At 29.2% G+C, this 62,163-nt stretch overlaps 1 protein-coding gene across 1 annotated transcript; it reads left to right on the top strand.

Moving 5' to 3' along the window:
- Window positions 1-25,744: 25,744 nt before the first annotated feature.
- LOC142322600 (uncharacterized) lies at window positions 25,745-46,200 on the top strand. Its single transcript, XM_075361676.1, has 5 exons — window positions 25,745-25,757; window positions 30,729-30,939; window positions 36,637-37,009; window positions 39,921-40,103; window positions 45,213-46,200. Exons 1-5 carry the CDS (start codon window positions 25,745-25,747, stop codon window positions 45,315-45,317), a joined length of 885 nt encoding a protein of 294 aa, XP_075217791.1. The 3' UTR covers window positions 45,318-46,200.
- The last annotated feature ends 15,963 nt before the right edge of the window (window positions 46,201-62,163 follow it).

The raw sequence follows: 62,163 nt of genomic DNA, 5'->3' as shown, positions 1-62,163 counted from the left end.
AGAATTAAAATATATAGGCGTTCCGCTTACGAACAAGTAAAAAAACCTGTTTTTTTTTTTTTTTAAATTAAAGATATAATTAGTATAAATTTGTTGCTACTATTTATTTTCAGTAACTTTGCTAAACCAAATGTTGAAATAATTCAGTAAACTTTTGTCATAGTTTTTATGGCGTTTTTTTCTTGAAAATTTATCTTATTTATTTTAATTTATTTAATGAGCAATCCAATAAAATGTAAACTTTATTGCCCCCTCAAAAAAAAGTTGCTGTTATAATTTCTATTATCTTTACTATTATTAATATTATTATTATGATACAAATAAGTAGAACACTGTCAGTACACTGAAGTGTCATAGCAGAGAACTTGTGAAGGATTTGGTGACATGATCGTTATCCCTATAGTGGGAGAATACTTTGAGATTTTAATTATAGTAATGTATGTGCTATTATAACACAAATTAAGTTTACATAATTTGATTTGCGTGTAAAGTTATTTGGTACAAAAAATAATTGAAACACTATTGAATTATTGCTTTGTAATCATATTTGAACATGTAAAAGCGACTATAATTAATTTTTATAATATTCTGTTTTAGTATAATGTCAGTTGATCACTTTTTTAATTAACTAAAATTTATGAAAAAAAATTTGTCAGAAAGAATGAAGAGTATATTTTCATGATCTTAATCAAATTTTTACATTAATTTCTCTATAAACAGTCAAATATTAAAAATATAATGAAAATCATGTAGAAATGGATTACTTTCATAAGAATACTGTACTTTGAAATACTCAGTATTGTTGAAAGTGTAGATATATTACGCCATGGCGAAGGAAAGTTTTAATATCTGTTCTCAGATTTCTATACCCTTCTCTACTTACGTTAAACACTCAGGGAATTGTTTACCATAACAGTAGAACGTCAGTATATAGCGGCAAACTGCATACCAATTACAGCATATTCAATAACTACTCGTACTTATAGTGCGTACAATGAAAATAAAAGCTTGTGATGGAGAAGGTCGAAATTGCATTACCACCAAAACTGAAAACATTTATACCCCTCTAATAGGACAACAATAATAAACGTTGTACTTTTATTATAAGCTTTTATTTAACTTGCTTTAGTTATAATCAAATCTTGCAACTGCTATATCTTTTGATCTATCGTATGAAAATCAATGAAATTTGGTACACATATGTAAATTCGATGACAGTACAATACTACGGTGTTAGAATTTGGATATGACCCACCCCCACCCCTCCCACACACACTACCCCTACGCTAAATTCATGCATTTGCTTAAAATTTTTATTTCTCATCAACTATTGTATGAAAATCAATGAAATTTGATACACATATGTAACTTCGATGTGTAAAAATAAATATTTTTACTTTTTTTTAGTCTTAATAAACAAACAAACTTGAACAAACAATAGTATTCAGATATAAATATTATTAAGAATATTTTTTTTTTTGGATATAGAAAGTTTATTATTCATTAAGACTAAAAAGTAAAAAATACAACAAAAAAATTACAAAAATATATTTGATTACATATAAAAAATTATTTTTTAAAAAAGCTTTTTTTTAACTAATATTAATATTAACATTAATAAAAAAAAAGGAAACAAATTAGAAAAACCCTCTAAAAAGTAAAAAAAAAGAATTAAATCAAATTGAGAATTTTAAACAAAAAATATAATTTTTTTAGTTTATTTAAAACAACACAACATTTATTTTTACAACAATTAATCTTCATTTTCATTTTCAATAACAACAAATCGTTACTGATCGTTGTCACGATTTTGTCGTTGAATGGGTCGTTAAAATATACAGTTCATCCAAATAAACAATCGAAGAATTTTCTTTTCTGAAATCGGTCATTTTTCTTAAATATTCTATTCTCTTTCACTGAATGTCTTTTTCCTCAATCAAAAATTTGCTAATATCATTAGTTTTACACCGTTTAAACCCTAACTCTTTCAGAATAGCTGCTAGTGTACTTCTAGAACCTTTAAATTGAATACTCTTTTGAAGTTCTTCACGAAATTTATTTAATGTCTCAGTCCATTATGTTTTGTGTGAACTAGTTAATTGTTCTTCTTACGACGCCTTGTTCAAAACTGTCTAATCCACTATCTGGTTTTGAACGTTGTTTATAATTTTTTGGCACACCAAAAAATTATAAACAACGTAAAAACAATTATAAACAACGTACTGATTTATTTTTCCGCCTATTATTTGTACCTACAAATAATAGGCAATTATTAAAAACTTATTAGTAATTTGTAGGCAATAATTTAACGAATTTTGTAGGCGATAATTTATTGACGATGTTTGTTACCACAAACATCGTCAATACTAATATCCATTACAACTGTATATAAATCTAACTTAAATAAAATATTCTGATAACCTTTATTCGTGTAAAGTGTTCATTCATTTTATGATTCAACTGATGGAGGAAGTGTAATACTAATCTATTAATACAAGTATAAACTATTCGTTTTTGTACTGTGTAGAGTAAGAAATATTTGTAAGTAAGGTAAATATTTTTTAAAGAGATTATTGTCTGAAATTAAACAAAACAGTAATAAATTTTAATTGTGGAAAGAATTTTTGCTATTTATGAAAATAGTTAAACACACTGTATTGCAGAATTCCCGGTTTCTGAATGAGCCTAATGTTACGAGAAGAGTAATATAATGTCCTGCACAGCGACTGTCTGCTCGTGCAAGCAAGCTTTTATTTTCATCGTACGCACATTATGTAGTTTACCTTCTACACCGTAGAAATAACAGTTAACAGGGTTTGCTCATTTCTTTGAGATCACCGTCAAATTTGATTCAGATTTGGGAATTTTTATGAAAATTATCTATCTCTACATATTAAAAAGGTAATAAATATCGGTAATGTATGTGCAAAAGGAAAAAAAATATATAAAATATTTGTATTTATTATTATCTTTTTAAACAGTCTTTTTTTACGATTTTCATTACAAGTTTAAGAATGAATGATTAAGATATAATAAATATCGATTTTATATGTAACAGATTCTACAGTGAAGAGGTGTTTTTTCTAAGTCAAAAGTAAAAAATAGTTTATACCATTTACCTTCCTGACTTAGAAATTCCTAATGTACATTGCTGCTGTTTGTAGGAGAGGTCAAAGGGATTTAAATTTTTTGGGGATAGTCATAAATAAATATATAAAGCGGGGATATAGTTTTGACTACCGGAAACTGGAAATTTCAGATAACCGTAACTAACGCAGGAATATTCGACTTAAGAATGAAGAAAACCGAGTAAAGAATTTTTATTCGAACTTGCTGCTTTTCTGATTTGAGGCAGAATAATCGGCAAAAAAATAATATAAAATCTGGTGTATTCCTAATGTATTAACATCTGCAATTTCATATCACGATCAACATTAAAAAAAAGATAAACCTTTTACCCGAAGATTACATGTAAAGAAAAAATAATTATCTTATTATCTTTTAATTTCCCGGCGATTGTAACTAGAATAGCAACATTAAAGGGGAAAGTATAGTGATCATGCCAAAAATTACATAAATTAGTGATTAGACCAAAAAACATAAGGTACACATGAGTGTACTATCTATTTATGTTATCACACTGCTTTTGGCCTTATATTTTAGGATTGATCAAACCGATTTTCTTCAAATTTGGTCCAAATATTTCTATTATATAAAGCATTGATCGTATTAATTTTTTTTCAAAATTCCTTAGGGAGTGGGGGATATGGCAAAAATACCAATTTCGATTTTCTTCAGAGGTATTTTAGAGAAAACTTTATTAAAGTAAATTTGAATTCAAAAAACCACCCCCACCACTTAAAACTGAATATAAGTTTTTTGTTCTTTTGTTTTGTCTTCTTTCGGCTTCAATATTTTTCAAAGATTTTCTGAAAGTTTATTCTTTGTATAAATTGAAAAAAAAAGTAAATAAGAAAGTAAAAGTTATTTTTATTCTGTAGCTATCACGAAATGTCTACAATCTTTTTAAATTATATACCCCGGACACAGCCTTCATTACGTTTGTTAATTTTATTTTACTTATTGTAATCTTTAAAATAGGTAATATACATTTTTAAAAAGTATAATGTAATAATCATTATCAAAATGTGCACAACTTTTTATTAATATATAACTTTTCATTATTTAAGCAACGCACATGTGTGCTGCTTACCTTTACCATTAAAAGTCTACAATTCTTTGTCAATGGAATGTAATACTTATACTTTTTTTAATTTTTATTTTTAAATTCACGCAAAATTAAAGGTATATAACTTTATTATTACGGTATTCGGACAAGTAATAAATCAATTTTTAACTGTGGACGATTACTAACAAACCTAAGAATGTGAAATATGTAATTTAAGTTATATTTGAATGAAGTATTTATTCCTTTATTTACTTTAATAAATGAGTATTATTTACAAACATATTTTTATTGAGTAAAACAAAAGATGGATAAGATATAAAATCAGGTTCATATTACTATTCAAATTCATTATCCACATTTGTCAGTTTCATTACCGACTGACGGATTATGGCGACCTTGAAGGCCTTCTTGGTCATTTAAAAAAAAAAGTAGGTCAGATAAAAATTTATAATATTCACTTCGAACAATATTCTTAAAGTATTTTTTTTTAGTAGAGCCATTTTTTTTTTAGTTTTTAAATTCATCAGAATTAAATTACTTACGTATATACATGTATACAGAACGCCTATACAAACATCAGCCAATAACAGAATAAAAATAAAATGCTAATTTTATGTACATATCAAATGAAGTTAAGAGAAGTACAAGTGATTTCAATAAGTTCGTCTTAATACACTTAAATTACACAATAGATTTAACCATACCAGATAATGGAGTATATTGCACCATACAATCGGTAATTTTAAGACAGTATGTTGCAGTTTTGTCGGGCATATTTGATGAAAGTTCGAATTCGATTCGAACTTCTACAGAACCCGTTATTAATGTATCATTCTACTTCGAGAAGTCGATTACGAATAAAGGTGCGAATTTTATAAAGTTGCTTATGCCGAAAAAACTTCCCCAACTGTTTGTTTTAGATTTATAAAACTGAACGAACTAATTGTACAATAAATTGTAATCGGTCTGCATGTTCTCGTACGGATAGTATGTAGAATTTAAATACAACCTCATATTTATGATGTTGCAATTCGTTAAAATTCGAACTGATATTGTTCGCTTGGTTCTTTCATTCCGTTTGGAATTCTAATGACATAACGCGGATTTTCCGCTTGAGAAGCACATTTTACTATACACAGATTATTTTTTTTTCTAGGAACAGACGGAAGTAATACAGAATTTCACTCCTGATGCAACCTTGTCCTTTGACCCCCATTACGTCACACCCTCCCTTCATGAATCGATAGGATTGCGGTAATTTGGTCACGTGACGCTAGCCCCACATCTCCGCGATCTTAGAGTTCCCGCCTTCTTGTATATCAACCGCTACCGGTTGGGCGTAGTGCGACGGTGCAAAGTTGGTTGTGATCAGGATGACGTAATCTATCCTTTTTTAGGAAGAGGGGTACGAGGTTTTCGGGTCGGGGTTTTCGGGTCTTGCGCTTGTGCGTGCATGCGTGAGTCTAAAATTATGTCTAATGCGTTTATCTATGATTAATTGGCAGTGATGATTAATTAGTAGTGATTTAGTTGGTCATAAGTGATTAAACTCTGAAACTAAACAACTACTTATCATCATCTGTTTTAAAATGTTTCATCTTATTCGTTTTCAAAATTAGTTCAAGAGCTTTGATGACGTCTGCCGTTTTAATTTTTAGCGGTTTTGCGCATGCGAACTTGGTAAAACAATTTATTACTGACATTATATACTTATATCCCTTATTAGTATTTGCTTACGGTATCGTTTCCACTATATTGGCCTGAAACAAACCATCGATATCCTAAAGCTTTACATTTCGCATCGCATAATTGCGTCTAGCTTGCTTGTGAAGCTCACGGGCGATACCCTTCCTTTCACTCTACTTAACATCATATGAATGAAGATTTAATTTTTTCCTCTTATAAAAGAGAGGCATAAGAAAAAACTAAACGCATGTCTTCCTTTAAATGTTATCAACCGTCATCCTTCTTCAGGTTCATCTTTTACACAAAATTATGATGAATTTAGGATTAAAAAGCATTGCGTAACCGGATGAAAGATCCTAAGGCCTGTGCTAGAATCGGCTGGAGAATCCATCCTCCGACACAGTGTAGTGCGAATTTTGTGAGGGAAGTGTTTGCACACACCCACATACAAACTTATTAAAAATATAATTAAGACTTACGCTTGAAAATGCGTGATGCGTTATGGTTGTTTTTGCAGTCCAGTCGAACTGCAGCAAAAAACAACCGTAACTTCCTTCATATAATCCATCCATGGTTTGTTCTACGATTCTTCCTTTCTACATCTCTGTCTATATTTGCTATTAAAATTCTTTTGCATCGTATCATGTACCCTATTTACTTATTTTTTCTTTGTGGTGTCTTCTTCCACAGGGGTTAATCTTCTTTTTTGAAGGATTTCGATATTCATCACCTTTTTTCCCAACCAATTTTTAGCATTCTTCGAATGAATGTAAGCTCCAGCTCTTCCAGCCCTAACTTGTCTGTTATTCTTAAGAGTTCATGTCTCGTATTCGTTCGACAACATACTCAACGTAAAGATCTTCAGCAGGTCTTTCTTTAGATTAAGGCTTGTTTTTTCACGTAATATATTAAAGGACGCTTTCAACAAATTATCCTATTAACAGATTCTCTTCTGCTTCTTCTGTTATTAATCCCATATATGTAATTTCTTGATAGGGTTTATATTTCTCTCAACTTTAATGCAAGATTTTTTTTTATCTTAGGAAGTATTAGGCAACAAATAGACACTTCTCTTGTCACTTTTTACGTTCTACAGACACTTTTATTGTGTAACGCCGAAATAGTTTACGAGGAGCTGTTCCCCAATCGACTATGTCAAGGATGAACCAAAGTTCCAGAAGTTAAGCAGGCAGCTGATAACAGGTACAGGTTTCCTTAAGGAAAAATCTAATCCCTTCATGGGATTGTACAGTACGAATGGAAGGGATATGCATGCGTAACGAAGTCTGGTAAATGGGGAAAATATCTAAGAAGTTCTTTGTACCTCTAAACTACCTGTTGTTTAAAAAAAAAGAAAACAGAATAAAATAACAATTAAATATTTAAAGCGCTATTATTTTAATGCTAATAATAGTAGAAATAACAACAATAATAATAAAGTATTTATTTAGATTAAAAATGTTCTGCGTGGGATTAAGGGTCAGTTATATTCAATGTTATGTTGAGGGTGAGTAGGCGAATACAAAGTGAATCGAACGAGGTCATGGTGACTGAGGGCAGTCCTCCATCAAACCAACACAAGTGGAAGTGCATAACGTAATTTCCAGCACCAGCGGCAAAACCAATTCTCTCCCTGCTCTCCGATAAAAACCTCCACCTCCCACTATCGTCCGACCGTTTCATTAACTATATCTCATTTTCACTTATCTTTTACTAGTTGTATACTTATACACTAAGAAGGAATCAGTACTTTTTAAAAACAATCCTCATGTTTATTTATAATCGATCTTTTTATTTTATTTAATTTCTTTACAAAAAAAAAAAAAAAATCTAATTTACATCTAAAATGATTCTTCAGTTTTCTTTACGAAAATGTGTCAGTAAGTAATATAATTAATAATATGTTATTATTATTTTTCTATAATAGTAAATTTCTATATTCATAATTTTTGTATTTACGAAACGTTTTTTTTAACCGACACAAAATTTAATTAAAAAATGACAGACCGTACTTAAAAATTAAAGAAATATTCATTTTAGTTTGATTCGTAATTGTGTATGTACATAAGTAAATTTAAAAAAAAATATAGATATATATTATATCTTAACGTTTACAAAGTAAGATATTTGATTATTTTCTATTATTTTTACTTTTATAAATCTTATTGTAAAGTAAAATTTTATTAATTTTTATTAAAAGTTAAGTACAACCGAAAGAAATTAAATATAAAACATAAATAAAGTAAAAAAAAATTCTTAGTAATAATTTTATCGTTTCTAGAGTTGGGGTGTTATCTTTTACTTTGATTAAATTTTACAAAAAATATTACAATAATAGGTGCTACTAAAACTTATAAGTAGAATTGTTGATTCAGTTTAGTGGTAAGTTTTTTCATCAATTTTGTTAAAAAATTTTTATTCCTAATTTTATAAAAGAAATATTTATTTTTAAAGTGAATCTTGGATGTGAAATTTATGTATACTTTCGTCCTATATTAACTTTTAATAGCTTTAATGTAGTAAGCACTAATTAAACTAAAACTAGAAATTACTTATGAAATATGTTAAGGTAAATTAAATAAAAGTAGACGATAAAATTGTATATGGCTATGGTAATAAAATAATAAATAAATAAATATTACAGTTATAATAGTTAAATAAAAAAAATATAATTTAGAATTCAAATCTTTTAAATCACCCTTTACACTGATAATTTTCAGTGTAATATTTATAATAAATAAATATCCATAACATATTTATGTTATAGATTAATATTGTGAAAAGAACAAATTAAAAATCGTTGAAAAAAATCCAAAATTACATTTACGTTTCGATTGTTAAACAATCATTTTCAGTGAATATATGTTGGCAAAAAGTAAGTAAAATTCCAAAATAAAACTAAAAAAAAAATAAATAATATAAAAAAATTTAAATAATTCTTACGAAACATTACAAAAAGTGTATTTCTATCAGTTTAAACAAAATAATAACAAGAAATAAAAACATATATAATACAAAAATATATAATAAATTCCCTTTTATTTGTTTTTAGAAATCCTATATTTGTAACGGTTCTAAAATACATGTTTCTTTTTTTAATTTATTAATTATATATATATAATTTTTATTTATTATTTAATTTTGCGTTTTTATTTACTTATTCTAATTAATATTATTACTTAGCAATAAAAACCATATATTTACTTAATTTTTTACACATTATTTTTGAGCTTTTTCTATTTATAATTTTAAATCAATAACCATTTAATAATTCAAATTCGAATGAAAATACGTTTTTCCTTACATTAAAACAATCTATTAAAAAATTCTTTGTTGAGTTTCTTATCTTATTTTATTTCATTTATTTGTCAGTTAAACTTGATTACTTCTGAGCGATTATTCAAATTTTTTACTCTATTTTGAATTTTATTTAGTTATTCATTTCGTTTATCAAAATGTATTATACTCTGTACCAATTTTTATTTGTTATTAACACCCGATCGCTACTTATAACAATATTTATTGTCTATTTCAGTTAAATTTTGTTGCGTTGATTTGACGAAATCTAGAGTAAATGTGATCAAAATAAACAATTTTGCAGAAATAATTTACTAAAAATAAAATTTATTATTTGTATTTGTTAATATTATACATATATTTATATACACAAAGTTATTCTATATTTGAAAGTAGCCTTCCTTACTTAAGTAAACGTAAAAAAAAATCTACCAAACCGCGACTCAAAATCAGTTTTTGAACCCTTTCGTATCTTTAATGTAATGGAAAAAGTTTACTTATCGTAATTTGCTGACATAAAACTTAAAAAAATAATTATTCATATGCAGCTTATTGCAGTAGCTACAGTTCTATGCAATCGACGCCAGAATTTGAGATTGGGTTGAAATACACAGTCTCATTAAGTATTCCTTTCTTGAGCTATAATATAATATAATGTAAATTGAAAACGACTTAATTTTGTTTTTAAACGTGCTCAAGTTTAAAATTATTTTTTTAAATAATCTCTATCAAAATTACTATGTAGCACTTGTTTATAGAAAGTTTTCCATGCATTTATTAATTTACTCATTTAATTAATATGACAATATGGAAGTAAACAGAGAAATTTATTTGTATAACTCTAATAACAAATCTAATTAAAATATTATCGATGAAATAAAATAAAGGGGAAAAACAAAACTAATGAATAAAATAAAAATAAAAACGACTGAAGATAGAAAAAACAATACAAATAAAACTGCTAAGTTCAATAGTAATTTATCTAAATTAAAATTAAAATTAGCCATTATCTCTTACGATAAACAACAGAAGGGTTCAAATACAATTAATCAGAGTTAAAAAATTATTGGTTCAAAATTGAACTAATCTGCTTTATTTATTGTTACGTTGTTTAGGGAAATCATAAAATAAAACTAAATCGTTTGAAAAACTATTATAGAGTCGAAGAATTTGTTGATATGATGACAGGTAAAAAATGCATTGGTATTATGTAATAACTATTTCAATTAAGATTAATTGTTTTTAAATATTAAGAGAAACTAGTATGTTGATATCGTGTTTTTTTTAAGGAGGTAATAATAATAAAGATAATATTGTGTTGATAAATAATAATTCCATTCCATTCATGTTTGCATCCGATGTATACAAATGTTGTTTCAAGTTTTCGTCTGTGCTCTTGTGTTCACTAAGGGTGGTCTGGTTATATCGGGAGGCAGTCGATACATACAGACGTCTGTTGGCCCGCCACTTGACTAACAGCGACTGGGGAGTTTTTTTATGTCAGTTTAAAAGATAAATTAAATAGATTTATAATATATTAAGCGGTGCAGTATGAAGAACTTAATTCCTTAACGGCGACTTAATTATACTGAAAAAAAAATTTATTTCGACGAATGCATTCTAAGAGAAAAAGGTAAGGTAAGGGTAGTTATCTTTTGAGAGTCATCCCCATATTCTTTTAAATAAATAAATAATAATATATTTCCTTGATTAAATCAAGATTTAAAAAAAAATTTCTATTATCTTAATAAATCCCTCTGGCTGAGATCTGACTATAAACTTTTGTAAATCATCTTGAACTAATCTTCTTGATCTTAAACCAAAAAAAAAAACTAAAGATTAATTTTTACTAAACATTATTGTAAACAGTTAAAATAGGAAAGGATCGAATCTGTTTCAGCTTATTTTCATTTCAAATCTGGATTTCTTTTACGATACATCGAAATTAGATCTTAGTGAAGTACTTTCTGAAAAAGATTTCCACTGATCGGTTTGAAAATCAGTTCAAAAGTTTCATATTAATTAAACTGCTTAAATATTAATATTAATATCATTTTATTTAATGTAAGATCTTCGTTGGCAACTTATCCTGGAAAATTTGCAGGAAGCTACTTAAAAGTTAGTAAAAAAAGCTCTTTAAATTTACAGAATAAATATGAGTTATTATGCAAACAGAACTTTTTTTTTAATAAATTTGATAATTTTCGGGTTGTTCAGGTTTTAATAATTTCGAAAAAAAAAAAATTTTCATCCCTTCTATAAAAAGCTATGTGCTAAAATGAATGAAAAATTATTTACAAAAAAATTATATATTTATATATCATAACTAACATAATTATTTTACATAGTTTAAACTTAGTATTTGAAGACGATCTCTACTAAAATAATTATTTTTCTATTAGTTAAAGAAAACAGATTTTTAGCTAAGAAAAAATATGGGTCATATGAAAATTTACTTGCCCTGACAGTGGTTTAAAAATGTTAACTCCATTACAGTCTAGATGGCAAAGGTGATGGGGATGAAAATTGTTTATTTTTTTGTAAATATCTCGAAAAATGTCACTTTGAAAAATGTAATATATACTTTCTTAAATAATATAAAATCGTATTTAAATCGGTTTGATTTTGATACTGTACGCCAAAAATTTATCTACGTGTGGCTTTTTTAATTACAGTTCTTTTTTTTTATTTTATCAGAATATTATATTCGATTCGAGAATATTTATTCTCTAAAATTCTATTCCGTAAATAATATATTCAAAAAAGGATTTTTTTCAGCTTATTTTAAAAGCTAATGAATCAGCCTTAATTTTTTTACTCTGTAATGAAAACCGACACCTAAATTACCTTATTCGATTAAATATTTTCAATAATATAGAAAAAACATGCTTGTAAGTATTTCAAATTAATTTTAATTTAAATACATTTTAATTGAAAAAAATTATGTATTTTAAATTTTAATTATATATTTGAAGAAAAGAATGTTTTTTTTTTTGTAAAAAAATAACAAATAAAATTTTTCTTAGTCAAATTTTTCAAAAATTAAGATTAATACAAATGCAGTAATAAATAAATTATGTATTTTAATAAAGGAGTGCATCGGTGCCGGAACGGCGTCCCGGTTTTACTTTTTGGGAGAAAAAATATTCTCCTTTCACATAAGACTTAAAGCCGATAAAAATATAACCTAAATTATAAAAATCTGACCGCACGAAAATGGCCCTTGCTTTTGGATATCGTAAGCAAACGGCGACAAAACAAGCGGTTAAGAATTTAATTTATAAAAAAAGTTAAACATTTGACATGAAAAAGATAGGTTTTGCTTTTTATCAATTTAAACATCGAAATGAATGTACATTTCTGTCATGTAGCCATTCGCCTGTGACTGCGGGCTATATCTGCTATAATACAGAAGAACCAAACTTTTCGGTACTGGAAAATTTAGAGTGCACCCCTGTTTTAAAGGGTAATAAATAAATAAGCTTTTTGTAACAACTGATTTTTATTCAAATATCTCAATAATTACAACCTTCAAAACATTTATTTTAAATAAATTGGCATAAATTGAAAAAAAAAAAATCCATTTATAGAAAATTGGCCTAGAGGACTTTGAAACAAAAAAAAAATGTTGCATCCTAGATTTAAAATTTTTTTTACGATTTTTTGACCGAGAACCTTACGTATATTATTAACATAATCATTTAATTTTTTTTTTTTTTTAATTAACAGATAACCACTTGGTTTTTTGCTAACTTTATAAAAATCTAAGATTTTACTAAAAAAAAAAAAACAATAGCTAAGAAAATTTAATAAATTTCTAAATTTATCATTTTCTTTAACAAAATATTAAAAGAAGGGAGTAAAGTGATTAAATTAGTAAAATTCTTATAAAATTTTATTAAAAAGTTAATATTTTTAAGTATGAACGATTGTAATTTTTAATAGAATACCGGTAAAAGAATTTAAAGAGAAAAGATGTTGCTTTAAATTAATTTTTCGTTATTTTTAATCCAAAAATTCCTGAAAAAAAATCGTTAAATTGATCTCATGAGGGAAAAATTGTACCCTTCTTAGAGTCTAACTGTTAAATATCAACTCTCATAATAAATTTGCCATAAGAAAAAATTATCATAAAGAATGAAAATTCTGAAATTTTATTATGTTTGATAATTTAGCCGACAGCTTTTTTAAACTTTTTTTTGAGTTTAAGTAATATTCTTCAACATGTTTATATAAACTTTCATCTAACCCGTATTTTTTTATTTCTAAATAATTTTTAACACTTTTTCCTTATTATAATTCACTGTTTTATTTTAACTTCGGTATTACAGAATATTGTATGTTATCAATATTCAAGAAAAACCATCTAACTTCTTTCACGTAATTTAATAAAACTGTACTTATAAATAGTTCTGATCAAAAAAATAAAATAAACGGTGCTTACACTGAACCTGAAAATTATTAACAAAGATTTGAAAAAAAACATTTTTTTCTGAAATGTCAGAAGACGATGTTGATACTGAAGAAAATAAAACGAAAATTGTTATATGGCTAAAGTCAACTTATCCCAAAATTTGGATTTTAGTATTTACAACACAGCCAAATACGGGGAGATTATAATGTAAAATTAAGTGTAATTTAAATAGTATAGTACTTGTATTTTAGGATTTAATGAAATATATAAAAACATTATTTTTTATCCAGCAAAAAATATCGGCATTCATACCTCGGTTTTTGACAAGATTTACTACGATTCTAAAACTGTTTTTTTTTTTCAAATTAGTTGATTATTTGAATAGATATGAGAAAAATATATATATTAAATTCAAAATGATTTTTTTATTATTTTAATTTTAAGTCACCGATTTTTTATATCCCTTGAATTATTTTGAATAAGTTAGCTTTTCATAAAAAAAATAAATAAAAATGAACTAGCAATCAAAGTGTATGTATTTTTAACCTATTTAAACACGAATTTATTTGTTTACCTTTCTATGATAATCAACTTGTTTTTCTTCTTGAATTTTCGTCAGTAAAATCTAAGCTTTGAAATAAGTTGAGAAGTGTTCTTTCTAGTGTATGTAGAGATTAGAAGTGATAATATTTCTTAAGCATGATAATACTTTAAATGGTTTTTTTTTTTTAATAAGGTATTTGTTTTTTCGGAGAATAATTATTTATAATTTTTAGCAGTTAACTATGATAGGTAATATAGGCGTACGGAACTTGTTTTGAAATTTTAATTCCAGGAAGTCCGCTTTAATCATTACAATAAAGTTTATTTTTTAGTTACAATTACGAAACATCAGAACGGACAGTCTGTCATAGATACTAATAACTGAACAAGAATATTAAACAAAAGCTGAGAAACAATTGTTTGATTCGGTCTATTGACCTACTGAAGAGTGATCGGTACATGAAAAGTTTAATACATCAGTAAATTTATCCAACTATTTATTACATTTTTATAACAAATAAACTCTATTAAAAACTAATATCACGAAATAATTAAACCCTTATAATTATATTTCAATTATTATTATTTTTTTTTTAATTGATGAAGCGCAGGCCTGATCTTTTTCTTCAGGAAATTAATTTCTATTCGGCATAATACGTAGTTAAACGTATTATTTGAAGTTCTGACGTTTGTTAGCAGATTCAGCATTTTAACTTTCCAGAACCTTATAAATACAAAACAAAGCTATGATAAATAGTTATTTAAATAAATTTTAAATGACTCAGAAAAGGTATGCATATTTAAGACCTTTAACTTCGAACTTTAATGTCAGTGTCATGTATATGATACTGATATTAAACCAATTAGTGGGTCCTATACTGACCGAACTGTTGCTCTGAAGAAATTACAATATACTGATAGTTTTTATAAATTGAATAGGCTTTAATTTCTATTTCTCATTATTATTCTCAGAAACATGATTTTAATGAACTCAGAGGGGTTATGGCTAGACGGGAAAGGCTCGCTTCACCCACCCTGACTGGCTAACCATCCCTTAACCGCGACGGGAAACGCTAGTAACCATATAGAGCGGGTGAAATATGGTATATATATATGTGTGTAGGGGGGGGGGGAAGGGGGTCGTGCACGCGCGTTTTGTGTATAGAATTCACAAAATTTAAAAACTTTTGGTAGAAGCAATCTCGAGTTAGAAAAAAAACCAGAATTCTCCACCTTTTTGCAACGTTTCACGACTCTCTGAGTCTAAAAAAAAGGAGAAGTTGATTATTGGCTGAATAGGAAGTAGGTAACGTTTGACCTAATTTATCTTGTAATTTGTTTATAACTCAAATTTACCACGACTTTATATAAATCGAGATTTCGGAACCAAAAACTATTAAAAAATAGCAGGGATCGGCTTATATGCTAATGAAAATATTAAAATTTTATAATTTTCCTAGGCTATTTTCCTAAGATACGAATAAATGCGTTATTATCTTAACTAAAAAGGAAAATAAACAGATATGATATTCTAGCAATATGTAATTAACATATTTATATAATTTTATCGTTATTATATTATTTTCTGTTAAAAAAGTCAACATTTAAAGAAAACAGCAAAACTTATTAATCTCTTTATAATATATATTTGAAATCGGTATAATATTTTTTAAAAATCTATTTTGTTTACTCTTCAAAATATCACTAAATTTGTTTACAATGACTTCATGTTGTAAAAACCCATTGAAGAAATGCTTTGGTTTTAAATGAATGTGTTATGTTGAGGTAAAGAAAAAGTTATTAAGGATCAAGGAAAACAAAATTAATTATAGTTAAGTAGGGTTGAAAAAAATAGATTTTTGTACCAAGAAATAGCATCGGAAAATTAATCAGTTAAAAAATAAGAATGTCTTAGAAGTAGGTAGGTCCTAATTTAGGTTTTCTTTGTCGTCTGTTTTTATGTGTCACAAGAACAATAAAGTAATTCGTTCGAGTCCCGCTTTTTATAAATTAAAGTTTAAATTTAACTGTAAAAAATAAAATTAATGGATGAACAAACAAGTAAAAAACCAAACACGCAATGATGAAATAAATGGTACTTAATCAGTCCTTGATAGAGGATCGCAGGAAGTCGGATGGATGGAAGGACTCCAGCCAAGCTAATAGTAATGATTTGCTTCATTTCCAGCGCTGACATTGGATGTAATACATTACAAAATTTCCATAACCTTATCATAAAAATAAATAAATCGCCGATTACAATTTAATTACATATCGAGGAAATTATCCTAACAGGAAATGGGGTAAAATTTCAGGACTCATTAATACCAGAAAACGGGAATTAATTCTTTTATATTAAAATTAACTCTAAACTCATGTAATCCAATTTAATTACAGCTTTACAAATTGCATTACCCCGGTTATTCCTTCTAATACTTCCTCTTTTTTTTAATTATAAGCAAGAGATTATACAGGCGTAGTTCTGAAAAAAGCGAAAGATTTTGAACATCATATTTTCTTAAATTATTATCCTTGAAATTTTTGTATGAAACATCCCAATTTAGTAAATCGCAAAAGCTATTTTCAAAAGAGATGATGAAATCCCCGGTTTGAAATCTGAGATTTAATTCACAATGAGAGTTGTTTGATTTAATTTTTATCCGTTGAATTTTTTTTTAAAATGCATACGTAATGAGTAAACATAGAAAACTATCAAGGGGGCGTGTAAATCCTTTGCTTCACTTTGCAAATAAAAAAATTTCACCATTAGTATTTTAATTAATTTTTTTTTTACGTCGGAGAAGAGGAAATCTCTATCAGACACCATCCGCCTGCACAAAAATGGTGGTGTCGGACTCTCACTGACTGAAGCTCGTCTACGATACGCGAAGACTGGATCCGCCATAAGAACAACACAGTCTCCGGTGGGAATCGCAGGATCTCCTGTCAGAAAGGGGCTTAGAGGATCTCAGCAGAGTCCCACGGATATGGAACACATATGTCCGCGTCCAGGCCTAACTCAGCCCTAGCCTTACTTAACATAATCTCTTCTTCTTTTTCTTTTTAGTCTCCGGAACCACCATAAGGTATTACTTCAGAGGATGAATGAGGATGATATGTTTGAATATAAATGAAATGTAGTCTTGTACACACTCAGGTCAACCGTTCCCGAGATGTGTGGTTAATTGAAACCCAACCACCAAAGAACACCGGTATCCAAGATCTAGTATTCAAATCCATGTAAAAATAACTGGCTTTACTAGGACTTGAACGCTGGAACTATCGACTTCCAAATCAGCTAATTTGGGAAGACGCGTTCACCACTAGACCAATCCGGTAGGTTTACTTAACATAATCTTTCTTTTCTTGTTTAGCCTCCGGTAACTACCGTTTAGATAATACTTCAGAAAATCAATGAGGATGATATATATATATGAGTGTGAATGAAGTGTAGTCTTGTAATGTCTCAGGTCAACCATTTCTAAGATGAGTGATTAATTGAAACCCAACCGCCAAAGAACACCGGTATCCACGATCTAGTATTCAAATCCGTGTAAAAATAACTGGGTTTACTAGGACTTGAACGCTGGAACTCTCGACTTCCAAATCAGCTGATTTGGGAAGACGCGTTAACCACTAGACCAACCCGGTGGGTTAACATAATCTTTTTTTTTTAAAAAAAAGGGTTAACATAATCTGGCCTAATCTAATCTAACTGACGCAGTGGACGCCCCCCACCACTGCTGGTTGGCTCCCAGCTCGTTTTGAATTAAAAAAAAGTATTTCTATAAAGCGGTTAGAAATTACCTTTTAATCTCAATCCAATTTTTATTCTCTTTGTATCTTTAAATATTTTTCTAGTTATATTACCTGCGAGTAAATTACAAAGAATTGTCTACTTCGGAATTCGTTTAGAGCTTCTGTTTGAAATAGAAAAATAAATCTTAAAACGCTTTAACATTAATGAACTCTGTCCTATTATTTGTATTTTTGTAAAGCTCATACTGAGCAAGTAAATGGCAAAAATTTGTAGTCGTTAAGAAAAGGGGCGGCTTCTTATTAATAATAATTTAAGATATAGCTATGATTTCAATCAGAATTAAAAGAAGTTCATATTGCAAGTTACGTTAAAACGATTAGGTTCCGTGCATCCCTGACAATCCGCGTTTCGATAAAAAAAAAAAACAGGTTATTTTTTATAATCTTAATATTCAAAGATTTTCCAGCGAAATATCAAGAAAATTTTTTGGAAGACAAGATAAAAAATAATATATATTTCCGTATTCCATCCTTAGTTAATATTCTTAATAATCTTTTATATAATTTTTCTCCGGTCCTTTTCTTGTATTTATCAATGTTTCTCAGCTTTTAAATTTTCTACTAACTGTTTTTTCATAAGGGTAGCGGAATTTTGTAGGCCAACTTAAATTCTCAGTAAAAATAAAACTAAACAGTTTAAAATAAACTTTAAAAAACAACTTCAAAAACATTTAGAATTAAAAAAAATAATAATCCTATTCAATTCTTACTTTTTGAAGCGGTCAGAAAACAAAAAACAATAATTACTAACAACTTTTAATTCTTAAATCGATACTGACTTTAAAAAGTTGTCATTTAAAAAATAATTAAAATACTTTATTTTTTTACTTTTTAATGCGTTTTTTGAAGTCTGTTTCATTATTATAATTTTTAAAAGTCATTAATGATTATTTATGAGGTGTAAATAAACAGAATTGAATTGTCGTTTGCAATTAAAAGTCATATTTTTTTCTATCGACAAATTTGTGAATAACAATAAGCAATCACCCATCAATATGTCGAAAATTATTTAATTTCATAGTTTTATTAAATAATAATTTATTCTTCTTTCACATACCTTAATATCTAACATGGTTGTCTTTGAGGATTATACGACATTTGAGTTCGCATCTAATTTAACAAACAAGTCGATTGCGGGTGGTAATTTGTAAACGTCGACCTAGAGGTGATTTCTTTTTGAGCTTTTTGAATTTATATTACTTTCTGTTATTATTAAATAAAAATATTCCCGATATAAAAAACTGAAAATTAAAATAGCACACTCATGGTATACTGTCTTCCTCATTTAGTGATACGATCGGGAGTTACGTAACCTGTAATACTCCTAATACTCGAGTAGGTGAAACTTCTTTGGTACACTATTATTTTATTTAGCTTATGACTTTGCGTAATAATTTACTGAAGTAACGATTTTATGTATTATTGTTATTCTGATAGACTGGATACGCTGTCACAAAATGTCAGTTCGAAAAAGTAAAGCAATTTTGTTCAAGTAATCATTAAATCGTCTATCTAGCAGCATTAATACGTATGTGAAAATTTCAGTCATTTTCATATAGAGTACAATAAATAAATGCATAAAACAGTCACGTTTTATTACGTTTTAGTAAGTATATAATTTATACATAATAGCCTATTAACTACTCTTGAGAGGGTAGGTAGGTTTAAACGCAAAACAAAAATAACCCTACTTTCAGCTGGATGTAGATTAAGACCTGCTAATAAGTACAGGTACGAGTGAATTTTCTGTTCCTAAAAACGGTAAAAAAATATTTGACCCGATTACGCAACATGTGCGTAATCCTCCTCACTTAAAACACCACAATCGCGCATATTGTGCGCGTTTTGCAACGTGTTAAGTGACACAGATATGAAACAAGAGATAAATAATTATTAAGAACTAAAAACACACGACTGCTGAAAAAAAAACATTGCTAACAAAATTGCTCTTTTCGTTCTGGTTTGGTTCCATTGTGATTTTGTATTATACTAGTAAATACCCCGATTGAATTCTGAGAATACGTTAGATCGATTGCGAAGATGTAACAACATATCTGAATAACCGTGATCTGTTAGATCGAAAGTGTACCTAATGAATATCAAAGTTAGCCTTCAACCTACTAACAAATGCCCCGTTTGTTTGCAGAGATAAAAGAGCACCCCATTGCACTTTCCAAAACAGCACCCCAGAGACACCCCGTTTGTTACCGGTTGATGGTGATGATTGGTCTAACCCCGCACGAGGTGCTCGCATCGCCTCATCATTTTAATCTCACACGCAGTCCCCATGGGAAGTCCATTATTATTAAACAAATTTTTTAAGTTTATTTAATATTATTTTATTTTACTTAACGTAAATTTAATTCTATTATTTCTGTAATATTATTCATTCTATTGATTTCAAACCCAGCTCACACAGTGACAGAGGCTCACAGTTCACAGTATATTAACTCAATTTATTAAAGTTTGTGCTTCAACCGGTAAATATCCATTACTGCATTTACATATGTATTTATGTATACATATTAATATAGCCTTTGACAATCCCGATAATGTAAAGATTCCAACGCAGAGTCAATCACCTAAATCGGTTCAGTTGCTGAGCTGTTACTGTGGAACAAACATACATACATACACCCTAAATACATTACACTCCTTTTTGTGAAGTCGTGTAAAAAGTTTAACCTTATATTATAATTAAAATAAAAGCTATAGGTAAGAATAATATTATTATGTAGATATAAATTAGGCTAAATTATAGTAAATACAAATTAAAATATAAACCCTGTAAATACTCTTTAACCTGCCGAGGAACGCTTCTAGATTATTACGGTGTGTAAAATTGAGTTATTGTAACATCAAGTTGCAAGGGATACATGTTATTTTCTCCTTCAGGAATCAGAAGACTCCTTATCCGTGCAACTTAATTTATTACCTTTATTATATTTTTAATAAAAAATTATTTTACAACTTTTTATTTTTTTATTTTAACCTAGTTATCTACGGTTAGTTCCATCATTATTATACATACTTATCGACTTTATATTGAAATAATTGCAAATAAATGTATTACGGGTATATATAGCCTTGACGTTTACAAATTAAGAATAAACATGACGAAAGGTAAAAAAAATTATTTCTCTACAAATAACATTACATTACATTAAAAAAACTAATTTATTCCTTAAAACTTAATTAAAAAATTCGTAATCGACCTTATACGGTAATAAAATTTTACTTCACTAGTGATGTCGGTAATAGATTGTTAAAGAAATGGAACGCCTTTCCGCCGATTACGTTATGCAGAAGCTCCCTCCCTATTAACCCGCTTTCACTTTTAAGGGAATTTATCATTAATTATTTTTCTTATTCTAGGATTTAGATATTTTATACAAAATTCTTATAATCTTGACAATTATATATTACGATTGATTATTTAAATATTTATTTATTTATTCGATGTTGGACATATAAAAACGTTCATGAATGCACAGAAATGCGGGATTAAGAAACTATTGTAAATTGGTAGTTTACTACAAAATATAAAAATCTCTGTCGTAGTAAGTGAGTCAGAAAGGCGGATTTTCGGTTTTAGTTAAGAAAGAAAGGATGTTACCACTGTTGTAATGATTTTTGAAAATAATATTGCTTTCGGTGTTTTTTTTTTGTATTTCATGTTATGTATCTGTTCAAAATGATTAAAAATTCAAAATTGATTTTTTTTACATCACCCCATTTCCTTCACACCAGATCCCATTTGAATTATTGCGAAACTAAAGTACTATGGCGAAATAGCTTTCTTTTTTTTATGTAAATGTATATATTTTTTTTACTGATTTTTCAAAGAAAGTAGGAATTACTTTCGGTCGCATAGTAGCAGTGGTGGGTGAGGGTGAAAATTAATTTTCTTTACGTTTTGATGTTGAGGAGTACGAAAATCCATTCACTTAAATTGGGGTTTCCTTATATATATATATATATATATAGGCCTATGTATAAAACATGTGGCTCGAAAATCTCCAAAACTATATATCAATTTCATTGAAATTTAGATACGCTAAGTCTAGATATTTAAAAGGTATCTGAAGTGTACATGTGAAAATTTGATGAAGACTGGTTGAGTCGTTCTTGAGTTACATTCAATTTAAGGTCGAAAAAATAGGTAACAGGAAAGATAAAAATAAAATTACAAAAATTCGGTATTTTCTAGTTCAAACTTCGGATTTCTAAATTCTTTGAAAATCCGCTAAAAATGAAATTTAATTATAAAACAAAAGAAGATTACAAGAAAAATTTATTTGTAGATCGTTAATTTCTAAAATTTACAGAATTCTTGTTTTGTCAAAGAAAAACAACGTTTTGTATCAGTAATATTATTTATTGAAAGAAATAGTAGGATATAAAATTAAAAGAACAAACATTTTAAACACAACAGTACCTTAGAACTCTAGAACTGGGCTGATTGACTTCCATTATCTGGTAACATAACCCCTTTATCCGATCTTAGTTTCTTTTAGCATATATTTACGTTATGAAAAAATTGCCTTTGTTATGGCTATGATAGATATGAAGTACCTGAGATACAAGTGGAACTAGTCAAAGATGATTTTTCTGAAAGTAATGATGTCCAACATACAGTCAATCTCTGTGATTAACAGAGTGAAAATGTCACTTGTTTGGTTGAATATTATCTGCATTTCAATGGTTTCGACATGCTGATTTATACAACAGTACATTCGGCTTAGTAAAGAAAAGAATAGGAATCCGCTTCATCGCTCTTTCTCCTTAGTAAAACTCTCAAGGGTGCTTTATATTCCAGGGAATGGTTATGCCATTTTTGGGATTAAGTTTATCCTGTATCAGGTTGCCTGATACAGGCAATATATATATATATATATATATATATATATATATATATATATATATATTATTTTATTAATACTAATTTTTTTTACGATTACTTTGTTTTACTTTTTCAACTTTATATACGAGTAACTGTTCAACCTTTATCAACTTTCTATACATGCTTTACATCAACTTTTTATATTTGTTATAATAATCTTACTTCTTTATTTTTAACGTTTTATACTTTCATGATTAATTTACTTAGGGTAAAATTTTTTTTTTAATTTAAAAAAAAAATTTTTTAGGGTTGGTAAAAACGTTTTGGAAAATTAAATTTTTAATCAGTTAAAAAAAAAAAAGTCAGTTAAAAGTTAAAAAAAAGTCACAATTAAAAAAAAGTCATTTAACGGAAAAAGTATAATCTAGTAAGTGTATATTAAATGAAAATACGAATTTTCACTGAATTGAAAATATGGTCAGTGACATTTATTCACAATTTTTATTATATATACAGACATAAAAAAAAAAAACACGTAGTAATTGATTACGTTATAGAACGTGTTTTTTTTTTTAGAATCATTTATTGATTTTAATTGGAGGTCGGTTTGAATTTTCCCCAAAATACAAGGGTAATTATTATTTATAAAAAAAAGCATGTTGTGATTTATATGAGTTTCAGCATCAAACAAGAATAAAAAAGTTCTACCTGGCAAAAATACATTCTAACATCGTTTTCTTAAAATTTATAATAGGACATATAGTAATTGAAAACTGGAAAAGATTGAGTATGATATAACTGAGCTAAGTTAAAGAAAAACAATGCATGTGAGATAGCTCGGGGAGAACGCTGGTCTATTGACTTAACAGGTAGTCTTGTAGCGATGAACTATAGAACTATAGTTCTAAATAGAAGCTTTCTTCTTTCTTTTTTCCAGTTTAGCCTCTGGGAATTACAATTCAGGTATTAGTTCAGAGGATGATATGTATAAGAGTAAATGAAGTGTAGTCTTGTACAGTCTCAGTTCGACCGTTCCTGAGATGTGTGGTTAATTGAAACCCAACTGCCAAAGATCTCCGGTATCCACGATCTAGTATTCAAATCCATATAAAAGTAACTGCCTTTACTAGGACTTGAACGTTGGAACTCTCGACTTCCAAATCAGCTGATTTGGGAAGACGCGTTCACCACTAGACCAACCCGGTGGGTTTCTAAATAGAAGTTAAAAAATCTGTTTTCTTTTATAAGGATATTTTTTGTGTTCATAAACGAAAGTATGCAAAGAAATCGAATATCTATAAAAATAAAACTACGTTAATTTACACGTAATTTATTTGGTTAAAAAAGTTTTTTCCGGTTTAGAGTTAGGTTTACCCTGACCTACAAATTAATGTAATACATATAATTTAATATATACATTTATAAACATTAATTTATTATTAACTTTTATTTAGAAATATTTTTATTTTCTAATGCCAAAATTTGTTAATTTAGGTAGATAATATGTTTAATATTATTAAATTCCTTCCTATTCCTTAACGACGTGCAAATTAATATAACGCATTTATATAGAATTTTAAAATAAATGTTTCCAAGAATATGATTTTCAACCTTAAGAAGAGGAATGCCTTTATTTTAGTATTGAACGCGCCTAGCGTTTAACTAATTACTATGACCTATCGTACATCAGTACATTTTGTTTACAATCAATGCTCTTAATTGATATTATTACCATATATTGATGTTTCATCACAATTTTTTAATTCTACTTTATATGTAATTAGTTTCGGAATATATATGTTATTGTAATCGATATATAATAATATAATGCATAAATCACGTCAAGAATAGGTAAGTATGATACTCTACGAATAAAAAAAGGAATTACTGCAGTATTTTTCTGGAGGAATCGAGGGAAAACTTGATCAGGAAAGTGCCCTAAAATACACAATTTATTGTAAAATAAACAAAAGATAGAAGTGGTTAAAGTCCACATTAATACTTAGAAATAATAAGTACATGAAATATCTGGAGATATAAAAAAAAAACTATAGTTGAAAATTATTTGCGCAAATATTATTTATTAAAAAAAAATTTCAGAAAGTTTTTTAATACATTTTAATTAATATTATTTAAAAACTCCTGGAAAATTGTTTTTTCTTTAATCTTTTATTTTATCTTAAGTAAAACAGTGTGAAAGTTTTTAAATGAATGAATTATTTTTATAAAGTGGCAACGAAAGCGTAATAAAACCCTTTGTACGTCGAAGTGTTGTACTATGTCATGCAAAAATAGTTCTGTTCTCTGGAAATATCTACATCTAATAGATGTAGTTCTGTTCTATTTATGTTTTAAATAAGACTATTTAAAAAAAAATTATTAAATAGCAAAGATAGAAAATTTATAGATTTATAAACAGAGATAAGTTAAAATTATTAATGTAATAAATATCAGTTTATATGATTCATATTTATCAGAGTCAAACAATAAGTAAGTTCAAAAGTTCACTGCTTTACCGACATGTAAGGGTATCCATTTTGGGCTTTCGTCATTTCATGCATGCCTCTGTTCAATTACTTTCTTTCTTCTTTCGTAAAAAGTGGTTTGTGCTAGTAAATGTCAGGGAATTCATTCGCTTACTCGACGAGTTTTTCGATTAAGTTTTATCATGTCTTATATCACTTTCGTTACGTTTTCAGTAAATTAAAAAAAAATGTATTAACTGTTCAAGTTTCCAAACCTTGAATGCTCATTGATGCATTTGATAAGCAACATTTTAACACGGTTAACTGTTTAAATTTCACAAAGTCGAAAATTAATAATTTGGTTCTGCTTTACGTCATCGTTTGTGTAAATAACAGTTTAATGAAGCTAACGTGTACATACGCTGGGATAACTCGCAGTTACATAGGCATACAACTGAATAGTAAACTAAAAATTCAACTATTGTATAATGGTAGTTGCCGGTAAACAACTAAAGATAAATCTATATTTATAAATAACTTATAAAAACATACCGTTATAATTTTTGTATAATTACTAACAATTTAAACTATGTAACAGACATATTATAATAATAAAAGAAGAAAAAAGGAAACTATAATAGGATTAACAATTAAACACTGTAAAAGGAAGTGTTTTAGTATTAAGGAACTAACTAAAATCTAACCTATATAATTACTACTATACGGTAGGATAATTTCTGATCTTATCGATAATTTTTTTCTTGGTGAATCGGAATAAATTGCGTAACAACTAAATTAACTTTCAACGAAAAGTAATTAGTTTTTTCCTTGTAATAAGATAAATATAATATATTAGGTAGATTAACATGCAATCAAGGAAAAAATTAATGCACGTCCATTTCAAACAAAATTATATCCGGATAGATAGTACAAATTGACGCCGATGCGTTAACTAGTCATCTGTATCTACAAATTTTTACCGTTTTTCTTTGTTATTTAAATTATAAATTAAACCTTTTGAATATTGTATTGATGTTCCGGAGTACAATGATGTCAACCGAAACGTTTTTAATCGAACCACGTTTTGCCGTTTGAAAAAGCGTAATTTTGTATGTTAGGTTATATTATAATTTCGATTTATGTGCAAACCAATTAATTTGCAGCTTAAAAGATTTTTAATTTAAATGAAACACTCATTATTTTTAGGATTATTTATTTTTGTTGATTTAAATCTACTACATACCAGCTTACAGTAGAAAAGAATGATAATAAATTTATTAGAAAAATAATCTTTTAGTAACTTTAAATTGACTATTTGACATTTTTCATAGCTTTTCTATAATTCATTGTAGCATAAACTATCCCTGACCTTTTCCGCTTTGGAATTCTATTTTCGATTAGTCGTCTACTAAAATATGCAATCCACTGATAAAGGAAAAGCAGTTGACATGACTTTTTTTGTAAACAATCTTCATTTTTTTCAAGCAGGTGTTTTGTCTCATTTTCTTACTTAAGATTTTTAGACAATCTTGAAAATCCTATATTGGTAAACCCTTGATACGCGATGGTTGCATTTCATCAATATCTTTGGAAGTTAAATTTATTAAGTCTACTTGTTGAGCCATGTTTAACGTTTCGTTATTTAAGTTGGAAAGTAGTTTCGGGAAAGTTCGTGTCGGCACAAACATGTAATAACATACGAAACGTAATTTGAAGCAAAGTAATAATTTATTTACTTTATAATGAAATAACTTTTATAAATGTGTCTTTTTGATAAATGATTTATTTAAGTTGCAGTGAACTGAAACATTTATTTACAGACAAAAATATTTTTAATTTGTTTTATCTTTTCATAAAATTGAAACTTGTTTGTGAGTAACTTTAATTTATCGGTAACCAGTAAACGTTTTTCTTAGTTTGTATGTATTTTCTCTTTTAAAATCAAATTTTTTCAAATTTATATTAAACACAATATTTGGTGCGTATAGCCCGTAAGTGTCGGATTTACTGATACTTTCGAGCGTCTATCCCAAAAAATATGACATCTAGAATCTTAAAGCGACAACTTTTAAATATCGAAACTCATTTATTGCGCTGTTTTTATTTATATTTAGCGAATTTAACTAGTATATTTAATGTGAAGAAATATGGTATCGAACGAAAATAAGCTAGTAAAAAATTTTCAGATTGAGGTCAAAATATACAGAAAAATTAATTACATAATAAAAGATTTAAAGAAATTAAATGATATCTAAAAGTCTGAAAAAAGTGTAAGAAATAGGTACTAAAAAATTCCCATTTCGATTAAAATCGACTGAAAAGTAAAAATAAAAAAAATTATTAAGAAACATTATTGTGAAAAAATAAGTTAAAATTAAAAAGAAGTCTGACTTAATAGAAAATCAAACTTTTTTCTCCCCTGCGCTAATACTAATCATATATAGATTAAATTTGAAGTCAGAAATTTAAATTTGAATTTATTGTCAGATGATTCATCAAACGGTAAAATCATTATTAGTTATGCATGAGAATTCCATTAACTCACTTATATAGTGTTAATTACAGAGCTGAGACAGTTTAAAAACACTGAATTAATGACAAATATAAAAACAATGATTTTTTTTCTCGTAGAAAAAGATACATTAAATTGCTATTTTACATCTCTCACAGCCTCATGGTTGTAAGGCATGTGAGATTAAATGGCACTTGTCAAGAGTTTATTTCTTAAAAGAACTAGGATTAATTATTCAGCCAGTCCCTGTGGTTAATAGAACAAAAATCTGTTTCGCAGGACTGAATATTTCTATTACGCTCATTTTGTTTTCCTTTAGTCTTTATTTGCCTTTACTGGCATGCTGATTTAGTAAGTATGACATTCAGTATATTCGGTTCAGTGAAGAATACACTGAGAAACCAGTTAACTTCTCACTTCTCCTAGGACAAAATGATAGTTATCTTATAATTGACTGTGCTGTATTCCAGAGTAATATGTGATTCGTATCACGTTGCCAATAATGATTATTGTTATGCTAACAGCATAACATAGGCTACATAATGGATGTAAAACCAGACATTTATGTATTCGTATTTAATTTATATTAAGCCTTGATAAGTACAGATTACAGTATAAGTAATGATAATAATATCGAAAATAATTTGTATTTAAAAATAAATTGGAGAAATTTTACCGCCAGGAAGGTCATAGGAGGAGATAGTCATGTTATTAAAATAATCGAAATCGCCTTGAAATTATGCCAAAACTTACGAATTGTGCCGCTTAAGAATTACTGGAGATTCCTTTTATGTTACAGTGACCTTGTCGGGATTCCCCGACTAGATTTGTTAGGCTCCTGTCTACTATTACAACTGACCTATTAATTGTAGAAGGTAATCTTAGTATAACGCATAATGATATTGCTTGACATATGGTCATTGATAGGTACTTAATGAAAACAAAACCTTGCCTTGTGACAGCTTATATAAGTACGACGATCTGTGTTTATTATACGTTTGATATTTAGGAATGTACATTTATTTATTTTTTTATGTTTATTTATTCAAGGGCAAATAACGAAGGCGATACAATGCACAACTCCAGGGATTTTGAGAATTTAATAAAAAATAAATAAGTATGTGGGTAAAATATTATTCAATATTGTATATCATAAAATAAATTTATTTAAAAATCCTAATATATTTATTTCTCACGCGTTATTAATAATTTATAACATAATATTCTCATAAAAGAAGCATAACAAATAGTTCTAGCGTATTATGTCTTGTCGGCGAGTTTGAAACTTATAAAGCGTTTCATAATATATAAAGATACCTAACCTTAAAATTCTCTGTAACAAGTAAAAAAAAAAAAAACAGTACCTAATTTTTATTACTTGACTTTTTGCTCATAAAAAATCTTCAGGAAGTCTCTAAAAGCACCCCATAGTTACTTTGTAATTATTAATTGTATGTAAAGTTTTAGGGATATTGAATTTTCGGTTATCGGCTAATGTTTTAGCATTAACTATTTCAGTCAGGAATGGCTTATTTTACCCATAACTTTTTGAAGATATACAAAACAAAATTCTGTTTTGTAAAAAAGAGTTAACTTAAATTTTAAACTGAAAAATACAATATTAATTTAAAAATTTGTATATTTCTTAATAAATGTGCTGATATTTTGGATGTTTTAAGTATTATTTATTATAAGGTGTTGAAAATTAACACTAATTACTTTAGAACATTTTGACTCAATCGTTATGATTTTTCATTCTAATCTTTTAAACACTGGTCCATGTTTATAGGTTTGATAATAATTTTCAGAAGGTTCTTAATAATAAAAATACAAATCTGACGATAGTAAAATTACTGTCACATTGTAAAGACACAGCATTGTCTTATGCAGGAACAAAAATTGTAATTTAAATTTTCCAAAATTGTGTAAAGGACACAGTCCTTGATGGTTGGCATTAATAATATTTTAAAAATATAAACTTTTGTAACAAGGCAAACAAAACTTTATGATAAAATGTTTTTAGTAACTTCAAAATTTCCAGCTGTCTCTATGACTATCCTCAAAGTCTGGGTTTGCTGTTCTCACCTTGGCATCTGCCGTTGATTTTTTTTTTAAATAGCCAGACATGCATTTAGAATGTGGTCGAAAAGTGAGCCAACACTTTTTGTATGTTGATTTAGTGTACTGTTTTTGGGTATTTTTATATTACATAATGTTTAAGTAAGTTAATGTTAATTTGATCCTTTTTTGTATAAGTGTAGAATATCAATGAACGCTTTAAAACTCTCCATGGCAACATAGAGTAAATATATACCAACCATCTCACACAAATCTTGAATCCATCCAAATTGACAATAAATGTGTTATTCTACACATATAAAAAAAGGACCACATCTTAACACACTTGAATATTATGAATATATGAACACACAACAATGGCATGTTAAATGAACAGACATAATTGAAATCCAATAGATTTCTCAAGTACATTATAAGTATGTCGGCTTAGTAAAAAAAAGAAAGTAAGATCAGTTGACATGAAACTGAGAACAGCAACATTAGTGATTGAAGGTGGTTGCAAAGATGATTGAAAATGTTTTAAAGTAATATATTAAATATATTTAATAAGAAATTGTTTAGTATCATAAAAAAAATTATATTTTTAAATTAACCACTACATCGCTATACATTTTCTATAAAATTTCATATCCAACTTCATTTATTTAAAAATATAGAAAATAAAAATATAACTCAATAAAAATGTAAAAGCCCATTAAAAATTCAAGAAATAAGTATGGCAGTTTTATGTCATCAGAAGTGGTGAGATATGAATAACATTTTAAGAATTATCAGTGACGTATCACCCAATTATAGCTAAAAAATTAAAATGTTTTCCACTGTTTCTTTTTGTAAAATGTTGTTTCTTTTCTAATGAAAATTTAATTTCTTTTCTTTAACAGTAGTGATTTTATCATCAGTCACAATAACTGCAGCGCAGAAAAAATGGGTTTGGGGAGAAGGTCAAAGATCAACCACAGCAGCTGAAGAAGGTCCTCGAGGTGAATACTCAATTGCAAAACCAGTACTTAGTGTTGGTAATCCCGATTCGGCAAAACGTATTCCTCTTTTTCAAGTTGCAGATAATCCACGAACAGATGCTAAATTTTTTAGGCAAGTATTTTTAAGGTTGTGTTTTTAATTTCCAATAACTGTTTTAAAGTTAAGCTATTTTGTGTTAACTCATTTAACAGGTCATTTCTTTTTGGTCCAACCCAGGACATATTTTTGAAATTGCTTAAACGTCTTAACAGTTTACTGAAACATTAAACTTTTTTTTTCTTTTTTTTTCCCACTACATCCCTGGGCCGGACATCCACTCAAGTATACATGGCCCAGGGATGTGTCCTTGTGATTCTAAGGGGGCCTCCCCACCCACCGGCTGTACGTCCGGCGCGGTAGATCAGCCTCCCCGGTTCTGGATCTTTTCTTATTGCTGCCCGCCTCTAATCCTCCACACGTAAGGGAAGGTCCGGCAATGCCGTCCCCCACCCTCACGCAGAGAACCGGGTCTTGGTCTTTACTCTTTTATGCCTGCCTCAAACCGGCGACGCCAGCCCCAGCAAGCACCGAAGCGCCCCCAGGAACCGACACTGCCGGCCGGGACTCGGTCTTTTCTTTATCCCTTTCAAGCAACACCAGGAGTTCCCACCCCATCACCGGAACCCGCATACCTAAGCATACGGGCCCTCCGGGGTGGGACTGTCCTCCCTGCCCTATCTTCACGCCTATCGTCTGTGATGCCTCTCCTCTTCCTCTTTAGATTTGAGGACGGTGCTCGCAAAATTGGAAATCCAATCCCAGTTGTTATTGGATTGCATTAGCCAGCTAACCAGGTTGTCAGGTCTCAGGTTATTATGCCTTATTTCATGTCTGAGACCCTCCCATCTATAGCAGTTGAATACGGTGTGTTCTGCGGCGTCTTCTTCCTGACAGTACGGACACCTTGACGTCTGCCTTTTCCCGATTCTATTAAGGTATTTCCCGAACGACCCATGTCCTGTCATCAACTGAGTGGTGTGGAAATTTAGTCCGCCTTTCTCCCTACCCAACCGCTCTTTCAGATTGGGAATAAGTCTCCTTGTCCACTCACCTGTTTGAGTGGATGACCATGCGGTTTGCCAGTTGCTAACGACTGTGTCTTCTACCTCGGCTCTTGGCACACCTGCCGCCCTCATGCTTCGGCCTTTTATCTGTAATTCAATGGGAGGCATTTCAGCTAAGACACATAACGCATCGTAAGAAATTGTTCTATATCCTGAGACAACTCGTATTAGTGCTACTCTGTGCACGCTTCTAAGTTTGCGTTTATTTGTACATTCATTGCAGTGCCCCAAACTGGTGCCGCGTATAAGATAGATGAAATCATTGCCGTTGTGATCAACCTTCTGACCACCAGTTTCGGTGCACAGTGGTTATTAAACAGACCTCTTAGAGCCTTAATTGTAGGGCCACCATTAAACTTTATTTATTCAGTTGTATTTTTCACTAGACATGACTTTTTTCTGAAATGATTTATTTGTTTTAATTACATCATCAAATTCACAACAAGAAAGTTCTGAATTAATTTTAACATTTAGCAGATGTTTAACAGTAGATACTGAAAGTCTACTCCTTTCAGCAGACCAAATGTTCCCCATAATTGAAAAAAAAAATTTAACTGGAGCAGATGTTCCAGACAAAGACATCGCAAACCATTTTAGAAATATTGCAACATGAAATATCAGTCTTTTGAAACACCTTAAAAGCTGCTTTCCACTTCTATTCAATAATATCTGGTACTTTTTCAGAACTTGAACCACAACCTACCCTTTGGTTTTGAATTATCTGGTTCAACAATATGCATTCATCAAATAGGTCATCAATATTTAAGGAATCTTTTATGATTTCATTAACAACTTATGCACTCTCTTCTAAATCAGACCAGGCAATTTCAGTTTGTAAATTTATCCACTGAAACTTACTAACTTTATCAAAACTGATTCTCCTCAACTCTAAATTATTGAATACTAGAATTACAAAATCTGTCTATCCTTGAGAAGAATTTTTGTACCTGAACATCATTATTTTCTTTTAGAGTGCACAGCAATTCTTTGGCAGAAGATAGTATAAATATGAGGGGGTTTTTCTTTCCTGAAGTTGACAAATTAATTCAGAATATGCTTGGAATGATTCTGTTGCTGTGATAAAATTAGCTTCCAATTTCATAACTACATTATTAAATAACTGTAGATTGCCATATAAAAATTTCAAATGCAGTTCACTTTCTAGATTTAAAAAAAAAAAAAAAATAATTTTGGGCATTTGTCACAAGATAAGAAGTATGATTTCTATCATACTTAGGCCATCAAAAATGGAAAGAATTTTCCATTTCTATTGCAGGTAACAAACTAAGGAACCTTGTACTGCTATGAGATAATACTTATTTGTAATCTGTTTACTCAAATTCACAGAACTCTTTTAAGTTTTGTTACTCTTACTGTATATATGTGAAAATATTTATAAATTTTTATAACAATAACTTCTATGTCCAGGAGTAGAGAATCCATGCTATTTGTACTGAATTGTGTAAAATGTGGGTTGAACAACTAATTCCTAAAATTGGTCTATCTAAATCACTTTGAACTTTTCTGAACACATTTTCATTCCCCTTTCTCTTCACATCAACAAAATTACTTACTGTTAGCGTTATCAGCAATATAAAAAACCAACTTTTCTTCAAGTTTGTATTTTTTCACACACTGCAAAATATACTGAGTCAAAATTTGAGCAGTTTCACCTGACACTTCATCAAAATTAAAAAGTTTAATCTGAATTCCCTCCTCCAGACTGAAATATCTTACAACAATCAGAACAGGGTTTACTTCACTTCTGTTTGGGCAATCCATTGTTAATGTTACATAATTAATACATTAACAAATATAAATGGGGAAATAACGTTAACAATAATTTCCTCGCTTTTGGTTCTAGCAGATGAAAATTTTGGGTCATATAACTTTTTAACCAGTTTAGATGTGCAGTCTGATGTTTTGAAACTGAGTTCGTGTCTAGCAGTGTGATATGAAAATGTAGCTTCTTTAGCAGCACACTCCAGATCATTGTTATTGTTATTTCCTTGGCTTATTCTTTGGCTTTAAAAAAATCTCTTATGTTTGCTGAAGCAGTAGCATTAATAGCACTCCTATGTTTAGCCGTTTTCACGTGGATAAAATGATCAAAAAGTCCAGATGAGTAACTTCACATACGAAAACAACATAAACACATTGGCCCTGTTGTATTGCCAAATGACTAAGTAAAAAGTTGTAGTAAGACTGGTAGCCATGCCTCCGTCAAAATCAATGTCAGCACTTACTCCAAGGTCGGCTGAGAGATGCACAGCTGTAAGAGAATGTTTAAAAATGTGACATCTAACATATAAGTCTAAAATTTAAAAAAAATCCTCGGCAGTCATAAAATTCTCAAACCCCGAACACTTTTGCAACCCTGGACAGTAGTAAAACACCAGGACTACCCGGGCTAATCCTGGACGTATGGTAAGCCTACATTTAAGGGTGTACTTAGGTATACTCGACTGTCATCATGTTTTACCTGAATTTTGTATGTAAATGTCTTATTTTTGCTGCTTGCGTGTGTTACTCGTGTCGCCTATACCATGAGGTTATTGCATAGCGCAATGTCAACACTTGGTGTATCAGAAGAACTTCGAACCTAATGTTATTACACTGTGCTTAGATACCTGGGTTTCTTCAGGGTATAAGGGTAATCAGTTCTAGAAAGTTTTGTTTTTTGCTTTTGTCATTGTGTTGCATATGTTGATGTATTAGTTTTAGTTTTAGTTTAAGATTCGCTTTTTTGTCCTACGTATTACTCAAACTACTTGTTGGTTACGAAAGAATCGCAGGATCAATTGTACTGATTATCTGCAATGGCTATTGCCCGGGAGATTTCAGTGACTGAAGAAGTTGACATTACTTATTTAATAGGCTTTTATGTCAAGAAGAGGGTTCCCATAGGGTATAAGCTTTAACTAGTTTTAGGGATTTATTGTTTTTCACTGTCGTTTATGTAGATGTTTTTATTCTTGCTGCTTGTGTGTGTCCTGCTTGTCAATCAACCAAGATGTATTGGTAAGTGCTACTGTAAGTCAACACCTGGTATAACAGAAGAATTGGGACTTAATGTTATAACACTGTGTTTATGTAAACTCTTAATGTCTTGGTTATGACAGGGTCTCCTTAGGGTTTAAGGATAATTAGTTTTAGGGAGTTATGTTTTTTGCCACTGTTGCGCATGTTGATGTTTTGATTTAGTCTTTAGGATTTTCGGTCTTGTTTCTATGTGTTACTTACACCATATTGCACTGCGGAGCGCGACTACGCAGCAATACCTGTGTTTGATCCTGAGGATTTACAGGACCAATGGTACCCTGATATCTGCAATGCCTAGTGCTTGGGAGATCTCAGATTGATCTGATGGGGAAAAAAAAAAAAAAAAAAGGGGCGAATCGTGGTCGCCGTGTAGGGCCGGAAAGGCAGCTCGAATGCAGAGGTCACTCTGGCTCCTGCATATGCAAGAATGCGGGTTAGTCGGGGTGCTCCGATGATGCATTCGGGACCCACAGGTGTGAGAGGGGGGACGCGGCGGTTTGCGGGTTGCCGGCTGCGCTTACGCGCAGCCGGCAACCTAGTGTAGGGCCAGGAAGGGTAGCCTCTCAGTGGAGGGACGTAGTGGTCGTCCAGAAGGGAGGGCTACTGCATCTTAATGAAACTGAGATGACCCCGATGGGAAGCCAAAAGACGGCAAGACAAGGGGGCAGTCGACTGCCACGACACCCTGACATTCCTGTGCATAGCCTAACGGCAGAGGCCGGGGATGTTGGGGGTGTTTAAAAAAGGATAAAAAAAAAAAAGGGTGTACTAATATATTGATTGTTAGGGATGGAATATTCATATATAATTGTAAACAGTAGCATTAAAGGTTACTGTTTTGCTCTTAAGTTATAAGTTGTCTATAGACGATAAGTAATTAAAAATCAGTTACTATTTACTCAACTAAAGATATTGGTTCCTCAATTGTTTACTTAAATCCAAATGTTGACTTTTTTCAGTATGCAATAGTAAGAACATATTTAATCATCAAATAAAAAAAGTAATTTTAGTTTTTTTTATAAATCTTAAAATCTTTGCTTGTACTAAATGTAAGAGTATTTAAGATTTTTCTTAAATTATATTTAACAAGCAATAAATAATGAAAATTTTTTGTGCTGTTGCAAGTTAATGATAGATCATTGTTTACTAGCATTTATGACGTAAACTGCTCACTGTTTTACTAAGGTGTAGAATATCTACAGCTTTCAAAAATCTCAACTCTGGATGTTGTCTACTCTGAGAGACCTAATTCCATCAGTAACATTGCTGTAATTGTATATAAACACACAAAAAAAAAACACTAGATAACAATATTATAAAATTTATTCTTTTTTGTTTTTTGTTTAAGAAATCAACCATAAATTTACTAAATTAAATAAAATTCTACCATGTTCAACATTTTGTTTACGATTTTATATATTTTAAGTTCATCATATTAAAGAAACTCATTCACATAATAAATTAAACATTTACGCAGCACATTTATTTAGCTAAAATTTAACCCATATAAATGGATGGTGTGTAAATATTATTATTTTAAAAATGTAACATTTTTAAAATTACAGAATAAATTACAAAACATGTTGTATACTCTCTTATTGGACATTGCTGGTGTTAAAACATATTTGCAGTAATCAATTTTGCTATCTCTTTTTTTAAACAGAGATTCTTCAGTAAAAGGAAGTCGTCCACGATACCAAGTATTTGAAGGAGGTAATGAAGAACCTACTCCATCTGGAGGTGCATTTCAACCTTTACCTCCAGTAAGGCCAGGACCTTTTCCTATACAGCCGCAAACACAACCACAACCACCTGTAAGGCCTCTTCGTCCTCTACACCCCCCACCACCTCCTGTTCCTGGCCCATCACATCCAACAGTTGGCACAAGACCACCGAATGACCCAGATGCTGGAATTTTAACTGGACCTGTACCATCATGGGAGAAACCTTCACTACCAAAAAATGGAGATCCCACAAGTTTTGACAGCTGTAAATGTGTTCATTCTTTTAACTGCAAATCTCCTGGACTTCAGTTTGTAAGTAAAATATAATAATATGGTCGTTGTTATAATAAATAATTGTTTTCTGTTATTTAACATTGTCACTGGTGCCAGACCTTCTCTACCTATGCTAAATTATACATTTTATGTGGCTGGCATAATTTATCTATTGTGGAGCACTGACTTGTATAAGAGTTTTGTGAATTTTTAGTTTTTATCCTAATTCAAATTATTTTTCTTGACTGCTAAAGAATTTTCTTTCTAGATATATAAGAATTATTTTACTAAAATTAATCTTTTTAATATTTATACTATTTTTCTGTACTGTTAAATTATATTTAAATTCTATGAAATAAACCACCTAGTACAGAATATTAAAATAAGACATATCTTACCTCAATTTTTCATTAAAGTACTTTTGCAGGATCCTGCTTTCATAGTCAAGATTAAAATAATTCTGTTATAGCATAATGTACATATGCTAATGTTATCGCATGATGTTCCATTATCTCAGCATTCTGTACTAGGTGGTTTATTTAATAAAATTTACTTATGTAAAGGTTAATATTAAAAAAATTGTAAACAAGTTTTAGAGGACAAGTTATATTGACGATTTATAATTTTATAATATAATTAAAGACTATATATAAATAACTAAAATAAATATTTTATAAATAATTTATAAACAACTTTATCTTATTTTTACTGGATGATTAGAAAGTAAGTTAATGACAGCAGCCCTCTGGCTAGGTTTAATTTTAATGTTTTCAAGTTACTGGTCGATCAAATAAAGTATTTAGTCCCCCTTACTTGTAGAAATTAATATAAAAAAAACTCCTTAATAAATCATATGCTTTATTTATATAATTATCTTAAAACAGAAACTGATTTATTTTTTTTATGGGAATGATATATTAAATAAAAAATCTTTAAATGGATTAAAAGATAAGTAATCATGTCTGTTGAGCATTATCACATTTGTTTAATTCTGTTGTTGACTGGAACATTACTGATTCAATTTGTGTGAGTACGTGCATGTACATTTTTATTATTTGACTGACTGTCTTTCTCTAATAGAACTTATTACTTTTTACTCTTTATCCATCACTATATGAAAGTTTTTATTGCATTTCTACATAATTCTGGTCTTCACCTGTTAATGGAGAATGATTACAAAAATAATTAAATAACATTTTTGTTTTATTAGCACAAAAAAAGCTGTATTTATAATAAAAGAGTTTTTTTGTTGTTAAACTATCTATAAGCTGTTAGTAAGGTGTTTATTGTTCAAGGTTAATGACCTATTGTTTAGTGCATATGTAGAATTCATTATGGATAAGAAAGGTGGAAGATTTTTTTTATTGTTATCTTGTTGCATAAATGGCAAGTTTAGCTACAAACTTGATTCGATTAATATATGTATTAGGAAAAATAAAATTTTATTTTGATGCAAAATTGTCTAGTACTGAAATTCTATTGCAAACTGATTTAAAAAAAAGTAAACACTAAATATTTCATAGCGTTACATTTATATAATCATTTTCCTTAAGAACAAATTAAAATTCTCTTAAATGGTTTTGTGTTATTTTGTTTTTAAGTTTAAAATTGCATAATTAGTAGTGTAACATTTATTCCATAATATGTGTGAAAATATTAATTAAAAACAAACTTCTTATCCTGATTTTTATTAAAATAATATATATAATAATCCCAAAAATTAAGATATTGTTTAGAAACTTTGTAAGTTCAATATATTTATAAATATACATTGATTTTTTCATAATTTTTTAATAAATGTGATCGCACTGGTAGTTGGATAATACAGATATTTACGAAGTTTATTGATGATATATCAAATTTAACTTTATGTCCTAAAAGCTCATCACTAACAAGCATCCTCATGGAATTTATAAAATCATTTGCAGTCAACATTCACACTTGAAAAACTTGAAGGTCTTTCAACACATATTGATAAAAAACATTCACACATTCCAACAAACAATTAAACTATTTGACATAATCAATAACAGAGCAGATTAAAAACACATACATGTACATATATTTTTTTTAAATTTAAATACTGAAAAAATATCTTAAAATTACAATAATATTTGAAACAAGCATGATCATCTATAAACTAATTACATCTGTAATGATAATCTGCAAATGAAATTACATAAACTCTTATTCCATGAAAGAATTTAATTTATTTTAACCCAATTGTGTAACCTACATCACCTCTACACAAATATACCACTTCCATCCATAAAAATTAAAGTTGTACCCACATAAACTTGCAGCAAAATAGTCCTACTAGGCTCTCACTGGCTGCAACATGTCCCTGTATTTTTCATGGTGTAAACAAGAAAACTCTAGTTTAATCACAATCTAGTTAGTAGTCAGTTGACAAACTGACAACTATTCCAGCATTATATGCTGGAATAGTGAAAATTTGTTACATCGTATCACTATACCATATTCATACTAATGTTAAAAGAATATTAAAAACACTTAACTTAATAGCAAAATCCATCTGTATAAAAGAAAATTCATAAGTTCTACAAACAAAAGTTTATATATATGGAGTAAAATTTAATTATAACTGAATTATGTACGTAAGCACAACCAGATTGATCAAACTGCTATTAAATAATTTGCAGATTGCAGAGCTATTAAATAATATATCTTCACCAAATATTTGTGTACATATACATAAACCACTGGTTATGCATACCTCTTTATAACAAACAATTTTTAAGCTCCAGCAAAATAATTCCCTACTAAGGCGCACTATACAGCTCCAAATATCAACTAAAAACAGTTTATATTTCATACTGTTTTTATTTTATAAATATTTATTTCAAAGTATTATCTGATGATGCTTTGTAGGCATAACATATTAATATACATAATATTAGAACAATAATTAAGTTATTTATTTCATCAGGGAAGCTGTGATGTTGGAAAACAGTACTGCTGTTATAATAACCCAGGTTATGGTCTTCAATCCGAAGGAGGACCTGCAGGTGGATTCGGAAGCAAGTTTGAACCAAATGATGGTATTCCTCCTGTTTTAGCTGGACCAGGAGGACCTGTTGATTTTAATCGGCCAGATTTTCCAGGATTGCTTGTGAGTGATTTACTTTAAATGTTATTTAACTCTTAACCTGACGTATCAGTCTTACAGATTATTACAGTAGTTAACAGGAGAATAGTTTGAACACAGCATTTTTCAAGTTTTACCTATTAGTAATTTCATTATGTATTTACCATATAGAAAGCTTTTGATGATTACATGTCATTTACCAGTAATGTGAATGTTCTCTTACAGTAATCAGTGTGTTTTTTAACTCATTACTTCTTTGATATCTTTTTTAATTAGTATTACAGTGATTATGCTAGTTTTGTTTTTGTTACTATATATTATTTTCATTAACTTTTTTTTCATTTACTTGTTAGCTGCATTTAAAGGTTTTAATATAATTTGAAAGAACTGTTGTTTCAGAATAACTCTGTGATCATATTTTAGTTGTGTGTGTTTATTTTTTTTTAATATGCATTTCTTTTGAGTTTCATTTAAAAGTGGATTTGCTATCATCTAAGGATATACAATAATTATACTGCCAAGAAGACTGGTAACTAAATTTAATCTCTAATTTGTTTCTCATGAGGACTTAATGATGTTATGAAGAAGACTCAAAATGATTGTTAATATTTTCACATTTATAATGCAGTTTTCTTTTCAATCAGTTTTTTGTTCAGTATTATTATTACCATTTATGAAAATGAAAATTTTATCTAATTTGGATTCAATCCGTTATTTAAGTTGTTATATCATCATGCAAGTACACAATCATGTACGAAAAACAAATTATATTTTTATATCTCCAATTTCAATTAATTTCCTTTTCCTTTACAAAAATAAATAAATAAAGTAATAAGAATCTATTTCAGAGTAAATCCAAAAGATACAACTGATTACCATACAGTTTACCTTTAAAATGTATATCAACTTTTTAAATAAAATGATAAATTGAATCAAATTTATTAAATATGTATATGTGTTAAAGCCATAACCAGACAGTTGCAGACAATCTTCACTCAGCCAAACATATGGCTCCATATCAGCACTCCAATCCCACTGAAATGGAGATGATATTCAGTCCTATAAATGACAGTATCATTTTGTTCAACAATGGAGTATCTCTATAGGAACATAATGATATGTCTCCCACCTCAGATGCTTTATACATGTCACAATCATAAGAAAGACTGGAACAGATATTGTAAAGGAACAAATTAATGTACTATCCCTTTTTGTCGTAAAATGACGAGTTATATACACTTCTTTTACTTGGGAGTGAGAATTAAATGGAGTTTTAAAAATTCATGTTTTTTAAATTCATTCACACTCATAGATATCTTCAGTGGCTGGTGCTGTTGTTCTTACTCTAACATCAGTTTCTGTATTGCTGGCAGTTTACACAATTGATCACAAGTAACACTTTAAATGTAACACTTTTTGATCACATTCTAACCCTATGTTCTGCCCAACTAAAACAAAAAAAAAGTGTCAGCAGTAACATCAGCTGATATCAGGGTAGAACAGCACCATCAATTACTAAAGATGACCATATGAGGGATTGCAAGCAAGAGGATGTAAGTTTTAAAAACTGACTAGTAGGTTTTAAACATTTTAATAAGTCAGGTTTGGTTAGTTTTTTAAAAGTTGGAAGTTTTAAATTTTATAAAGAGAAAAAAGAAGTAATGTTGTTATATAAATTTGATATCTCTTAAAATTTTAGCATGAAGCATCATGAAAGAGGTAGAATGGAACTGTTGATTTAATCTAAAGAAAGGTATTACACAAACAGTATTGTAGCCCAAATTTTATAATTATTTTATCCCTTATTCTGTATATATCGTATTGTTAATATAAATATATCATTCTAGGAAAATAAAAATAAACAGTAGAACTTATTTTTTATCTTATTTTTTATGATGCCCTTGAATTTGCATAGTGAATTTTGCTAGTGCTTATATAGTTGCTATGATCAGGAAAACAATTTTAATAACAAGTTATTATCACTTATCATTTCTTTAAATTTAAATCACGACCATCAGTTAGGCTAGATTGGAAATGTCTGTGGGACCCTAACTGCAAGGAAGAATTCCAACTTGCACTATCCAATCATTTTGCAGCATTGGTCCAAACTGAAGATGGTGGCACTGAAGAAAGGCAAATCTCAGATACTCTCATGCACTGTGCAAAGGCTGTGTGCCCAACCACCAGATATTGAGTACCAGCATGGTAGTTGAATGGAAACAAGTTAAGCTAGTAAACTTTGAACAATATTGACAACTCAATAAGGAGATCTGCTGTCACCTGAGGCAAGAGCGGAAGGCATACTGGAACCAATTGATGACTGACTTGGAAGAAGCAGCCTTGAAACATGAATATCACACACTCTACCGAATTCTCTGAAATTTGAATGGAAAGGCCAAGTCAACAAATGACAACATCTGAAAAGATGATGGAACTTTTGTAAGATCAACAACTGAGCACCTTGAGCACTGGAGCAGAGGCAGTTCTTTGAAAGGCTTTACAACCACGACCCACTCACTACAAGGACCATCAATGGAGCTACCACGTGTTGAGCCACCTGAGTTCCAAATGTCTGATGCCAAACCAACTACTGAAGAGATGAAAACAGCCATCCATGCCTTGAAAAATGGAAAAGTGCCTGGAGGAGATGGGGCCACTGCAGAGTCCATCAAGGCTGGAGGTGTTGTTCTGCTTCAGTGACTTCATTCTGCTCCTTCAAACCATCTGATGCATGGAAAAGGTACCAGCTACCTGGAAAAAGGCTGTCATCATTCCAATCCACAAGAAGAGCAATAGTCAAGACTCCAAGATCTACTGTGGTGTAAGTCTTCCATCAGTTGTTGGCAAAGTTTTCATGAAAGTCATGCTTGCAGAAATTTTGTGAGCAAACAAGTCACAGGGAGCAAGCCAGCTTTCGACCAAACCGAGGATGCTGTGACCAGATATTCGCTATTTGCCAACTAATGGAAGAAAGAATGCAATGTGAAAAAGGAGCAGTTATTGTTTTCACCGACTTTCAATCTGCCTTTGACTGCATCCACTGGCTGGCACTTTGGAAGGCATTGGAGACAGAGCTCATCTCTTCAAAAGTTATCAAGCTTCTGCAGGAGAGCTACAATGGATTGTAGAGTCAGATATGCATTTGAAATTATATATATTATATTATATATATTATTATATATTATATTATATTATAATATGCACTTGAATCTGAGGAGTTTTCTATCTGAACAGGAGTCCACCAGGAATATATTGCCTCCCCACTCCTCCTTAACATTATAGTTGACTCCATAATGTGACAAGTTTTCCAGAGCAAAAAAGGAATTCAGTTTGGAGAGAATAGCTTTCTGACTGATTTGTTGTTTGCCGATGACAGTGGCATGTACACTGACAGTGATGCTGAGGCCACTGATATTCTGTATGATATCTTCTGCATTGTCCAAACTTATGGCCTGAAAATAAATGTGAATAAGACACATGTTCTTACAACAGATGGCTCACGCGTTATCATCCAACTGAATGGTGTGCAGATTGAACTAGTGCAAGAATTCAAATATTTGGGATCACTGATTCAGGAGAAGAAAGTAGCAACTATGGTGGAAATTCATGGTCGAATTGGTCAAGCAACCACAGCATTTGCTTCCCTGAAGTGGCTTGTGGAAACAAGCCAGCATCTTGCTGAAGATCAAAGTTCATCTTTTCCATACTTTGATCCTTCCAATTTTATTGTATGGAGCAGAAACATAAACACTACTTAAGACAGACCTGAGCAAACTTGAAGTGTTCCAAATGCGATGCCTACGCCAGATTATCAGAGTCTCACTTCACAACCACATATGAAATGAGGATATCCATCGTTGCTGCAAACAAAACTGTCAACTGGTCTTAGGAGTCGATTTAATCCAAACACTAGCTACGTATCAAAAGAAGAAGACAAATCACTCTGTATTTCAACTTTTATGATTCTTCCTCTACTAATTTAACTGCAAAAACATCCCTTACTTGGATGCAGTCCATAGCCTATAAGTTAATAAAGCTTTATAGAAGAGCACAAGGACAACAGCTCAAATACGGCAAGATGTTTAAACAAAGAAGATAAAATTTGCATCTTTTCTTTACTTATGTTATTATTTTTCTTTACAATCTATTTCTTATGGTATCTCAGTTTCTTATTTATTAATGGAAATTACAATTTTTCTACATTTCCTCTTCCAGCTCAAAGGTATGTAACAATATTTTTTACTCACTTTCATTTTTATTTTTTTACTCTTTTTTGGATCAACTATTTGATAAAATCATTGTTACAGATGTATAGATTGAAACACAGCAGTGAAAAACGTTTTTTCTTGCTAATTTTTCTGAATCGCTATTGTAGTCACAATAAATGTAGGTCTCTCTAGATTCATTCATTATTATTGTATCGTCTTCTTGCTCTTGTAAAATTCCTGTTTTAACAATTTGAAATTGCTATTGCACAGCTTAATTTCCTTCCCTCTTCTTACTTAATTTCTAAATATTAAAAATGCACTTTTCATCTGCATTGTCCATGACAAAACTTAAGAATTATACCATTATTATAATCATAAAATCTGTATGATTTTTGTATATAATTAAAAAGACAAGGATATCAAAGATAAATTAACAAACACTGGAACACAACCAATGGAATTTAGATGTCATGTATGGGAGCTAAAAAACCAGAAAGGGAAGGCAATACCCAGACATAAAAATGGTGAATAGATATGAACAAACGTTGAAAATAAGTTTGTGATGATGGATTAGAAGCAAATGAGTTTTATTCTGTTTGCAGTGTTTTTGTGAATGAACAAAGTGTTGTTTAACAATTATTAATAAAGAACAGTACTGAATATGTTCAACATCAAAGCAAACTGCATCTGTTCATAACATATTAGTTGGTTAAAAGCATAAATTGTCTTTAGACAATTTATTTCAGGTTTAAAAAATTTATTACAGGTTTTAAAAATTTTAATTTACAGCACAGCATGAATTTGAATATTACATAATTAGTCGAAAGCATTTTTACTGAAAGAATATTTTGCAACAGGGATTTCTTTTACTATTTTACTTTGTAAATTTATCTTTTGAAAACATCAATAAAATTCTTTTTCACAGCAGGGAGGTCATCCACCTGTACGTCCTGGCGTTCCTCCATTTAATAACTACAACAGAAATCCATACAATGGATTTGGAAGAAGTAATCATCCTCTGAAGAACTGATAATTATAACAGAACAAGGTTAAAAAATTAATGAACATTAATTTATTACACATTTTCATTTTGAAATATACAGCTACAAAATATTTCACTTAATATTTCAATCTATAAAGCTTCATAGGTCATTTAGATATAATGAAATTAAATTTTATTAATAATAAAACATAAGTGTTACCATAATTCTATATAATATAAGAGATGTGGTTCAAAGGTAAGGGCCGATGAGTTATAAATACCCATTGGTTCACGTATGCGCAGTAGCTTTAAGTGGTCTCTTAAGCATGTAACCACCACATTGCCATCAGTTCATTATTGTTTACCTTTGCGAGACTGTATGTTGTAATCAGTGGGGTAATAACAAATCTAACTAAAGGACTAAAAGGGTGTGCTTTTGATTTATTTCATGGAACCTATAACATCCATCACATCACATGTCTACTGTGAAAATTTCTTAACTGCATCATGCCATTGAAAACCGACGACGGGGAATGCTGGGATCAGGAATTGTTCTTCACGATAACGCACACATGGCTGCATGTACAACAGAAACAATTCAAAAATTCGGATGGGAGATTTTTTATCATCCCCTTGCACTCCTGATCTCACGCCCAGTGACTACCATCTCTTCCCACACTTCAAAAACTGGCTTGCATCTCAACAATTCAAGAAAGTGAAGCATTGAAAACAGTGCAAAAGTGGCTATAGTTCTATGCAGCGGATTTTATGCAGTGGGTTTGAAGAAGCTTGTTTCACAACATGAAAAGTTGTAACAAAATGGTGATTATGTAGAGAAATAAAATAAATATTTAAATATTTGAAACCATTAGTAAATTTTTCATTTTTTCAACTGTTCTCATTTTGCTATCGATCGGTCCTTACTTTTAAACAGCGCTTTGTAACTTAAGTTAAATTTAAGTTATAACATAATACATTGTAGTAAGTTAACTATTAATTTAAACACTGTAATTTAATATACTTAATATTAGAGTGTGAGCTATTTTCAATACTTTTTAATTTGAAAAACGTAGTCAAAAATGAATTTTTTAATCATAATTTAATGAATAGTTGTGTAGATCAGCTGGGTTTTAACACATCTGATATCTTTCACTATAGTAAACTGTAAAATTCGTTGATTTAAAAATAGATGTAAGAAAGTGTACACAAAATTAGTATACAAAAGTTTTAATCCTTGTAGGGGATGTTTGCAAATACTGATAAAAAGAACAGAAAATATTTTAATGAATTTTACTTTGTAATCAACTTTTTAAAACATATTTTTTGTTTATTTTTCAACACAATAACCATGAACCTTACTGCATTTTGTGAGCCTGGTAGAGAGTCAATCAAGATCCAGATATTATAGAAGTCTCCAGTTTGTTCTCTTAACCATGTCATCATTGCTCTTGAACTTTGTCATCATCATGAAAAACATTTTCAGCAAGGTATTTCTTTCAATTATGTAAACAAGTGGTAATGACTTGGTATAAGCTCTAGGGTATGTAAAGAAAGGACTGTAATTCCCCATTTGATGGTCTATAAAAACTTACGTGACATTAGAAACATGCAGTCTGATATCACTCTACATCATGCAGACTCATGTTAAATTTTTTTATTATTTATTTTGCATTACCTGATATAATTTTTTTAGGTTATCACAATAAAAATAAACATTTATTGTATTTCCTTAAAGCAGGGACAGTTCAACATACACTTTTCTTCCATTTTTAAAATTATTTCATAAATAGTAAAAATTGTAATTTTCTTTTGTTTTTCATTGTTAATGTCATTTATTAATTTTAAATTCAAACTGTTTTTTTTGTCATGTTCTGTACATGCATAACAGCTTCCATACATAGGAATAAATTAATGTTGCATTTTAACAGTATTTCCTTTTTTACAAACAAATTGAATAACTGAACATATGTTATGTGTGGTGCAATTTGAAATTGATACTGCTATTTAACACTCCAAGCACAATATAGTTGTGAAAGACACTTTGTAATTTCTAAAGGGGATGCAGAAACTGTCAGTTATACAACATTGTATCTTTTCTTTTCCAAATATCCCATGTAATATTGGTTTGCTGCTAAAAACCTACATATGAATTAATATATCCTAGTTATAGTATATAAAATCTGTCCATAAAGGGCTGCCTATATTTTGGTAGTTAACAGTCCTAAGCTACTACTTATAAGAAAATTACTATTTTAAGAGGAGTCCAGATGATAGTAAGAAATGCAAACTAGAAAAATCACATTGAGATTTTACACTCATCTGGTAGTTATGCAGAGACTACTTCTCAGTTGAATTTGGAATAGGAAATTAATAATGGATATTTCCCACTGATTACAGAATTTTTTTATTTTGAAAGTGTTACTTTCTTTTTTGTTTATAAGTTGTGGAAATGTATTTCCAGAAAATACTTTTTGTTACTTTGCAGCTCCTACTTCAATGCTGTTATGGGTGACACTTAACTTTGAAGTAGTTAGGAAACTTTTAAAGTAAATGATTGAATAGTATATTTCATCTCCAGCAGGACTTGCATGTTGACTTCATCTTTATTTGTATGTTCAGTTTCTATGAGGTAATTTCCAATGGTTTATTGTGATTCAGATAGTGCTTATACCTGTAAATGAGGTTAGTATCTGAGTGAATGTCCATCCAATCTGTCCACAGCAGTCACATTTTAAAGTTTAGTTAGTTTACTGTATTTTCTTGTGTATTTTGTTTATGTTCTTAAAAACACAAAATTCATCATATATTTTATGTACGATAAAATTTAGGATCCTTTGTTATAACAAAGCCCTACTCATTAGAGTAGGGTTGTTATATAAGTTTGTTAGTTATATGGAGTAGGGTATTTAAATAAAAGAACATTAGTTCTTTTAAGTTTTAAGAAACTACCAACATATTACAAGAAACATTAAAAGAAAAAATCCTCAACTCTGAGCCATAAAGGAATAATGCTACTTCACACATTACAGTATACTACTATTGTCAATAGGTATGAATGGACTACCAATAGTTCATCCATTTCTGGCCTCTTGCCCTGAAACATATTTACACATTAAATACACTTGTATTACAATAAAAAACATAATGAAAAATTGTTTTACAGATTCTTCCATGCTGACAGTACCACATTGCTGTATTTTTAGAAAGTGAGACGATTATTTTATTAAGATGTGGATATTTGTTTTAATAATATAGTAATTAGATTTACTGATTTGGTAAAGAGGTTTTGGTTTAAATATGTCTGTATTTACATTAACTAAAGTAGAGCACTGCTGATCTAGACAAGAGGTTTATATTGGTTTTTAAGGATGAAAAGTAGTGTGTAAAGGAAGAAATTAGTGAATTGTTGACAATTTGACTAATTGTTTCAATTACCCAAAGAGAGGGACCATAAAGTCTTTTTTTAACTTAGGTGTATTACTTTTAAAGAATGGATAAGACTGCTTGAACATACACACACACACACACACACACACACACACACACACACACACACACACACACACACACACACATACACACATACACACCCACACACTCAGAGAGAGATGTACATTAAAGTTCTGAGAATATGTCAGGGTCTTAATGCATTAATTAATATATATATTTTTAAATTTTATCTATACACAATACATGTAAGTGTTAAGTTATTGGTGTACATAGGTGCTGTAATTTATTGTACTAGTTTTTGAGTTACTAAAATCCAATATAATATCATTGTAAGAAAAACATTACTTATTTATATTAAAGTTTACATTTTGTACAAAAATAATTATTTTTGGACTATTAATACAATAAAATTTAACATGACAAATTACCTATTACATCACTTTCAAATTAAGAAAACCATGAATTCAAAAATGAATTTATTTAGTATCTAAGTTGGCTTCAAAAATGAGCAAGATATCTGATTACTTAAAACTAATAGATGGTTTTCTTAAATTAAAAAGAAATGATTAATGTATTAGTGTATTTATACAGCTTATTTTGATTGACCTTGATATTTTATATTTTAAATATATAAAATTTTTTTCTGTGTATTTTTATTGAAAGAAGTAATGAATTCAGTTACTCTGAAGTATTATTTATTACTGCATATTAAATTTGGGCAAGCTTGATAAGTATTCTAACAGCAAATAGTTATTTTGAACATTTTTACTAGAGAAAGTTTTTTATTAATAATAATTGCGAACTCAGAAAAACTGTGCTTAATTTTATGGTGATAAAAATAACCGACAATTTAGAATAATAGAAAGATTAATTTTAAAAATTTAATGAAAAACAAACTTTATCCCTTTTAATAAACTTTTTTTAACAATTCTGGATTATCAAAGGATTTTATTTTTCTGTTCAGGTTATTTTAAGGAATTTGTTTCAGTGTTCAGAGAGTAATTCAATTTTGTATAAATATTTTTAATGTATGTACATAAATATATATTTACATCATTTTGTTTTACTGTAAAGTACAAAAAGTAATTGATTTTCTAATAATTATTTAAGAAAGCAAAGATTTGTTTTCAAAGAGTTAGTTTTCATACTGGATTAAAAAAACAAATTAATACTGTAAATAAAAGGATGTGAAATGCAATGGGAAACCAGAAAATAAAATATCATTGGTATTAGAAAGAGTAATAATAATTAGGCTAAGATTATGCAAACTTTATGAACACCATATAAGAATAAAATTTTAACTTGTATCATTTTTAAACAATCTATTAGTCAAATTTCAAGTTGTTTTAATTTAAAAAGATTGATAAATTTTACTTTACTTTTTGTTTGAAAAAATTCTATTTATAGACATTTTATAAAACGTTTAGTTTTAGGAATCAAAATCTGTGTTTTAATTTATTGTGCTAGTTCTGAGTTACCAAAATCGAATAAGAATGTTTTTTTTATACAAAAAGAATTATTTATTGTGTAATTATGAATAATAAATTAACTTTTAATAAGCTATAATTATTATTGTCTTTAATTTAATCCTTTATTGTTTTAATGAAAATATCCTGTCATAGTGTGGTTATATATGTAACATTGTAAATTAGTTAAACAATGAAACATTTAAAATTCGCAAACAAATCTCTTTCAAATCAATGAAATTATTCTTCCAGAAGCTAATTAGCTGCAGTGCTGCACCTAGGTACTGTTTTTAATTGTATGCATTAAAAAAAAAGGTAGGAAATATCTTCAAGATGTAATTGATGTAATATGCTCAATCTATAGTTTGTTTATTAATTTAACATGCTGTTTTTGTAAAAACATATGAGTACTTCATGCAATAACAGAATAAACCTCACTGGGAATCATCACATATACATTAGACATTAACTACATCATGAAAATTTTATACATAAAAACCACGACTTCAAGATACTTCAACAATGAGAAATTAAAACACACTTTTCTGACAAAAGCAACACATTTCCAAGCACTTTAAGATGGGCGATATTAACTAATAGTGCTATGAGCTACTTCACTGAAGATACTGATATTAGCTCCAAAAGAATAATTCCATTGGTTTTAAAGTAAATCATTTATGATACTCGAAAATTTTTAATCACAAATTAATGTGATAAAAAATTATCTATTCAAATACATGCATCAATTATAAAGTCTGAATGATAAATTTATGAAATTTGATTTGGCATATCACCTAGAACATTGATACTTATATTTATGAAAATATCTGTAATCTTATTTACTGATTTTCAGAAAATCTCAGTGCACTGTTCAAACATAAGCAGCAGATTGATTATCAATGTTTTTTTTTCTTTTCCTTGTTTAACCTCCAGGAATCACCATCAGGTATTACCTCAGAGGATGAATGAGGATGATATATATGAGTGTAAGTGAAGTGTAGTCTTGTAATGTCTCAGGTCAACCATTTCTAAGATGAGTGATTAATTGAAACCTAAACATCAAAGAACACCGGTATCCACAATCTAGTATACAAATCTGTATAAAAGTAACTGCCTTTACTAGGATTTGAACATTGGAATTCTTGACTTCAAAATCAGCTGATTTGCAAAGACGTGTTCACCACTAGACCAACCTGGTGGGGAGATTATCAATGTCTAATTCTTATTATGTGATTAATCAGCAGGGAATAAATTAGTAACTGTTAATTTTGTTCCATATAAACTGAAATAAATGAGATAATAACAGAGTGTCTATAACACAGCTGGCTACACTTACCTGATAAATACTTGTGCTTTTCAAATTAGAATCAAGTACAAACCTGTAATAAGATCTAACCAGGGATTATAAACTGGTAGGCACAGTAATCCTAAGGTTAAAGGCTAATTTTTTGTTTTGTTTAAATGCCGTAGAGTTGCTTTATATTGAAGAGCACTGGCAACTGTAGTGGAGAAAAGTCAGCAAACACTGAATGATTTGAAGGGGGGCAAAAATTCAAAATCTGTTTCACTTATATGTATTATTTTATTGGTTGAAATCCTTTTGTGTTTAACCTACTTTTCCACCAGCCCATTTTATATTACTGAACATGCTCACTTTCTAATATACTTACAATGTATCATGAATATTCCTAAAAACCAAGCTGATTGGTCTGAAAAATTATTTTTATGTAAATTTTAAAAATGTAGTAAAAATTGTAGCAAAATTTTTTTCCCAGCTGACAAAGGCAGCTGGAAACTATTAGCAATAAAACACCCCATTCACCAGCTAATATATAAATAAATCAACAGAAATATTACAGCGCCGGGTTTTCATATTTTATTATCTAAAACTCCAATGACATTTTCTCAAGTGAAATGTCTACTTCCAATATTCACCATCAAAATGATCAAATTTTGTTTATATTTTGAATTCTGTAAAAGGCTAGATTACATGCAGATAACAATATTTAGAACCAAATCAAGTTACTTTCATCATTAATTGCATGTTAAAAATCGTATTACAGTTTCAAAACTACCTACATCTACATTTACATATTTAGTCACATGGGGGTTACTATTTGATATATTTTATATTTGATTGCACAGCATATACCATGGAGTTAGTGACTTTCTATTTTGATAAGTTTGTAGTTTATATAATCAAAACTCCCAAAACAATAAGATTGTTAAGGTTTCGGAGAGAGTTTGCTGTCAATTAAAAACATCTAAAATCGAATATCAAAATTCAACTATTTATTTATAGTTCTTCAAAAAGACATTGTCCTAATTAAAAAAGTATAGATATGTATGAAAGGCGATATATAGCTTTATTTCATAAAAATTATTATTTTTTTATATTTAAAAAAAATTTTGAAATGTCGATCTGCGAGTTGGTCAGAGTAAGTATTCGGTGTTTCCACCATCAGAGAAACTGTCTCTGGCATCATTACAGTGAACGACTTGATTTCAAATAGTTTGTTTTTGTGTACAAGCAGGTTATCAACACTAAATCGAAAACAAATCATAAAAATGCTAGACTATAGATAGATGATATTGCCAAAATATAAGAAAAGAAAGAAAGTCATAAACCAAAGCAAAATTCAAAAAGTAACATAAAAAGGAAAAAAAAACATAAAAAGGCATTAAAGAGTTTTGAAAAACTCTCATTACTAGGAAAGTTATGAGCAAAAACAGTTTAATATGATGTACAAACAGTTAAAAAATATGAATTAAAAAACATGTCACATTTATTTTATTAATTATTTAATGAACAATATTAAATATAAATCAAAGTGTAAAGCCACACGAACTATAAGTAACCCAGTTGGGATGTGAAATGTACTATAATTTATAACTGATGATTTTAATCAGATGGTTTTTTAACTGATGATTTATTCCTTCCTTTTATTTAATAAAAGGAAGGAATTTGAATTTATTTTCAGTGTTAAAGTTTTTTAAGTTAATTTTTGTATAATAATACAGCTGACAAAGACATAGGATATTGACAAATAAATAAAAAAAAATGATGTAATGTTAAATGTTCAAAGAAACTATAAGAAAATTTCTATAAATGTTGCTAAAGCAGATGCTACAGAAAATGAATGGGTAGCTTTTAAAGAACAAACATTTAAAATACAAGGAGGGATGTTAAGTAGAAAAGTAAAAGTTAGTAGAAAATTATCATGATGAGGGTACTAGAATTGATGAATGAATTTAAAACAAAGAAAAATGCATGTCAGGAGGTTATAAAAGTTATTTAGAAAAATAATTAAAAGAAACCAGGAAACACCCATGAAAGATAAAGCTGAAGGAAGATGCAAGGATCAAAGAAATATAACCACCATAAAGTATATGTAGCAAGGGTACAGAAAATTTTGAGAAAAAGAGAGAAAATATATCAGTTCAGTATATTTTTGTTGCGTTTGTGTATGTGTGTATTTCATGTTTGTGTATATTAAGATGTAAAACTTTCATTTATGCGTAATATAAAAACTGCCATTAATGCTGGCAGGTAGAGTGTAATTTGCATGTATAAGGTGGTTGTCAAATTTTTATTCTATTTTGCTGTTAAGAGATTTTAAATGCTTATTGTTTCTTTATTTCAAGCTATGCTCCATTTGCCAATGTTGATAAACTGAAAAGTTGTACAGTCAGAGAATTCAGTCTACATATTCAAGGAGCATTTAGTTTCTTTGATGATTATGATTTATGTGTAATGGTTTGTTTTTTCTATCTGATGGTAGACTGTATTCATATTTTTTTTCAATCACTGTTCATATTCTTTCAGTCTTTGTACATATTACTATAATGTATTTTTTATTTTGTTATATTATTTATTTTGTGAAGAAGTGAGTCTATGGGTGTTTTGTTATATTAGTTTGTGTAATACATGTGCACAAATGTTTGTGTTTGTGTGTGTATGGGCTACATATTTTATAGCACTTTGTTTTTGTGATCTTCAAGTGACACAAGTATGTTGTGGAGTCTGTGAATTATAATACTTCCAAAAACAAATAGTTTATATGAGGCTGAATGGTTTGAGGTGCTGTGACTGGATGTCCATAATTGTTTTTTTGTATGTTTAGCCCTTTGCGCTCGTCAGGCCAGCACTGCTGGCCACGTACTTCTCTGAGTCTACTCAGAATTATTTATGATGCCGCCGAGCACGCAGCTTGGGTGGCCAGCAGGGCTGGCCACATAACTTTCTGTGCTAGGTCGGCGGCCATATTGACCGCTCTGTGGCACCAGCTGGAAATTAATTTTAGAGCATTCACTGATATTTGTACATAGGATGAAAGAATGACAAATAAAAATTATATCTTAATTAATCATATTTTATTTTTACAAAACTTTATAGTTGAAATAGATAAACAGAAATATGTTTTTATAGTTTTTATAGTTACAAAAAATTGTTAACATAACTTACTTTTATTGTAAAAACAAAAATTGCTGCAATGTTAGTGACAAACATTTTTTTAAATTTTTTGTGAGATATAATTCAAAGCACATACCAATATCTAGACCTGGATTGGCAGAACAGGTTTTACAAAAAAATTTGCCTCGTTTTCTTTGCTGTCCAGGTCTGCGATCGCTGCATACTGCACAATCTTTGGTTTTTCTTTCTTCAAGAGGGTACCGAAGATATAATTTGTCATTCAGTCTCTCTTCGTCTGCTACATCTTCCTCTTTTTCTGGAATTTCGTATATTTCCAACAAGCTGCTTTACTAAAACCTTTCTGAATTGTCTTTGATGTAATTTTTTTGGTTGTTAACAATATTGTACAATATAAATGCATTCACCATGGCAGTTTCTAGGAGCCAAAAAAAGACTTTTCTCCACCATTTGATGGATTTTCTCGTGAAAGAATAGCTAGCTATATATTTATTTGCCACATCCACGCCACCCATGAATTTATTATACTTGCAGACCACCTTAGGCTTTTTTACCTCTTCTTCCTTACCCCCCTTTCATATACGTTTGATTGTCTTTGTCAATCCATCAGCATATAGAGTACTTAATATTGCTACTAAGTTAGTGCCTTTCTACAACAACAAGGATACCTCATCATTTTTTTTTTTATACAATTTAATATCTCCTTTTTTCAACTTAAGTCTATTAATATTTTTTTTTTTTAGTTTTTTCTTTGTGCTCTTACATGGTCAGGAAGCCCTTGCCTGTTTAGCATTATGGTCCCAGTTATATGAACTTGCCATTTTAGGAGTGCTGCCGCCAGGTCCAAGTTTATGTAAAACCTGTCAGTAAACACATGGAGACCTTTAATATCTCCTTAGGCATCTTTAAGTTTTCTAACAAGATGAAGTACAATACGACTAGTGGAACCTAAATCAGATCTGGCCATACGGTCAATGGTCAGTTTACCAAAATAGGGTTCAATCGCACAGATATATCCAGATTTTGCTTCACTCAATACAAAGATTTTTATGCCCCATCTTATTGGCTTGTCTTTGTTGTAGACTTTGAACTGGATTTTCCCCTTAAATCCTACCGTGCTCTCATCTACACTTACGTGATTGTTAGGAGTATAATATTCCCTGAATTTATTGTCGACGAATTTATTGTCGACGAATTTATTGTAGAGGTCAACATTACGAACCATTCCAGACCGAGTCAGTGTGCTGTGTACTGGTCCAGAAGGAGGTGGACCAACATGAAGGTTCCAAAATATTTGGGAAAACCTCTCTTTACTGAAAATGTCCTTAAAAAAAGGTTGTTCATCGACCCAGTTTGTTGAGAAGTAGTCGTCTATTTCAGGTTTTTCGTTCATCCACATGTTTATAATTACTCCCATAAATGCTTTCATCTCTTTAATACTGATATCTTCCCAAGACCACCACATCGATTTTTTTTGGAGGGGTGTATTTTTAAAAATTTTTTCATGGGTGTACCTGTTGGTTTCATTGGTTATTTCAGTAAATAAAGTATCTGTGAAGAATAGTTGAAAGAATTGTAAAGGGGTTTGTGGAATTTCACTAATTGGTGGCTTAAATTGACTAACCTGTGACCATTTATACTTTTGGAAGTCTTGATCGCCTTCCTTCCATTCTTTCCAATCAGAACCAGAATCATTTGTGTTATCGCTGTTTGTCTCTTCTTCCTCCACTTCATCTTCAAAAGTATCCACACTGTTGTCAATAATGTCTATATTATTGTTCGATATATCACCTTGGGTTTCATTGTCAAACTCCTCACATACATCTAATTGTATATCACTTTCATGGTCAGAATTGACTAGAAAATCTTCATCATTGTCTGATGCACACAATAACTCTCTCACAGTATCAGATGGTAGATCAAAATCGCTATTCATTCTTAGGTTAAAAATATTTACAGTAAAAAATCACTTAAATATATATACACTTATGTAAAAAAAAAACGACTTAAATTCTTCACCAATATATATACAATAAACAAAACCACAATCACTTTAATTAATTGATAAAATAACTAAACAAATGACGTAAAGGTGACGATGTTGAACCAGAAACATGCAATCTTTATTTGGCGCTCGTTTTACAATCATACGGTTATTTAGATCACTTTCTACTCCATAAGTTGCAGCACACACCAGACATTGTACCAAGTAGGTTTATAACAGCTGAAATTTAAAAACATATTTATAAATGCTGTTTATTTTCATAGCCAGCATCGGTGGCCTCCCAAGTGTTCGAGTAATTTAATGTTGACCAGCCCTGTTGGACATCTGAGCTACGAGCGCCTATACATGAAAAATAATTCTGAGTTGCGGCGTAAATGGCTGCGGCCAGCAGTGCTGGCCACCGATCTGTGCGTCCAACCTATAGTAATGGTTACCGAGCGCAAAGAGTTAGAATGAATGCTTTGTTAGTTACTTTTTGGGATGAGGTAAAGAATATCTATTAATTTATTTTCTGTACAGCTTGTCTGATACATTTTTCTATAGTACAATACTAATATGGTGTCATTAACATATCAGTATATTACTGTCTGGGCAAGTTTGCCAGTAAAGCTCGGTACAATGTCCCTTTTAAAACAAAAAAATAAAATAAAATAAACTATTATTCACAAACCACAATTACCATACAGAATTCCCATGAAATATATAATCTAAATTCTCAGACTAGTGCCTACATTAAACAAATGGGACGCATATTAAAAAAACAGAATAAATACAGCAGGATTCCATAGTAACACAGACAATGTTCACCAACTGACTTATAGATTCAAATCACAATCCACCAATACTAATTAAACCATTACATTCAACATACACATAAAGAAGAATGGCATTTTTGACATAATCAAACATTATAAAATAAACAAACTTACAAAAACATATAGTAAAGATAAATTGAATGAATACACTTCAAATCTTACCCAATTTTTTTTTGTTTTATTAATATTCTAAATTCAATTCTTCCTAACTCAAGAAATTATCATCAATACATCAGGATGTGTAAGTGAAAAACAACAACAGTAATTACTGAAGATGGCAGCATTGAATATATTATGACAAAAGTGTTTTAAAATGTTATATTTTATAAACTGGGTTTAGTTTGTCATTTAAAAATTAACTGTTCATACAGTAATATTCACCAATGACTATCAATAAGAAAAACATGATAAAAATAAAGAGTTAGGATTTGTTAATGATATTATTCTTCAGACAGAAACTGAAAATGAGTAACAAAAAATCTTGATCAACACAGATTTATTGCTTGGACAGAAATCAGTTTAAAAATAGGTAAAAATCAAAGAAAGGTAATGAAATGCGATAGTAAGCAGTACAAAATGCAACTAAACATTAAGTAAGGCAGACATAGTATCAAACATTACAGAATTGAATTATTTAGTATAAAAAGGCAATGGATACACAAAATAAGAAAGACATCAAAAGCAAACTATCATAAGACCTTCAATCATAAAAGAAAGTCTACTAGTATCAAATTTAGTCTAGGAAGGAAGTTCTTAAAATACTTGGTTGGTACATAGCATTTCATGGTAGCAATAAATGGACAAATGGAAAAGAACAAAAGCTTTTGAAAGGTATGGTGCTAGACCCTCCTAAAAAAAGACATGATTCCAAGTTTTATGGTAAAGGAAAAAATAACAAATAACCCTAAATAACATAAAAAGCTTTATGTCACTATCAAATTAATCTTATCCAATAAGGGTTAAACTTGGTGATTCATGGTATAACTTTGGATTAGGGATAAAATATAATAATGTAATACTATTCTGTATTATAATAGATATGTTATTATTACTGGGCTTTGCTTAAAACATAAATGGAAAACATTTTTCAGTGAACATAAATTTTACATATTTTGTTACAAAAAATGAAGATTATAACTACCTTGTTACATTCATTAAAAATAAAAAATAAAATTTCAGAAAAAAAAGAAAAAACTCTTTGTCAAGAAAAATATATAACTACTAAAAGCTGTCATTTATACGTGTATTCAAAAGTTAAATATTTTAATTATATATATATATAATATATACACACTCGAGTATATAAGACTAATAAGGCTATAAAGAAACTATATACATTTATAATAAAAGCAAACTTTTTTTTTAATTATAAAAAATTTTTAAATAAAAAATAAATTTTCATACTAAATAACAATAAATTTATAAATTAGGCACGTAATACTTATATAACAAATAATTATATTTTTATAAAAACTTCAATAAAAAAAATATTTGTATAGGTACTACAATACAATCCTCTCTCAATTTTATTTTCAAACTATGTGCAAAGTGTTTAATTAATTTAACAATATTATCACATTAACATAATGTCACAAATTGGTGAAATATTCTTTCATTAACATAATTGTAAAAAAAATTGGTGTCATTTTCTTAGCAGCTAATAAATTATGCACTCACATTACCAAACATTTATGTCATTCTGCATTCAGCATAAGGGCTATCCAAATGTAAACAAACTGCTTTGTAAAATATATGCTGCCTCAAATGTTAAATATAAATATCTTATATTAAACATTGACAAAAAATGCACTTTAAAACAAAATGTATAATAATAAAAATGCATTATTAAATTTAACCAGTCGATTTAAACCTGTTTCACAATACTGCAATGAGACATCCATCAATATTATCCAACAAAGCAGATTATTATCCAGATGAAGTCACAGCAGCGGCTTTGTTTATATTGTACCAGTGAAAGATGTTTTTACCAAGTGATATAGTTCTTTACAATATGCAGAGACAATTAAGTAATGAGTCAATTGCGATTATACATCACAAATTACCAAAGTGACTGCAATACATAAAAATCTTTAATGATCAAATTAAATAAATTTGTACGCTATATTCTAATTTGTTCTTTTTTATTTAATTTAGCTGATAATAAATTCTAATTAGTTTTCATTTCATAATAATAACATACACATTATGCGTAAGAGATTAGTAAAAGAATTTGGATAAAGGTGAATATAATTAATAAATAATTACATGGTGAATTTGAAACTTATAAATACTGAATAATAAATAAACTAAAAACGACAGGAATCTTGAAAGACATTGTGTACAAAACACTTTTTTGTGGTTTTGATGAGAAGATATTTTCAAGTGTTGTCAAATTCATAGAAATGAGTTTAGTTTACAACTAAACAGGACAGTTTGCTGCTTGGCTTTGCCACTTAGTGATTCTCACAAATAAAAGTAAGTGCATCAGATAGCTCTTGTGCTGAATATAATTTAGTGTTTAAGCAACCAGGTAACATTTTTTTATGCATAACAAAATGTAGTAAAATTTTAAAATAAAAAAAACAATATTAAATCAACCTCTTTTCTAACTTTTATGAATTATTTTACTGTTCCTTCTTCAACTAATGTGTGTAACAGATCAATAAAAGGTCTGATATAGTTGTATATGGATATATATATATGGAATGTTGATATATTACTGTTTGCTGCCATATATACAATACAACCACAACAATGTATTGATGGAATGTAATGATGCCACCTATTATTGGTGTTGCATTTATTTACTAATTATGGGCTGTTAAACCTGATCAATATGTGATAAATGGTAGCTTTTGATTCTAATTGAACTTAAAAACACATAAGAGAAAAAATTTAATAAAAGCTGTACATAAATTTTGATTACATATTGAAGAGGTTTTCTAAACAATCCTGACTGGTATTTATAACAACATTGGTATATGTGGCAGCATCACTAGACAAGAAGAAAATATTATGAATTCCATACTGCTGAAGAAGGAAAAAATAAGAAAAAGTGAGTTATAATAAATAATTTACTTTCAGAAGAAAGTAAAGCAAGTCGAAATGAGTTTTCATAAATACTTTTAAATTAATTTTCACTCACTGAATATTAGTAATATCATAACTATAAAATAATAACAATAAAATTTTTACGATTTATTTTATTTTACTTTATTTATTACTTTTACATATCAGTTTCATTAACTGAGTAATCAAACCCTGAAATATAAAAAAATTACTATTGTTTTACTAAAAATTTAGTTTTCAGGACAAAGACTCCAATTGTTTTACTTTACTTCATTCTTAGTTTATAATTTTACTCCTTACCCATATATTTATCAATTGATTTAATCAATATTATATAATAAACATTTATAAATTTTATGAACTAATTTTTTTTTATAACCCAGACTTTTTGCAGCCAAATCTTTAGAAACTATAATAATTCCATGATGTTACGGGGGATGTCATTAAATTAAAAGAAAGCTATTTTCCTCTATACTGTTCCTGTTTGTTATTCCTCCAGGCAAATATTGTAACAATTCCTCAAGGTAACTATGGAGTAGCGCACATCTACCCTTATCAGATGTGATCTAGATATAATTTACATAAGAGTATATAATGATCTGAATTAAATATTTATTTATATATGCAATCTGTATTTTTCAGTAATTTGAGTTATATAATAGTTTGAACTACTCTTGCATTATTTAGTTCAGATTATCATGACTAACTTAAGAAAAAATTTCTATAAGTGAAAAAAATTAAGAAAAGTAATATGAAAAAGAAATCTTGAATGTATGATGTAAACATTTCACATCAAGAGCTCATATGCTGTAGGTTTTTAGTAGATGGCAACCCAAAGCTTATATGTACTATCATCTCAACCACTTGATTGCAGTTATTTATATTTAAAACTAATATTGTAAAACATGTGTAATTTATGCTACTACTATCAAATTATATAACTACCAAATTACCACACTACAAAATTAACCGATTTTAAATCATCTTAATCTAATACATAAGCCAGGAAAATCATTATGCGGAGTCTTCAATAAAATTTCAGTTCAAGGCATTCATTCAGCCACCAGACACAATTTAACAGAATCAAGGGCACTTTATTATGGGGCTGAAACATTTAGCAAGATACTTAAAGATTACTTAATAGTAATACATTTTAAGAAAAGTGTGAACATCGATGCTTGTGAGTGGAAAAATTTTTTATACAATTTTCTACAGAATGACAAAGTATTCAGATGCAATTTTCTGCGTAAACAATGATGCAAGTGTTAATCAAGTTATGGAAAAATACATATATATTTTTTATAATAACCTACTTAAGCACAGTATATAACTATAAATGTAACATATATAAAAGGAAGGATTTTATTGAATAACAATGATTCACTGCTTAGTTTTAAACAGCATGCAGAGGTGTATTTAGATAAATAAAAATAAAAATACGCACAGATACACATAGCGATTACAATCATTGTCACACTAAACATTTTAAAAATGTAACATTAAAAATTGTTATGTACATATAAATGATTAAATAAAATGCTTCATGGATTATTAGTCATATCAACCTTAAAATTTCACAATGCAGAATGATTATAACAACAATAACATTATTATTTACGATAACAACAATAACAGTGAAATATGTAAACATTTTATA

This window comes from Lycorma delicatula, chromosome 4 (assembly GCF_047948215.1).
Source record: "Lycorma delicatula isolate Av1 chromosome 4, ASM4794821v1, whole genome shotgun sequence".
Classification (NCBI taxonomy): Eukaryota; Metazoa; Arthropoda; class Insecta; order Hemiptera; family Fulgoridae; genus Lycorma; species Lycorma delicatula.
This window is presented reverse-complemented; position numbering and strand designations above follow the sequence as displayed.

Coding starts and splice junctions, on each gene's coding strand:
- LOC142322600 (XM_075361676.1), top strand. Junction 37,010..39,920: donor AATCTCCTGGACTTCAGTTT/GTAAGTAAAATA, acceptor TTATTTCATCAG/GGAAGCTGTGATGTTGGAAA. Junction 40,104..45,212: donor CAGATTTTCCAGGATTGCTT/GTGAGTGATTTA, acceptor TCTTTTTCACAG/CAGGGAGGTCATCCACCTGT.